Source organism: Nicotiana tomentosiformis, chromosome 12, assembly GCF_000390325.3.
Source record: "Nicotiana tomentosiformis chromosome 12, ASM39032v3, whole genome shotgun sequence".
NCBI lineage: Eukaryota > Viridiplantae > Streptophyta > Magnoliopsida > Solanales > Solanaceae > Nicotiana > Nicotiana tomentosiformis.
In genome coordinates, this window is record NC_090823.1 from 115593601 (window position 1) to 115665689 (window position 72089).

Genomic DNA, 72089 nt, shown 5'->3' on the forward strand with positions numbered 1-72089 from the left:
CGTACGGGGTCCCGAGTACTCCAAGAGTGATACGGATCGAAATCGGATCAAGAATTGGACTTAAGCAAAATCTGAATTTTGCCTTTTGTTGTAATCGCACCTGCGGATTTTTGACCGCAGGTGCGAGCTCGCAAAAGCGAGCCTTCCATAGCAGAAGCGGCATGCGCAGGGTGAGCAAAGGTCCGCAGGTGCGGAAACTTGCACACACCCGCACGTCCACAGAAGCGGACTTGGCAATCGCAGAAGCGGAAGGCAGCGCAGGTGCGCATTTTTCCTCCGCGGGTGCGAGACCTCGCCTGGCAGCCCCATTTTGCAGATGCAAGATTATTCTCGTAGATGCGAGCTCGCACGTGCGAGCCCAGGCACCACAGGTGCAAAAATGCCTGGGGAGTGTATATATCGAAGAGTCCGATATTATTTTCATATTTTGGTCGTTTTGAGCTCGGTTAAGGCGAATTTTTGGGCGATTTTTACGGGAAACATTGGGGTAAGTATTCCTTATCCTATGTTGATTATATTTTATGATTCCATACTCGTTTATATCATGAATCCGTGAATTTATGGGGAAAAAATCAGATTATTCTAAAATCTTCCAAAAAGGAAAAATTTAGATTTGAAGGTCCATTTGATATCGGAATTGGATAATTTTTGTATGGTTGAACTCGTAGCGGAACAGGTGTTCGGATTTCGCAAGTTTTTCCGGGATTTGAGACGTGGGTCCCACTGTCGAATATTTTAATGAATTTTGAATTTTTATCCGGAAAATTAGTAAATTCATATGGAATTAATTCATATGATTCGTATTGAGTATATTGAATTATTTATGAATAAATTTGAAGCTTTTGGAGACAAATTTAAAAGGAAAAGCTGTGGTTGAGTAATTTATTTGAATTTACAAAGCGAGGTAAATGTCGTGGTTAACCTTGACTTGAGGGAATAAAACCCTCAAATTATTTGTTATGTGAATTGCATATGAACGACGTATAGGCGAGGTGACGAGTGTTTATACGTCATCAAATTAATTGCTTGCCTGCATACTTGAAAAATCATAAATTATTGTAATTCATGAATTAATTATTATAATAATTATTTCTCTCATATTCTTTGTCAAATATTAATTCTTGAATTTCTACATTAATTGTTACATGCTATTTGAATTATGAGCCTTAATTATTATTTGACATTTAGCATATTAAATATTAAACTGTATATTTTGTCTCTGATTCCCATAATAATTTGCTATTTGCCTTTGTTTGTTTCATAATTAAATCATAATTATTGTGTGCTTGTTGTCTTATAATTTTATATTAATTATTATATTTATTGGAAAAATTTCTTCTATAAGAATTGGTAAATGAATATGTTGGAGGAGCGGGTTGCACGCCGCAACATGATTGATTATAATGAATATATTGGAGGATCGGGTTGCACGCCGCAACAAAATTAATTATAATAAATATATTGGAGGATCGGGTTGCACGTCGCAACAGACTTATTAAAAGTCTATATTGGAGGATCGGGTTGCACGCCGCAATAGACTTATTTAAAAGTCGACATACACATTTATATATTGGGGGATCGGGTTGCATGCCGCAACAGACTTAACTAAAATGAATATATTGGAGGAGCGGGTTGCACGCCGCAACAGAAACTGAATGTGAATATATTGTGAGAGCGGGTTGCACGCTGCAACATAACTGAATGTGAATATATTGTGAGAGCGGGTTGCACGGTGCAACAGAAATGAATGTGAATATATTGTGAGAGCGGGTTGCACGCTGCAACAAAATTGATGGAAATGATAATTGGTTATGACTGTTGAGTTGGCTTCAATTATTATAAATGAGTTACATGATTTATTTCTATTATTGTTGTTGTTATTAATATTGCGTACAAGTAATGTAAGTGACCCGCCATAACCTCGTCACTACTTCGTCGAGGTTAGGCTCAGCACTTACCAGTACATGGGGTCGGTTGTACTGATACTACACTCTGCACTTCTTGTGCAGATTTCAGAGTTGGTCTCAGCGGCGTGCCATAGACTTGCTCGGATTTCAGCTACCCGGAGGAGACTTCAGGTATAACTGCATGGCGTCCGCAGTTCTGAAGTCCCCGTCTATTTTACTTTAGCTGTGTGTTTATTTCCAGACAGCTTTATTTTATTCAGACCTTTATTTATATTATTCTAGAAACTCGTGCACTTGTGACACTAATTCTGGGATGGTATTTAGACACCGTTGTTTTTATGGATTATTCACTACATTTCAGACTTTACTTCCGCATTTATTCTTTAATTATTAATAAATTTAAAAATTATTTTAAAAATAGATAATATTATTCTAACGTTGGTTTGCCTAGCAAGTGAAATGTTAGGCGCCATCACGGTCCGAAGGTGGGAATTTCGGGTCGTGACAGGCATCACCCTTCGTGCATTAACACTCACAATGTGACACGGCATCACCCTTCGTGTATTAACACTCACAATATGGCACGACATCACCCTTCGTGTATTAACACTCACAATATGGCACGACATCACCCTTCGTGCATTAACACTCTCCCTTACCATAATGCAATGCATAAATAACAACAGAGAGATAGAATAACAAGTACAAACCTTACTTCAACATTTGGTTCCACAATATAAATCTCAACTTTTAAATGAATACTCGATTACCAACAGAAAATCCATAACCACGATAATGACGATCAATTTAACAATACTAGTATAAATATGTAGCAATTAGGCATAGGAAAGAGAGAATATAAGAAAACAGAAGAAACATGGATGTCACGACCCGAAATTTTTTACCGACGGGACCGTGATGGCGCTTAACATTTCACTTGCTAGGCAAGCCAACGTTAGAGAATCATTAACCAATTCCTTATTTCCATTCAGTAATTAACAATAATTAACTAAGATGAAATATAATAAGTGCGGAATATTATAAATCTGTATTAACTACTACCACCCGGATCTGGAGTCACAATTCACGAGCATTCTAGAATTTACTACAAGTAATAGTCTGAAAGAAATACAATTGTATGAATGAAAGAAACAGTAGAACAGAAAATATAGACGAGGACTTCAAAGTTTGTGAACGCCGACAGATCTACCTTAAGTCTCCGGACAGCGGACTAATAGCAAAATCTTGATCAACCCGAGCCGGTATCAAAATCTGCACAGAAAGTGCAGAGTGCAGTATCAGTACAACCGATCACATATACTGGTAAGTGTCGAGCCTAACCTCGACGAAATAGTGACAAGGCTAAGGCAAGGCACCTACAAATCAACCTGTACAATTTAACCGTATATATACAAATAACAAAAATGAAGAACTAAACAAGAAATATCGGGAGGAAAACATACTGAGGGGAATACAAGATAAAGACTACAACAGAATGATCACCGGAGCAGTCAATATACCATGGATCGATAGAAATAGTGAATACAGTAAAGGAAAAATGCATGGTATCACCCTTCGTGCTTTTACTCTCAATCTCACCATAAAATTGATAGAAACGGTACGGCATTACCCTTCGTGCTTTTACACTCACAATATGGCACGACATCACCCTTCGTGCATTAACACTCACAATATGGCACGACATCACCCTTCGTGCATTAACACTCACAATATGGCACGGCATCACCCTTCGTGCATTAATACTCACAATATGGCACGGCATCACCCTTCGTGCATTAACACTCACAATATGGCACGACATCATCTTTCGTGTATTAACACTCATAATATGGCACGACATCACCCTTCGTGCATTAACACTCCCCCTTACCATAATGCAATGCATAAATAATAACAGAGAGATAGAATAACAAGTATAAACCTTACTTCAACATTTGGTTATACAATATAAATCTCAACTTTTAAATGAATACTCGATTACCAACAGAAAATCCATAATCATGATAATGACGATTAATTTAACAACACTAGTATAAGCATGTAGCAATTAGGCATAAGAAAGAGACAATATAAGAAAACGAAAAAAATATGGAATACGAGTAAATTGGCGACGCATAAGTACTCGTCACCTCACATATACGCCACTCATATGAATTTCACTTAGCAAATAATCTAAGGTTCCTAATTCCCTCAAGTTAGGGTTAGACACAATACTTACCTTGCTCCGAAGGCCACTTAATTCTCAATCACAACTTTTTCTTTAGAATTCACCTCCAAACCACTCGTATCTATTCAAAAAAGACTCAATAATGTCAAATATTGTTAAAGAAATCAATTATATTGCATAAATTAAATTTTCTAAATTTTCCTCCAAAAAGTCAAAAAATTGACCCCGGGCCCGCTTGATCAAAACCCGAGGTTCGGACCAAAATTCATTCACCCCCGAGCCCGAATATGTAATTGGTTTTGGAATCCGACCTCAAATTGAGGTCTAAATCCCCAAATTTCTCAAATCTCTAGTTTCTACCCTAACCCCTAATTCTACCATAAAAACTCTAGATTTTAGGTTGATAATTCATGAAACGTAATGGGTAATTGAAAGAAGATGATTTAGAATCACTTACCAATAATTTGGAAAAGAAATGGCTCTTGAAAAATCGCCTCTCACCGTTTGGTTTTTGAGAAAAATGAATTTTTGGCTAAATCACGTTTTTGGATTTTGTTAAGTGTTGGGCGACAGTGTTCACCGCGTTCGCGAGGCCACTGTCGCGTTCACGAAGAGCATTGGCTGCCAAGCCTTCGCGTTCGCGAGACAGTGCTCGCGTTCGCGTAGGCTACCCCCCACTGGACTTCGCGTTCGCGAGACATTGCTCGCGTTCGCGATGAAGAAAAGGCTGACTCCCCCCAGTGCCTAACACTACGCGTTCGCAAAGGGTAATGCCCCCATCGCTTCGCGTTCGCGACCAAGCCTTCGCGTTCGCGAAGAAAAAATTCCGACCTTATCATTTTACTCTTCGCGTTCGCGAGAGGACCTTCGCGAATGCGAAGAAGGATATGCCAGACACTAGAATCTGCAGAAAACCAGATTTTCCAAAGTCCAAAACATCCTGTGGCCTATCCGAAACTCACCCGAGCCCTCGGGGCTCCAAATCAAACATGCACACAAGTCTAAAAATATCATACGAACTTGCTCGCGCGATCAAGTCGCCAAAATAACACTTAGAACTATGAATTTAGCACCAAATCAAATGAAATTCTCAAGAACACTTTAAAATTCCTATCTTCTCAACTGAACGTCCGAATCACGTCAAATCAATTTCGTTTCTCACCAAATTTCACCCGGGCTCCGGAACGAAAATACGAACCTGGTACTCACAATGCCAAAAATCAATCAATTCTTAGAAATAATTAATTTTCAGACTTTTAATTTTTATCAAAAATTCATAACTTGAGTTAGGGATCTCCGAATTCGATTCCGGGCGTACGCCCAGGTCCCATAATTCGATACGGACCCACCGGGACCATCAAAATACGGATTCGGACCCGTTTACCAAAAATATTGACCGAAATAAACTAAAATCAACTTTTAAGGCAAAATTTTTTATTATCATCAATTTTCAACATAAAAGTTTTTCGGAAATATGGCCGGACAGCGCACGCAAATCGAGGAGGATAAAATTGAGATTTTTAAGGCTTAAGAGCACAGATTCGAGTTCTAAAATATAAGATGACCTTTTGGGTCATCACAAGAATAAATATTAAAATTTTGAATTAACGAATTAAAAAATAAACTCCATTCAATTTCTTTCCAAATTCATCATATAAGTAAACCCTTTTTTCAGCTGACAAAAGTTTTAGATACACAAATTAGATATTATATAGGAAGGGCATTTGTGGTGGAGAAAATAAAAAAATAATCCAAAATTGATTATAATATAGTAATAAGCATCAAATGCAAAATCCTATAAAACTCTTGACTAAATTCATACATATAATTTCATACACGGAGAATTAAAAATAAAAAGAGTAGATTAACTATAATGTAGCGGTTGAATATACTTTTTGCAATAGTAATCTAGTTTTTTAATCTGTTAGAAATAATTCCTATGGTATTTATTATATATTAAAGAAATAGAACAAATTGCATTTTGCTCGTGAGCAAAAGAAGACGTCTTCTGTCAATTGAATGAGATGATTAAGAACTTATATGGGATAGAGTTTCATTCTTTATTGAGTTAGTTAAATAGGATCAACAATTATTATTTTTAAAAACTTAAATTTTTAATTTCAACTTTTATTTTATAATTCAACCATAATTTTAATATAATATTTATGTAATTCTTGGAAATGTTATATTTATTGAGATAGGGTAACACGTACAACGCGCGTACTCTAAGACTAGTAACAAATAATAACAAGAATGATAAATAAAAATATTAACAATAATAATTAAGTGATAACGATTATTAATTTATGATAATAACAACACGAATGTCAATAATAACTGACTCAAAATAAGTAAATACATATTCAAATTGGTTGCGATTTGGAAAATTAAGTGCTTGATTTTAAAATATAAGGAGTAAACTCGTAAATATATAAATTTAATTGAGTAAAACATTCAAAAAAGTGAACGTAAATTGAGATTTTCAATAAATAAAAATAGCTCAGATGCATTGATTCCTTTTAAACTTAATATACTTGTCAACTAGTTTTCTCACTTTTATTATTTAAGGTTTTTGAAAGATGCATGTTTCAAAACGAAGAATTCTCTTCATCAGATAACAATGTAAATGAATAGCTAAGAAAACTAAACAGTAATGAAGAGAAAAGTTTATTGTTTTTTTCCCTAACTTCATAATACAAAGTATATTGGACTATTTCTATCTTTTATTTCAATTTATCTTTAGATTATTCTACTTCAATTTATATCAGTTTATTTATCATAAATGCACCTTTATAACACGTCACACCCTAGATAATCAAAGTATCACACAACTAATTACCATATGCATAATATTTTATTGTTAAGTACTTGATTTTAAAATATAAATGGTGTATCTGCAATTAACTCATATTTTAATGATACTTAACATAATTTACTTTATGAACTAGTAATAGCATCCGTGCGGATGCGCGGACACTAATCATGTCAAATATTGAAGTTATTTAGATTATATGTAAATAATCTTAAAATTTAAACTTTCTCGATAAATATAGATAGTCATTAGATATTAATAAAAAATACTACATGAAAAAATTAACTATTTTTTCTATTTTTCTTTTTTGATACCATTCTTTCCGGTGCATTGGATCCTAAAAATAGCGAGGAAGCAAAATAATAACTCATATTTATGGCAAAATAATTAAATGTTGAAACTATGGATGACTCTTTGGATACGACTTGACTCTTTTTACTACTAATTGAACTCTTATTTGGTGTGTTGATATCTTTTAAAAAAATATTTCTTTTTTAAAATTTTAGTTTCTAAAACTTTATTTTTCAATAATAATTACTTTTATAATAATGTAAGTGAAAATATTATCCTTAATTCAAAACTCATTTTAATTGGCTATCTAAAAGTTTAAAAAACAATTTAGCCAGTGAATTATTTTTTCCCAGTATGACTCCATTTTGATATTTGACATTAACCGTGTTAAATATCTGAGTTATTTGAATTATATTTTAATAACCTTAAAATTTAAACATTCTAAATAATTATAGATAATCGTTAGATATTAATTAAGAAACACTACATGAAAAAAGACTAACATTTTCTCAAATCTCGTAGTGATAATTTTATTTTTGCACTATTCTCATTGGTTTCATTGGAACCTAAAAATAGTCACAAAATAAAATAATAACTCATATTTATGGAAAAGCACAAAGGTTGACACAATATAAACGATTCTTTGATTACGACGTGATTCTTTTACCACGACTTGAACTCTTATTTGGTATGATATTATCTTTCAAAAAATATTTCTATTTTATATTCAATAATGATTATCTTTATAATGATGCAAGTGAAGATATTATCCTTAATTTAAAATTCACTTTAATTAGCTATCTAAAAATTTAAATGATTCTTTAGCCGGAAAAAACTTTATTTCAGTATGACTCCATTTTAAGTTTATCGATATCCTCCGAGATCTGAATAGTGCGCTCGGACTATCCGTCCGTCTGAGGATGGAATGATGTGCTCAACTCAACCCGCGTACCCAACTCACGTTGTACTGTTCTCCAGAAGTGCGAGGTGAACTGTGTACCTCGATCAGAAATGATAGACACGGGCACCCCGTGAAGACGAACGATCTCACGAATGTAAATATCTGCCAACCGCTCCGAGGAATAGGTAACTGCCACAGGAATGAAATGCGCTGACTTAGTCAGCCTGTCCACAATGACCCAAACTGCATCGAACTTCCTCTGAGTCCATGGAAGTCCAACAACAAAATCCATAGTGATACGCTCCTACTTCCACTCAGGAATCTCCATCTTCTGAAGCAAACCACCAGGTCTCTGATGCTCGTACTTTACTTGCTGACAATTTAGACACCGAGCTACATATGCAACTATGTCTTTCTTCATCCTCCTCCACCAATAATGCCGCCGCAAGTCTTGATACATCTTAGCGGCGCTTGGATGAATAGAATACCGAGAACTGTGGGCCTCCTCAAGAATCAACTCACGAAGTCCATCCACATTAGGCACACAGATACGACCATGCATCCTCAAAACTCTGTCATCTCCAACAGTAACCTGATTGGCACCACCGTACTGCACTGTATCTTTAAGGACAAGTAAATGAGGATCGTCATCCTGCCGATCTCTGAGGCGCTCAAACAAAGAAAACCGAGTAATTGTACAAGCTAGAACATGACTGGGCTCAGAAACATCCAATCTCGTGAACTGGTTGGCCAAGGCCTGAACATCCAATGAAAGCAGTCTCTCACCAACTGGAATATATGCAAGGCTACCCATACTGACTGACTTTCTACTTAAAGCATCGGCCACCACATTGGCCTTTCAGGGATGATACAATATGGTGATATCATAGTCTTTCAATAGCTCCAACCACCTTCTCTGCCTCAAATTGAGTTCCTTCTGCTTGAACAAATACTCTAAGCTCCGATGATCCGTGAATACCTCACATGGCACGCCGTAAAGATAGTGCCTACAAATCTTCAGCGCATGAACAATGGATGTCAACTCTAGATCATAAACATGGTAATTATTCGCATGAACCTTCAACTACCGTGAAGCATATGCAATAACCTTGCCACCCTGCATCAATACCATACCCAAACCAATACGGGATGCGTCACAATATACTGTATAAGGTCCTGAACCTGTGGGTAACACCAATACTGGTGCCGTAGTCAAAGCTATCTTAAGCTTCTGAAAGCTCGCTTCACACTCGTCTGACCACCTGAACGGGGCACCCTTCTGGGTCAATCTGGTCAAAGGAGTTTCTATGGATGAAAACCCCTCCACAAATCGACGGTAATAGCCCGCCAAACCTAGGAAACTACGGATCTCTGTAGCTGATATGGGTCTAGGCCAGCTCTGAACTGCCTCAATCTTCTTAGGATCCACCTGAATACCCTCTGCTTATACAATGTGACCCAAGAAAGCAACTGAACTCAACCAAAACTCACATTTTGAGAACTTAGCATATAACTGGCTGTCTTTCAGAGTCTGAAGAACGATCCGAAGGTGCTGCTCATGCTCCTCTCGACTGTGGGAGTAGATCAAGATATCATCAATAAACATAACCACAAAGGAATCTAAGTATGGTTTGAACACCCGGTTTATCAAATCCATGAATGCTGCTGGGGCATTTGTCAGCCCAAATGACATCACTAGAAACTCGCAATGCCCGTACCGAGTCCGAAAAGCTGTCTTAGGGACATCAAATGCCCTAATCCTCAACTGATGGTAGCCAAATCTCAAATCAATCTTCAAAAACACCTGGGCACCCTAAAGCTGATCAAATAAATCATCAGTCCTTGGAAATGGATACTTATTTTTGATAGTGACTTTGTTCAACTGTCGATAATCTATACACATGCTCATCGGTCCATTTTTCTTCTTCACAAACAACACAGGTGCACCCAGGGCGAGACACTAGGTCTAATGAAGCCCTTATCAAGAAAATCTTGCAACTGCTCCTTCAATTCTTTCAACTCTAGCGGGGCCATGCAGTATGGCGGAATGGAAATGGGCTGAGTGCCCGGAGCCAAATCAATGCAGAAATCAATATCCCTATCGGGTGGCATCCCCGGCAAGTCTGCAGAAAACACCTCTGGAAACTCACGAACAACCGGCACTAAATCTATTGAAGGAACCTCCACTCTAGAATCGCGGACATAAGCCAAATAAGCTAGACACCCTTCTCGGCCATATGCCGAGCCTTCACATAAGAGATAACCCTGCTGGCAGAATGGCCAAGATTCCCTCTCCACTCTAATTGAGGCAACCCCTGCCAGGCTAAGGTCACCATATTTGCATGACAATCTAATATGACATGATAAGGTGACCGCCAATCCATACCCAGTATGACATCAAAATCAACCATGTCGAGAAGTAGAAGATCTACACGAGTCTCAAGACTCCCAATAGTGACCACACACGAATGATAAATACGATCTACAATAATAACATCTCCCACTGGTGTGGACACATACACAGGAGCACTCAAAGAATCACGGGGCACAACCAAATAGGAAGCAAAATATGATGACACACAAGAGTAAGTAGATCCCGGATCAAATAGAACTGAAGCATCTCTACTGCAAACTGAAACAGTACATGTGATAACAGCGTCAGATGACTCAGCCTCAGGCCTAGCTGGGAAAGCATAACACCGGGGCTGGGCCCCACCACCCTGAACTACGTCCCTGGATGACCTCTAACTGGCTGGTCTCCAACTCTAATGGCCTGACCTCCACCTCTAACAGTCTGGCCCCTACCTCTGGCTGTTGTGACTACTAACCCTGAAACTGATCCTGTCGACCTGAATAACTACCCTGATAACTCTAGAGTGGAGGTGCACTAATAAGAGTTGGTGGTGCACAGTAGGCTAGCTGGTCGGAATAATGAATCCGAGGGACACGACCACCTGAGGCACCGTGGGATGCCTGGAGCGCTGAATGAAACGGCCTGGGAGGATGGCCTCTACCAAAAGTACTCCTGCCTCTATATGAGGCACCGCTGAACTCACCGGAATGACGAGATCTCTTGTCAGACCCCTGACCTCCCTGAGTAAGAACCATTTCTACTCGTCTGGCGACACTAACAGCCACCTGAAAAGAAATCTCACTCCCAATCTCCTTAGCCATCTGCAATCTAATAGGCTGAGCAAGTCCATCAATAAACCTCCTCACCCCCCCCCTCTCTCGATGGGAAGCAGAAGAATATCATGATGGGCCAAATCCACAAAACGGGTCTCATACTGAGTAACAGTCATACTGCCATGTTGGAGACGTTCAAACTGACGGCAACGCTTCTCTCTCAATGTGATAGGCAGAAACTTCTCTATGAAGAGCTAAGAGAACTGGTCCAAAGTAAGAGCAGGCGACCAAGCTGGTCTGGTCAACAAGTAATCTCTCCACCATTTCTTGGCGGAACCAGTCATCTGAAATGCAGCAAAATCGACCCCATTGGTCTCCACTATACCCATATTTCGTAGGACCTTGTGACAGCTGTCAAGATATTCCCGGGGGTTCTCTGAAGGAGCACCACTGAAGTGAACACAAAAGATCTTGGTAAACCTGTCCAATCTCCATAAAGCCTCAGAAGACATAGCTGGCCCATCTTCGACCTGTACCGCAATAATCGGCTGAACTAATCCGACTGGCTGAGCTGTTGGAGCCTGATACTAGGGAGCTATCTGCTCCAGAGCGGGAGTAGTGGGAGTCTGGGCTCCTCCTCCAGCCTGAGAGGCTGCTGGTGCCATGGGAAATGCGCAAGTATGGGTCACATTCTCCATAAGGCCCACCAAACGGACCAAAGCGTCCTGAAGTACTGGGATAGCAATGAACCCCTCTGGAACCTGAGCTGGTACGGCAGGAACAGTCTTGGCTGGAACCTCCTCATCTAGATCTATCTGAGGCTCCACTACTGGGGATGCTGCTCGGGCTCTGGGTTGAGCCCTACCCCTACCTCGGCCTCTGGCACGGCCTCGGCCTCGACCTATGCCCCGCGTAGGAGCTGCCACTGGAGGCGCTAGCTGCTGCTCAGCTGAGGAAGTGGTACATGTTCTCGCCATCTGCGAGAGAATAAGAGTAGAAGAGTTCAATCAGCATTGAGAAAGCAAAATCGCACGATAGAGAAGAATATAAGTGAAACTTGTTCCTAAACTTCATAGCCTCTGGAAGATAAGCACAGACGTTTCTGTACCGATCCTCCAGACTTTACTAAGCTTGCTCATGAATCGTGAGACCTAGGCAACCTAATGCTTTGATACCAACTTGTCACGACCCGAAATTTCCCACCGATGGGACCGTGATGACGCCTAACATTTTACTTGCTAGGCAAGCCAACGTTAGAGAATCATTAAACCAATTCCTTATTCCCATTCAGTAATTAACAATAATTAACTAAGATGAAATATAATATGTTCGAAACTGTATTAATTACTACCACCCAGATCTGGAGTCACAATTCACGAGTATTCTAGAATTTACTATAAGTAATAGTCTGAAAGAAATACAACCGTCTGAATGAAAGAAACAATAGAACAGAAAATATAGACGGGGACTTCAAGGTCTGTGAACGCTGACAGATCTACCTTGAGTCTCCGGACAGCGGACCAATAGCAAAATCTCAATCCACCAGAGCCGGTATCAAAATTTGCACAGAAAGTGCAGAGTGAAGTATCAGTACAACCGACCACATGTACTGGTAAGTGTCGAGCCTAACCTCGACGAAGTAGTGACGAGGTTAAGGCAAGGCACCTACAAATCAACTCGTACAATTTAACAGTATATATACAAATAACAGAAATGAAGAACTAAACATGAAATATCAGGAGTGGAACATACTGAGGGGAATACAAGATAAAAAACTACAACAGAATGATCACCGGAACAGTCAATATACCATGAATTGACAGGAATAGTGAATACAGTAAATGAAAAATGCACGGTATCACCCTTCGTGCTTTTACTCTCAATCTCACCATAAAATTAATAGAAACGGCACGACATCACCCTTCGTACTTTTACACTCACAATATGGCACGGTATCACCCTTCGTGCATTAACACTCATAATATGGCATGACATCACCCTTCGTGCATTAACACTCACAATATGGCACGACATCACCTTTCGTGCATTAACACTCACAATATGGTACGACATCACCCTTCGTGCATTAACACTCACAATATGGCACGATATCACCCTTCGTGCATTAACATTCCCCCTTACCATAATGCAATGCATAAATAACAACATGGAGATAGAATAACAAGTATAAACCTTACTTCAACATTTGGTTCCACAATATAAATCTCAACTTTTAAATGAATACTCGATTACCAACAGAAAATCCGTAATCATGATAATGACGATCAATTTATCAACACTAGTAGTAGCAATTAGGCATAAGAAAGAGACAATATAAGAAAACGAAAAAATATGGAATACGGGTAAATTGGCGGCGCATAAGTACTCGTCACCTCACATATACGCCGCTCATATGAATTTCACTTAGCAAATAATCTAAGGTTCCTAATTTCCTCAAGTCAGGGTTAGACACAATACTTACCTTGCTCCGAAGGCCACTTAATTTTCAATCACAACTTTTTCTTTAGAATTCACCTCCAAACCACTCGTATCTATTCAAAAAAGACTCAATAATATCAAATATTGCTAAAGGAATCAATTATATTGCATAAATTAAATTTTTTAAATTTTCCTCTAAAAAGTCAAAAAATCGACCCCACGCCCGCTTGGTCAAAACCCGAGGTTTGGACCAAAATCCATTCACCCCCGAGCCCGAATATATAATTGGTTTTGGAATCCGACCTCAAATTGAGGTCTAAATTTCCAAATTTCTGAAATCCCTAGTTTCTACCCTAACCCCTAATTCTACCATGAAAACTCTAGATTTTAGGTTGATAATTCATGAAACATAATGGGTAATTGAAAGAAAATGATTTAGAATCACTTACCAACAATTTGGGGAAGAAATGGCTCTTGAAAAATCGCCTCTCACCATTTGATTTTTGAGAAAAATGAATTTTTGGCTAAATCCCGTTTTTAGATTCTGTGAAGTGTTGGGAGACAGTGTGCACCGCGTTCGCGAGGCCACTATCGCGTTCGCGAAGAGCATTGGCTGCCAAGCCTTCGCGTTCGCGAGAAAGTGCTCGCGTTCGCGTAGGCTACCCCCACTGGACTTCACGTTCGCGAGACATTGCTCGCGTTCGCGATGAAGAAAAGGCTGACTCTCCCCAGTGCCTAACACTACGCGTTCGTGAAGGGTAATGCCCCCATCGCTTCGCGTTCGCGACCAAGCCTTCGCATTCGCGAAGAAGAAATTCCGGCCTCATCATTTTACTCTTCGCGTTCGCGAGAGGACCTTTGCGAACGCGAAGAAGGATAGAATCTGCAGAAAATTAGATTTTTCAAAGTCCAAAACAACCCGTGCCCTATCCGAAACTCACCTGAGCCCTCGGGGCTCCAAATCAACACATGCACACAAGTCTAAAAATATCATACTATCTTGCTCGCGCGATCAAATCGCCAAAATAACACTTAGAACTACGAATTTAGCACCAAATCAAATGAAATTCTCAATAACACTTTAAATTTCCTATCTTCTCAACTGGACGTCCGAATCACGTCAAATCAACTCCGTTTCTCACCAAATTTCACCCGGACTCCGGAACCAAAATACGGACATGGTACTCACAATGCCAAACATCAATCAATTCTTAGAAATAATTAATTTTCAGACTTTTAATTTTCATCAAAAATTTATAACTTGAGTTAGGGACCTCTGAATTCGATTCCGAGCATACACCCAGGTCCCATAATTTGATACAGACCCACCGGGACCGTCAAAATATGAATTCGGACCCGTTTACCAAAAATATTGATTGAAGTCAACTAAAATCAACTTTTAAGGCAATTTTTTTTATCATCAATTTTCAACATAAAAGCTTTTCGGAAACAAGCCCGGACTGCGCACGCAAATCAAGGAGGGTCAAAATGAGATTTTTAAGGCTTAAGAGCGCATATTCGAGTTCTAAAACATAAGATGACTTTTTGGGTCATCACAAGAATAAATATTAAAATTTTGAATTAACGAATTAAAAAATAAATTCCATTCAATTTCTTTCCAAATTCATCTTATAAGTAAACCCTTTTCAGCTGACAAAAGTTTTAGATACACAAATTAGATATTATACAGGAAGGGCATTTGTGGTGGAGAAAATAAAAAAATAATCCAAAATTGATTATAATATAGTAATAAGCATCAAATGCAAAATCCTATAAAACCCTTGAATAAATTCATACACAGAGAATTAAAAATAAAAAGAGTATATTAACTATAATGTAGCGGTTGAATATACTTTTTGTGATAGTAATTTATTTTTTAATCTGTTGGAAATAATTCTTATGGTATTTATTATATATTAAAGAAATAGAACAAATTGCATTTTGCTCGTGAGCAAAAGAACACGTCTTTTGTCAATTGAATGAGATGATTAAGAACTTATATGGGATAGAGTTTCGTTCTTTATTGAGTTAGTTAAATAGGATCAACAATTATTATTTTTAGAAATTTAAATTTTTAAATTCAACTTTTATTTTATAATTCAACCATAATTTTAATATAATATTTATGTAATTCTTGGAAATGTTATATTTATTGAGATAGGGTAACACGCACAACACGCGTACTCTAAGACTAGTAACAAATAATAACAAGAATGATAAATAAAAATATTAACAATAATAATTAAGTGAAAACGATTATTAATTTATGATAATAACAACACGAATGTCAATAATAACTGACTCAAAATAAGTAAATACATATTCAAATTGGTTGCGATTTGGAAAATTAAGTGCTTGATTTTAAAATATAAGGAGTAAACTCGTAAATATATAAATTTAATTGAGTAAAACATTCAAAAAAGTGAACGTAAATTGAGATTTTCAATAAATAAAAATAGCTCAGATGCATTGATTCCTTTTAAACTTAATATACTTGTCAACTAGTTTTCTCACTTTTATTATTTAAGGTTTTTGAAAGATGCATGTTTCAAAACGAAGAATTCTCTTCATCAGATAACAATGTAAATGAATAGCTAAGAAAACTGAACAGTAATGAAGAGAAAAGTTTATTGTTTTTTTTTCCCTAACTTTCATAATACAAAGTATATTGGACTATTTCTATCTTTTATTTCAATTTATCTTTAGATTATTCTACTTCAATTTATATCAGTTTATTTATCATAAATGCACCTTTATAACACGTCACACCCTAGATAATCAAAGTATCACACAACTAATTACCATATGCATAACATTTTATTGTTAAGTACTTGATTTTAAAATATAAATGGTGTATCTGCAATTAACTCATATTTAAATGATACTTTAACATAATTTACTTTATGAATAATGTTAACTTTAGAATATAATCTACAAGTTGCTTCCAAAGTGCAACCAAACTTCCTCACCTGTACCATTCTTGATTCGACTTTTGGTTTATACTCTTTAGTCTCTAAATTCTAATGTTTGTGCAAGCAGCTAAGACCATATTGAACTTTTAAGACTATCGTCATTTGTATATTTTTCATTTACATATTATGAACATCTAGAAACGGCAAATTTCAAATTTATTTTACTAATTTCTTTTTATTTACTTCTTTGATATTCGATATTCATTAATCCAATTAACTTACGGCTCCATTTAAGAAATTGTTTTTCAGGAATATATGCAATCAATCTTTTACTTTTATATTTTTACTTGAAGATTCATGTTCACAATTCTTGGGAGAAAACAACGATCATCAATAAGATTTTTTTCTTTCGTTTATTGAATATTGAATTTCAATTGCTTTTTACTCTCTTATTTTACTCTCTTATCTTTGGAAAGTAAAGTAAACTTGGTTATTAGAAATTCGATTTTCTTTAATATTGACTTTGACCAGAAAATAGAATTTTATCTAATATTGACTTTGACCACAAAAATTATTTTTTTGGTTAAACACTTTCTTTTCATTTAGGGGTCCTTTCATTTGAAAATAAGTTATGTTGGGATTAATTATACTGATATTAATTATGTTGGGACTAGTTATCCTACTATTATTTTTCATTGACTGTTTAGTATGTTGTATTAATCTTGAGATTATTAATTTTACTGTTTTGTCCAGGAATAACTTGTCATGTAATTAATATTCTAATCTCTAACAGGTATAAATTATCTCAATACTATTTTTAATTCTAGAATAATTTATCCTAGGATTATTAACCAAACAAGGGATAAAACGGTATTAAATTTTTATTCCAGGATTATTTTTGCTTTTCCATCATACCAAACGACCCCTTATTATTTGTATGGATGATCAAATAAGTGGACTAAAGCTTAAGACTAGGGGTCGTTTGATACGGTGTATAAGAATAGAACCGAATAGGGTGCGTTAGTAATGATGAGATTAATAATGTTGGGATTAATTATGATGAATAATTATGTTGAGATTATTTTTTATCGACTGTTTTGTTTGGTGTATTAAAGATTTTGAAATGACAGTTCTGTCTTTATATATACTAATGCCATATTTTGCTATGTATAAGAATAATATTGAATAGAACATATAACTAATACAAGTATTAGTTAAACATAAATTAAAAATTACTAATAAATAAGAGATTAATAATAACAAAACTAATACATACTATGCTAGTTTACATTTCCCTCTATGTAAACTAAAATAGAAATAATCAGCAGCATAACAAAATCAAGCTGGTCGAATTATTGACAATCCCTATAACATGTAGCAAGAAATACATATTATAGTAAATAAAAAGTTCCCCCAACTCCTAAGATGTGTTGTTACTCAGTGTTGTTGCATTGATTTGAGATGACAATTGAACTAAAATAATTTCTGGGCTTAATTAAGTTAGCTCAGCCTTTTATGCTCTTTTTGACTTCCTAAGAACATTTCTGTTTCTGGGTTTCTTATTCTAATTTTGTTCTTAGCTTTTTGTGGTATTTTTCAGAAACTGTTTACGCTTTTTATTTATTTGACTTGAGTAATGTTGTTACTCAAAACCTAAGACAAAACCAAGTTAATTTTTTTAGAATGCGTAAGATTAAAATTTAAGAACAAACTATTTATTCACTTTTCTTTTTTTCTTGACTGTTGATTTAGCAATTGATACCAATCCCTCGGGGGATAGGTAATACTACTAATTAACAGCAAAGAAGAGATAGGAAAAAAGATTCTTAAATCAGACGAACTTTTTTACTTTCCCTATTCTAATCTATTTATTTTTCCTCTACATTGATTAGTTGTTAGTAAATTTTAAAAGGGTCGTTAGGGTTTCATTCTTTACTCTATTCGTGGGGTGGATTCTGGAGCTAATGTACGGAGGTCCTCGATATTTTTCTAATTTCTCTATCTGGTGAGTGCCTTTTTGCTTATACCCAGTTCGACTTTTCCCTTTCTTTTTGTTTTTTTGGCCCTGCTCGTTTGATTATTCGTTGATTTTGGGGATTAGGGTTATCTTTGACATCAAAATCTTGTTTTTTTTTTTAAGTGGGTATGTGTAATTTTCTGGATTAAGGTTGTTTTTGAGATCAAAATCTTATTTTTTTCAAGTGGAGTATGCGTAATTTTATGAATTAGGTTGTTATTGAGATCAAAAGCTTTATTTTTCAAGTGGGTTATGGTTATTTTTGAGATTAGAATGTTGCAGTTTCTTGCTAGCTTGTTTTGATCTATGCATGTATTAAAAGTTTGGTGCTTTTGCTCTCCTGGGTTTAATAATATGTTCTCTACATGTATAATAGAGCTTTAGTTTTTTGTTTTTTGGGGCAGGGTTTGCTAAAGGGTTTAGATTGAGGGTACAAGATTATGGTGGAGTGGATTTTGGCTGCTGTAGGAAGATACTCTTTGAAGGTGTGAATCTATAGTTTTAGAAAAGGAGAGCCAGGTTAAAAGTGATGTTTCATAATCAAGGAGCTTCTAGACAAAATTGCAGTCTTCTTGCAGTAGTATGTGGGAAAACTACTGAATATGATCAGAAGCCAGATGTAAAAGATGGTAAGCCGAGATATTGCTTCCCGGAGATTGTGTCATCAGGGCGTTTGGAGGTAGGTATCGTTCTTAAATTGTTTTGTATCTAATTTAACATGTTTTTGGTTGATACCTCTCATTAGGAGGTTCATCATCGGCCTGGCTAGTGAGCTGGTTTCTTACGTCACTTATCATTTGCTAAATGTAGGTGCAACTTTTGAAAAACCCCAGTACGGATGAATTTCGTAAAGTTTTAGATTCGTGGCAGCCAAATATTGTGTATTTGCAAGGAGAACGTCTTTCGAATGATGAAGTTGGTTCCCTTATTTGGGGAGGTGTTGATATGTCTTCTGTGGAAGCCATTTCTGGACTTTTTAGTGCCACGCTGCCAACCGCTGTATGTGACTTTCCTTCCTTAGTTCTGTTCAGGAGAATTTGTGCTAGTAGTGTATTTTCTTGTGTTTCCCTTGGTCTGATGTTTTCTGAAATTTTATTAATTGCATTGAACAGTTCATGTAATTCTGCTTTGGTATTTCATGTTTTTTTGTCAGCCATTACCAAGTTATTGGATTTTAATACGTCTTGGATAATTTTGTCAAGAAAATAATACACAAATGGACACCTCCACATGCATGGTTTTGTAAGGCTGGTCCCCTAACTTCGCGATTTCCCTAATAAACACCTTAAGTTGATTAGAACACATGTATTAAACACAGCTGACCCGCATTTCCTCAATTACGCTGATGTAGATAACACATCGCTAGCCAATGAAGGTTGGATAATGATAATTTAGCATTACTTCAATGAAGGTTGTTTTTGTAGTGATGTTTTCAGTCTAGCAGTTGAGATCATGAGATTATGGTTGTTTGTGCATTAATATGTTGGATTGTGTCTTGTGTACACATTGGTGTTTGTTCCTCTAACCGGTGATGTAAATGATATAACTACTATTGTCGTAGCAAGATAGAATTCAAGGTAGTTATCCAACAACAAAAAAGAAAAAGAATTCAAGGTTTAAATGGCTTATTGAAATATCTAATAATCAGTAGTGCACTTAATTAAAAATGGCTTAGAAATAAAAGCCAAGTCACCTTTTAGTGGTTAAGTTAAGGTGTTTTCTGCTGAAGATTCAATTATTTTGAAATGTTCCAATGGTTGAATTACACTTGTAGTAATTGGACAGGAAATTGTGTTAGTATGAGTTCTTCTGTTGTTTACTTAATGATCCAATTACAGGTCTACTTGGAGCTCCCAAATGGAGAAAACTTGGCTGAAGCTTTTCATGCTAAGGTGAGACATTGCCTTGATTCGTTCAATCATCTGATGATCTGGTCAAATCTCCTGATTTAAACTTTCTGGATGGTTCTTTTGGTTCCACCAATATGTTCATATTTGTAGGGTGTTCCGTATGTGATGTACTGGAAGAGCGCATTTTCCTGCTATGCAGCATCCCATTTTCGGCAGGCATTCTTATGTGTGGCACAGAGGTATTCTTACCGTTGACTCAAGCTGTACAGTTATTTGATGCATTATTCTGGACTGCCTATGTATTCATTGCTCTTGGTGCCTAGTTCTCTGTGCTAGAGAATAACAGATGTCCTAACAGTTGACTTCAATAATGTGGCCACGCAACCCTTTTACAGAACTATCTACATTTGTACATTCCCATTAAGCCATTTCTTGCTGCTGCTTTGATCATTGTCAAATTTTCCATTCTAATCCTTTCCAAGTCTGCTACATTTGTCCAAGATTTACACTGCACTCTTGTCTAGGTTGATGGTGGCTTAGTGTCAGACTTCACAGAGCTTTTCATATTGATTCTTCTGACATTCTTGACCTTCTGTTTTATTTGAATGTTGCAAGGTCTCTTTTACCTTCTTTAGAGTCTTACATCGTTCAAATAAATACTACTCTGTCTGTCCCATTTTATGTTTTGTATTAAGTGAAAAGACTTTCTTTGGCAAGCTTCAACCGGTGCACCCCATGTTTATTTTCCTCTGTCCCATTTTGTGTGGCACACTTTCATTTTTTAGAAGTATTTTAACTTTAATTTTCAATTGTACCCTTAATAAGATGATTTATAGTCACACAAATATCTATGACTTGATTTGTACCATAAGTTTGAAAAGACTTTCCTTCTTTCTTAGACTCCGTGGCCCGTCAAGCACCGTCACATAAAATGTGACAGATGGAGTAGCTACTTTTGAGTCAGCTGACCATGCAATTTAATTCTTTTCCACATTGCATTGCTCAGAGAGCTAACTGTGATGAAATTTATTCATGATTTAATTTTACATCTGTATGTCTTGAGGATTAAGGAATTGATTCAAGAGGTCTTCTGGTTGTGTCTGCAGTTCAACTTGTCATGTTTGGGATGCTTTCCAACTTGCACATGCATCCTTCAGGCTTTACTGTGTCCGAAACAACCTCATTGTCCCTGAGATGAGCCAGATGGCCAGTGGAAAGCTGGTTCCTCACCTGCTTGGTGATCCTCCCAAAATCAATGTCCCTCCGCCTGAGGCAGGTCCTGAAGATGATGAAGAAAGCAACTCTGATACTCTTCCTGCCATAAAGATCTATGATGATGATGTGAACATGAGGTTTCTCATCTGTGGAACGCCATGCTCACTGGTATGGGATTGGTTTCATGTACTCTTCCTATCACTTCTTTGAGTGATAATGTTCTAATCATTATGTGAACAACTTCCAAGAATATAAATCCATTAATTAATTCAAGTTGAAACAACAATGTGATCCTTTCTTTACGAAATCCTCTGTCGTAAACAAACTCCAAAAAGTTGGATAGTCTATTACAACTGCAAGTTAACAACAATGTGATAATTTCTTTATGAATTGAACTCTCTGAACTTGATCTAAACCATCAAATTAACTCCCTGGACAACTCAAAGAACTTTGAAAAATTAACTATTGCTATGAATGCGATATGTTTGTCAAACTTACTCCTTTTTCCTTACGCGCTTTATGTATTGCTGAAGAATACAGCTTACGCGCGCGTGAGCACACTTATAATATATTCTTCATAGCTTTTCTCCTAAGTTGTATCATGTTATATTTGGTTTGCTTATGTTATGAATGGCTTCTTGTGCTCAGGATGAATGCTTGTTGGGATCTATAGCAGATGGTCTGAATGCCCTCTTAAACATTGAAGTAAGTTACACCAACATTGCCCCTTTTTGTTTCTGTGCAACATATTTTTCATTTCTTGAAGAAACAGCAGCAGTGCTTCCTTGTGATATTGTAACTACTTCAGATGATGGTCATTTGACACCAGTTTCTTTGTTTGAGCTGCTCAGACTTGTCCTCTTTTTGGCTTCCTGCCATCTGGATAAGTGTGTCTGATCACCTTTCTCGTAGAAACTGAATTTTGTGTAACCTGAGCAATGGCACACTTCCACTTTCTGTGGCAGGCTGCTGATATTCTCTTTTCTTGAGCTTAAAGAAATGTTAATGGATGCACCCAAGGGTGTGGTCTTGTTTTGATGAAGTGAGTGAAAACCATGAGAGACCAGGGTTCAAATCCTAGTAGAGACAAAAACGCTAGGTGATTTTTTTTTATCTGCCTAAGCCTTGGTGGACAGAGTTACCTGGTACTTGTTTTAGTGGGAGGTAGCAGGAATTTGGTGTAACAGTTAAGATGCGCGCAAGCTAGCTTGAACACCACCATTTATCAAAAGAAAAAAAGAAAAAAAGGAAAGTGAAAAGGAAACGTTGATGGATCTAAAACTTAAAAGAGATGTTGAAGAGCAGAGGAAGATTTCTTCACTTGAATGATAGATTGATTGATCTCTTCGATGTGGTGTGCGGATGGACAGAAAGAACAATAAATTTATATCTTCTGCTTGTCTATTGAATAATGAGAGAGTAGGATGTTCTTGAAATCACTAAAGTTTTTCTAGGTAAGACGTGATTGAGTACTGAAAAAACTTCTCTTTCTTTTTTTGCTCCAGATGCGAGGGAGTAAGCTGCATAACCGGGTCAGGTATTTTTCAGAATGGGTCTTGTGGTGTTGTAACATTTTATTTTCCAGACCTGCTTCATGGGGTTGTTGTTTTCCTTTTCTGAAGTTTGATGTTGTTGAATGGCATCTTAGAAATTAATCCACCTGTTGATTGCATCTTTAAGACAAGGAAAATTACATGTTTCATAGCTAATTACCTTATTTCTTGTGATGAATCTCTGCTTGGTTTGCTTATTTTTCTTGTGGTTGTCAGTCACCAAGACAGCAACAATATGACACTCCCTGATTAAATTCCTTCAGTTCATGCGTACTCTCTTGTCAAACTTTTGTGCCCTAATATTGCTGCTCTGATGCAGTGCCCTTCCACCACCTCTTCAGGCTGGTGCATTTTCCCGTGGTGTCGTGACCATGCGATGTGATCTGTCGACCAGTAGTTCGGCTCATATCTCACTTCTAGTTTCAGGCAGTGCTCAAACATGTTTTGATGATCTGGTAAATTTAGCAGTATGTTTATGTACAGTTTAATGATCTTTAATAGCCTACCGATGACTGATTGGATGATGTATATTTCCTTGTTAATTCTCAGCTATTAGAGAATCACATCAAAAGTGAAATCATTGAAAGCAGTGGACTGGTTCATGCACTGCCAAGTGATGAGGAAAATAGACCACCTACATCTGAGCCTCGGAGATCAATGTCAGTAGCTTGTGGGTCAGAAGTATTTGAAGTTTGCATGAAGGTTCCTACATGGGCTTCACAGGTTCTTAATTTGCACTGCTTTTTTGTCTCTTTTTTTGTCCCTTGCTGAATTTTCTTGAGCGATACCCCCTTGAGGAGATGCAGGAATCCAATCAATTTGGCTCCAGTTTTTCCTTAAACATAACGGTTAATTTAATCAGTATACATGATTTTACTAAGTTCCCTATCTCTCCTCTTCATATTTGTTTTTATAAAAATTTCCCGATGCTTAGTATGTTAGAGGATAAGTCTACACATTTGATAGTGGATAGTCCAAATACTTGGCTCCACACCATGTTTTAATGTATTGGCTTATCTAGTCGTTGTTCTTCTTCTAAGTTTCCTTAGTCAGCTCTTCATGGTTGTACCAGCAAAGGATTGTGTGCTGAAATAATAACGTACGAGATTGGTGTATATTTGGATACTGGATTAGAGGCTCTGTCATTTATTTGATTTGTAAATGTTGTATGCGATTTGTTGCACTATTGGAAAAGCTGCTCTCTATATTTTAATCAAGGATCACTATTGGTTCTCATATTTTCATTATGGACGGTGTTTACTGCCTGCTTAAGGTTTTAGTTATCCTTTATGACTTGCTTCTTCATGCTCTGTTCTTTTCAGGTCTTGAGGCAATTGGCTCCTGATGTTTCATATCGTAGTTTAGTTGCACTTGGCATTGCTAGCATTCAGGGATTAGCTGTAGCTTCATTTGAGAAAGATGATGCTGAACGGCTTCTTTTCTTCTGCACAAAGCAAGGGCAGGAGGATGGATTTTCCTACGACTTTAAGATTGGCAATCCTCCATCATGGTTAAGACCGCCTGCTCCTAGCAGAAAAAGGCCTAATTTATATCAAGAAACAAGTGCTATTTGTCAAAATGGTTTAGCATCTGGAAATCATTTGGCTGTGAAAGAAGAGAATGAAAGTCGATTAGGGAATGGTGTTGCAACTCCCCTGGTGACTGCTAGACAAAAACTCAAAGTTGCTGCTATGAGGCCCATTCCTCATGTTCGTCATCAAAAAATGCTACCCTTTTCAGGGATTTCAGCAGTGGAGAGCCTTGATGGGAACCAGGTGAAAACTAATCTGCCTATCATTCCTTCCTCAGCTAAGGGCAGCAGTGTTGGAGTAACTCCTGTTACCCATCGGAAGTCAGCATCAAGCTCACATCAGGCTAAGCAAATTATATCCTTGAATCCTCTTCCATTGAAGAAACATGGTTGTGAGCGAAGTCCAATACATGTGTGTTCTGAGGTAAGATAAGGTTTTCCGTTCACATATATTTTCATTCATAACTTTGCTTAAGGAGTGTGATTCCTGTGTCGGATGAAGTCATTTATCTGATCTTACATATTTAACCTGAATTCTTGAAAAAAGACAAACCGTGTATAAATAATTGATTTCATTTAGCTGTTTTTACAGCTTCAGTGAAAATAAGTTGTGGATTTCAAACATTGGGATTTGCGAAGCTTTTCATCTTTCGATGATAATTTGCTACATCCATTTTAGAATATGTGATGAATAGGGGCCTTACAGGAATTTATTTCAATCTGTCAGAAGTATTGCTTTTTTGCGAACTTTTTGTAGTCCTTTAAGATGAGAATCCATTGGCACAAGCTTATGGAATCAAATTATTTTGTTTTCATTACCTGATAGAGGTTTTCCTTTAACACCAAGTGCTTTAAAAATAAATATACTACAGCACGAATGCCTCTTTTTCACTTCACTCTACTGATTGTATTATAACATTATGGATAATTATAATCATTTTTTCATGTCTCTCTTTCTCTTCCCGGCCTATTTACAGGAGGAATTTCTGAAAGATGTAATGCAGTTTTTAATTCTTCGTGGACACACTCGTCTCATTCCTCAAGGTGGCCTTGCTGAGTTTCCAGACGCGATTCTCAACGCCAAACGCCTTGACCTCTTTAACTTGTATAGGGAGGTGAGCTTTCTGGTCTTGTCTTTTTTGCTTATTAAGAGGAACTGTCAGAAATCTGCAAGGGTGCATATCAATATATTTAGTACTGCCTTGCAGAAAAAATGATAAGACTATCAGACATCGTCATTGTAATTTGTAATTTAAATGTTCTTCAGGTGGTTTCAAGGGGCGGCTTTCATGTTGGCAATGGCATCAACTGGAAAGGACAAGTTTTCTCAAAGATGCGAAATCACACAGTAACCAATAGGATGACGGTGAGCCCTCTTACTCAATATGACATACCGTAGCCTGTTCTATTCCAAGGACAACTTCTTGACTAAGCATGTTTCTCTCTCTGAACTAAAGGGTGGATTAGTGATAGCTACTTGTAAACCTTAAAATTGCTTGGGATGTGACCCTAGATCTTTCATATACTTGGACCTGGTTGAGAGAAATGTATGTTTGCTTATGTTCAAGTTTTGTGGATGCCTTGTACTTTCGCGTATGAACTATGTTACTGGAGGATCTTTACCTTCTCATTTTCAATACCTTGGGGCTCGTTTGGTACGAGGGATAAGGGATAATTAAACCCGGGATTAAATTTGAGATGAGCTTATCCCACGTTTGATTGGGATAAAATCGCGGTATAGCTAATCCCGGGATTGTAGTTATTTTTATCCCTATGGGAGGGTGGGATAACAATTAATCCCGGGATAATTAATCATGGGATAACTTGTTTCCCAACCAAATGACCCTTTAGTATTTTTTGTATACCTGTGGAAACTTGAACAGCTCTTTTAACACAATAATTTCTTGAACCCAGGGTGTTGGGAATACACTTAAAAGACATTACGAGACTTATCTTTTGGAGTACGAATTGGCCCATGATGATGTGGATGGAGAGTGCTGCTTGTTATGTCACAGGTCAATTCCCTTTCGTTTTGTTTTTGAATGATGCAAGTTGTCAAATGTCTCTTTGCTGGCTGTATAATGGTTATCTAACATGATGTTTCTTGTGTTCCTACAGTAGTGCTGCTGGAGATTGGGTCAACTGTGGGATTTGTGGTGAGTGGGCGCATTTTGGCTGTGACAGAAGACCAGGTCTTGGTGCCTTCAAGGTACCGTGTTTATCTCCATCACTTCTTTCGCCTAAACCTTTTTAAGAGGAGTTCTGATGTGAAGTATGGTTTCTTTCTTGTTGGTTTTTTTTGGCAGGACTATGCAAAGACAGATGGACTGGAATACATATGTCCACAATGCAGCGTTACAAATTTTAAGAAGAAAGTGCAGAGAACTACGAATGGATATTCCTGAGCCTAAGCCTAAGCCTAATGGCTTCAGTACCACAATTATTGGGTTCTGCTGATCCTAATTCATTTTATACATCTTAGAACATCATCTGTTTTTTGCTGAGAAATTAGTTGAGCTTGTATTACATAGGCATTAGCTGTGTTCTGGACGGACAGAGCAAGACACATATACTGAAGAGAAGTGAAAAGGCCAAAAGAAATTGGAAGGCGGAGACCGAGGAAGTGCTGTTGTTATTAGGAAGAGCTCTGGAGCTCTAGATATATAGGGAAAGAGATGAAGTCTGGAGGGGTTGGCTGCATCTCATGGCAAGTCTTTGTAATATATAATCCTCATGTGAGAGGATATGACATGTTGTAGCTTTCTTGGTGGAATTAATTTTTCTAAAATTCCACAAATCTCTTCACTATATCTCTTTCCCAGCCTCAGTTTGCTTCTTTACTTTTTCTTTCCTTGCACTTGACACTTGCTTTCTTTTTCTAGTCTTTGTTTGTCTATTTATTTTGATCATTTAAAATTCTCATAGGATGCAAGTGAGAACACAACAAGTTCAAGTTTTGAAGTAGCATAGTAATAGCATAGGCTACTCATTTTTCGGCCCTGTAATTGAAAAATAGTCACTGTTATGGAAGTTTTAACTTTTACAAGTGAAATTCCTTGAATACTATGCTGGAGTTTCACATGTAAATATTGGGAAAACTTACACAAATGTCCCAAATAAGTCTCAACTTACCAAACTTTAGCCATTAGTCATAGATTTTCCAAAACTAGCCAAACACATAATAATTGGAAAACCAAATAAATAAGGTTCTTTCTCTTAAAGAACCACATGCAAAAATCACATTCCATATTTTTAAGCGTGATTAGCAACATTAGGTACAAGACGAAAAGGAAATTTCATGGATGAGGTAGCAAATAAGGTGATGAAATACCAAAAAAAAAAAAAAAATTCCAAAATCTAAGCAAAAAAGGAACTTTTTCAATGGGTATAGTTGAAATTCATTGAAAACATATAGATAAGTCAATATACAAAATTTGAGGAAGATTGGAGATGATTTGGACTGGTTTTGTATCAAAATTCGTAATTAAATCGAGTTCAAATTTTTTTTTCTGCGACACATGTATCAAACATGTATCACACATGTATCAAACATGTATCACGCATGTATCCCACACACATGTATACATGGATATACATGATATACACAATTGATACAAATATGATACACAAATGATACACAGTGTGATACACATATCATTTTTTTTCATGTTGTTTTTACTTCGAATTTTCAATTCAAACCACATCAAACTTCACCAAATCATCCCAAAACTGAGATTCAAGCTCCTTAAAATGTACCCAGTCTATTCTAATAACACCCACTCAAAAGAAAGCAAAAATTTAACATTTTTTTGCTACAAATAGCTAATTGGCTAATATTAGTAATATTTGACTAATATTAGTAATATTTTATGAATTGGCTAATTTTTATAATGAACTACTTATAAATGGACATAGCTGGTAGTTTCCTAAATAAATATTGCATCTCCATGTCAATGGCTATTCTTCAATTTCAGGGGCTAAAACTCACTGTCCATTCATCATTTGAGGGTTGGTGTTGATATAATACTTAGAGCATATTGTCTGACATTAGAAAATTATTTGAGTACTACTATAAGTCATTAATTTTGTAGTTAAAAAAATGAGAAAGCATAACCAAAGAAAAATTACTCCCACTCCCAAAAGAATGTAAGGATTTCAGCACTGCATCTAATCTTTTCTATGAATTCAGACGTAGGTTTTTTTATTTTTTCTAAAATAAAGATTACAAATTCACGAACTACATAAGCTGTACTACCAATTACGTGTAGTTTAAAATATTTGGAAATAATTAAAGATTTTTTTCCCTATAATTAAAGAAAAATTGTTTGACTCTCAATACTAATAACGTCCTTCTTTTCGGGACAAATGAGTATTTTGACTCTACAAACAATAATGTCACTGTACTTTTTTGATAGATGCAGTGTGATTGTGCTGTGGAATTATGAGTATAGAGATTTATATGTAGAGCTTATTTACATAGTGAGAAATGTAGACTCAACCTAATTAACCTTAAAATGTCTAATTATGTTTTTTGGGGGACTAACAAATAGGCATAGAATCACGTTACCAAATGATTTTTACGTGTGTATCCGATGAGGGTATTTTTTGGCTTATCTATACGTTTGGTGAACATACAAAGTACTTATAAGCTAAAATCAATCATAAGTTGGTTATCCCCAACTTATAGTTTTTCAGCTTATAAGCATTTTTAATTTGACAAAGAGTTTTACTAATTTATCTTTGACAATATTTTTTAATTCATAAAACCTTTTCCCGAAATAATTTTCTAACTTTCTCTTCGTTGCATATTCGTTGTTCATCCTTATCTTTATAAAGAAACTTTTTAATTTTTTATAAAAAAAATTAAGGGTATTTTAGTCATCAAACAAAAGAACAGCTTTTCATCACTTTTTTTCCCTCAAACATATGAACTATTTATTATCAGTTTTAGCTCTTCTATCCAAAATTATCACCTACAAACAATCAACAAATCTTTAATTTGTAATTAAGGCAACAGCCCACAGCTACGCATTCAATTACTCCTAGAATAGTCTACATCATTCAATATCACAAATTTCTTTTATTCAAGGATTATCACATGACCAGCTTTAGTGCATTTAATTTGTGTTTTACATTACAACTAATGTAGGAATAATGTTGAAAAAAATATCTCATTGGAAAAGTCTTGATTAGGTCTATATTTTCTTTTAATCACAATGAAACCCAAATTACTTGAAAAATTCCTGGTAGGGATTGGAATTATTTGCTTAAAAACTACTACAACAACAATAACAACAAAAAACTCATTTGAATCCGATCAGTGGGGTCTTAGGAAGGTAGTGTATGCAGACCTTACCCATATCTAGAGAAAGTAGAGAGACTGTTTTCGGTAGATCCCCTGGTTCAAAGAGAGAGGAAAAATGAAGCAAAAGCAATAAGCAATAACATGAGCTATCAAGTTCTAAGAATATCGAAGCAAAAGAAACCATAACTAGTAACAGAAATCTACGACTAAGAAAATACAAAACTAATACTAATACTACTGTTATATGTACAAGGAAAACACTTGACTATCTAACCTCTACCCTAATTCTCAACCTCCACAAACTCCTATCAAGGGCCACGTCTACGATAAACTGAAACGTCTCTATGTCTTGCCTAGGGGTATACATGGACCGGGTTGGTTCGGTTTTTATCAAAACCAAACCAAACCAAACCAACTATATCGATTTGGATTGGTTCGGTTTTGTCGGATTTTTTGGGTTTTCAGTTTTTTTGTTACTTAAATATTATTTTAATCTTATTTTGTTAAATATTTGATAAGTAAATATATATTTAGTAAAAATATAAAAAAATTGACAAACATATTATCGATTAAAATATTCTTATGGGAGAATTCTATTAGTAACACATAATAGTTATTTTTTTAGTCGTGTGACAATAATTTTTCGTTTATGTATACTTTCAGGTTAACCGAATCTAGTAATTAAACATAAAAATCAATATGATACCTAAATATTAGTAATCACTTCACATTCGAAAAAGATATAAGAATTTAATAGATCTTAACATATGATATGAATATGGAAGAACAAAGAGATAAACGCATTTCAGTAACACTTGATAAGAAAGTGATCATACAACCCATTATTTAAGGTCAATAAATATGGAGCACTTCATATTCTATTAAAATTTATATCCCGTAAGAGAATCCCAAATATTTCTAGATATTTTTTAAAGAAAATTTTATATAAAATCTTAAAAGTATATATATAAATAATATATTTATATGTCGGGTTGGTTCGATTTTATTACTCAATACCAAACCAAATCAAATCAAACAAAGTCGGATTTTTTAATCGATTTGATTTGACTTTTGTTTTGATGCAATTTTTCGATTCGGTTTGTACCCCTGTTTTGCCTAATATCATTAAATAGAACCGCATCAAGTTCAAATTTAATACCTCTTGATCTTAACACTGCCACTATATCTTTTGGGCTAAGGTCTCATAGTCTATGATATTTATGACTCAATTATTTAATTTTAAGTATGGAATACGACATTCATTTAGACAGTATAAAAAGAAAAAAAGAAGATAAAAATGTGAAGATTCTTAGCTTGACTAGTTGACTTGACCTCATCCCTATTATTAAATATTTATTTTGTTGAGTATGAATTATTTGGGGGTTTTCCCAATTAGATAGATACTTAGATAGTGAGATCAATTTGATACATATCAATGTTCTTTTTACTACTCCCTCTAGTCATTTTATCTGTCATTTACGATTTTAGTACACTCGTTAAAAAAATGTTTAACATTATTAATTATTATTGTTGTTTACCCTCAAAATCGGATAACAATTAAATTTATAAGTGATTTTAAGGATACACGGATTTATTTGACACAAAGCAGTAAATAAAGATAAATTAAATAAATAAGGATGAAGTAAGCTCAAACCATACGTGGAGGACGATTTAAGCCTTAGTGAAATATTTGCTCTCGATCCGGGTTCGTAACAACAAGCACTAACGAACGAAAGCAAAAGAACTAATAACAGGAAAAATAATGATATATTGCCTTGGAATGCGTGTTACAATGCATTTTATGAATTATCAGACCCCCTTTATATAGTAGGGGAGTCCTACTTTAGGTACAATTCTATAAAAGGTAAAAGATCTCTTGATTCACTGATTACCGGTTCCTTATTGATACGCGCCGAGATCCCTGCCGTAATATTTGGCCGGTCACGGATACTTCGGTCTTCTGTTGGCTATGCTGACAATGTTTCTTCGAAGTCGTTCGAGGCTAGGACCGATTCCGGGACCATGGCTTCGATATTCTCGAAAACATGCGTTCTGCCCCCGAGTTCTAGCCCAGTGAGACTTGGGGTCGATCTTCAGTCCTTTATTGCCATGTCTCAAGCCTGGCTCACCATGTCGGAGGCTAGGATGCACCATGACCTCGATTTCAACCGCATACAGATAGTCCCCTCATTTTTCGGAGAGTAGACGACGAGAAACGACATGAGCTTCCTATTCTTACTTCGATACACCGTGACAGAAATGACAAAACAACAGAAACGTCTCGTCAGTCAAGTTTTAATGGCATTAAATGCCTGTCAGCTGCCGGTCGGCCATTCCTGGATGCGAGCCGCCGCTGAAATACTAAATACCCCTTATTTTGTTCATTTTAACTTTACATCCAAACCTTCTACCCTCGTACCTTAAAGATTTCAATACTTTCTAGCACTTTTACTATAGTTATTTGAGATCCTTTGCAAGAGCTCTTGTCCATCTTCAACTCAAGCCAACAAGTACAATCCTTCAACTTCCTTTCCTTCTCCATTTTTCCTCCTTTTTCTAAAGAAATGGTAAAAAATTCTAAAACCGTTCCCCAGAGAGAAGCCCCTTCTACTTCGCGGCCGGCTACTGAAGCCGAGGAGATTGTTTCACACGCTGCCGTCGACGAACCAGTACCTGAACCCCCTTTGAAAATGTTCATCCCCAGAGGATGCTCGGTCAACGACGATTTCAAGGTTGAAAAACCTTCCTCCGTACAAGGCCGGTGTGAGGAGGTCTCGAGATACATCTGCTCGATAACTGAAGAAGTCCTCCCTACGGTCCGAAAAGACTGCAACTGGGCCGATAAGGGCATAGTGATCCCTGACCTCGATGAAGCCATTACCACCCATGTCGAGGGATACAAAAGTATTTACACTTATCTCTTTACATTGGGCCCGATGGACCTGGTCATCATAGATTTCTGTAAAGGGTACGAGGTATGCTTCAGTCAGATTCATCCTTCGCTCTGGAGGATCGTGATCCTCCTCCGGCTCTTCGTGAGCAGAATCGATGGGTGCTCATTACCCATCGACCATCTTCTACGCTTGTACAATCCCCAAATCTTTCGGGGGAGGGGGGGACTGATAAAGCTAGTGCGCCGGGCCAGCAAAGCCCAGTTCTCAAGTATTGATGAAGACCAGGATCGGGGTTGGCAAGGTCGCTGTGTCCGAGTGAGGACTTCAAACCTGATCCCAGCTGAGTGCATGCCATTCCCCGAGAAGTGGAATACATCACGTAAGTACAATTTTACTTTCGAAAGTCGATTTTATACTTATTTCCTTCTTTCTTATCGGTATTTTGTGGTGGTGCAGCCATCGCTCGGGTCCCGAATGTTGTTCCTCGACTCAAAGAGTGGGTTGAGGGTATCGTATCACAGATGCCCTACTCCGAGCGCTCATGGCGCAAGCTCTCGAAGGGCTGTTGGAAGGCCCGTTCCCATGGTGAGACTCCTTTCCTGAGTAGGTAATATTTGGATTCCTCTTTTATCATTAAGTCCTCACTCCTTTTACTTATTTTTGCAGGTTTATCTGAGGATGCCGAACTTAGGCCTCCATCTGGTGACGAGAACTTACCTGCCGATTCCCATGTTTCAAGGCAGGCCAAAGAGAAGAAAAGAAAAAGGGTTTCGAGTTCCCCAAGCTCGGAGAAAAAGAAAACAAGAAGGAGGCTGGTGCGTAAGCCAAAAGAAGGCACCAGTGCGCGAGCACCACTTCCAAATTCGCTCTACCGGCTGAGAGATGAATCCAAAGAAGAAGAAGCCTTTGTCATGATGGCCCGCGTGCCGTCGTAGCTCGAAGGGAAATGGGCCTCTGAACTAGAGAACCTCGAGGCCGACCTGCCTCAAGCTAAGGAGGTCGATGAGGAGGCTGGGGCTGAGGCTTCCCGGGATGCGGGAAGTGCCCCAAAGGAAGCACTCGGTGTGATAGACATCACCGAATCACCCTCGTTTACTGAGTCCATGTATAATGAGGCCTAAACGGTGAAAGAGCGTCCCAACGAGGGGGCCCATGGAGCGGACAACCCCTTTCGCGGATTTTTTGATGGTGTGGATTCCACCGCCACGGAGGACGTCACCGGATTGGGTGACTTAGAGGTACCAAAGAAGAGTCCATCTTCGGGAGCAAGTGGGTCTTCCTCGAGCGTGAATCTGATTAACTGGCTCCCAACTCCGAGTGTGGATCCTGACCAGAAGCGATCCATCATCATCTCTGTTTCAGATGATGCCCGAGTCCTCTCCGCCCCCGTAAGGGTGGCCAGTTACCTTTGGTGCCTGGTGACCGAGGAAGACCGAGCCAAGATGAGCGAGGTGGACGCGCCCTGCCATTTTAACGAAGCATAACATGCGCTGAACTGGGTAACTTCAGATATCTCTCGATGCTTCAATTTCTCCTTTTGTAGTCAGACTAATGCATAGATAATCCTAACATTTTTCTTTGTATTTGTAGGCCTCAGTGCTTACCATGAAACTTTTCTTGAGTATCGGGACGAGCTAAACCAGCTTGAAGCCGAAATTCGAGGGCTCATTGAGAAGAGAGATACCTACAAACTCCTCAGTGAGCAACGTGAAGGAGAGGCTAAGAGCCTTCGAGTTGAGATGGAGGTGGTTTAGAAGGAACACGCCGACCTGGTTGAACAAGTAAAATATTTGAAGTTAGTGACGATGAGCTAAACACGATGATTAATGGTCTAAACCCGCAGGTCCAATAGAAGATCGATCAGATCGACCAACTCCGAGCCGAGATGGATGCAATCAAGTTTGAGGCCGAAGAATGGAGAGGCGGGATGGACCGCCTGGCCTCAGAAAAGGATACTGCTCGGGCGCAGTTGACCTCGGCAGAGGTCCAGCTTCAGGAGACAAAGGAAAAGGCCAAAGGACAGGCCCAAAAAATTGAGGAGCTCCAGTCTCAGCTAAGCCCGGTCGTCTCTAATTGAGAAACCCTTGCCAAGGAGCTCAAAGTAGCTAAGTCGGTGGTTGAAGTGACCAAAGCTGATGCCGACGAGATGGTGGACCACTATAGGGCTGACGCCGAGGCAGCCCAGGACCGCTTAAGGGCCATGGTCGAATACACGAAGTGGCAGTCCCAAAGGGAGGCCCTCGAAGAGATTCATGCTCGGGGTTTTGATATGTCAGCCAAGATCGCGGACGCTAAGGGGTTTGAGGCCGAGGCCATGAAGTTGGCGTACCCCGAGGATGAATAAGACTTCGATGGATCGGGCGGATCCGAGGATGGAGGAGACTCCAATGGTCCCGGTGAATAGGCGGGCTCTGGTGGAGACCAAGCCATTTTAAGTACTTTGTATATTTTTCTTTGTTTTTGTATTTTGCACTTTTGTACCTTTTTTGTCAAGGCCATTTGGCCTTTGTAAAGATCTTTTCATATATATGTGTAGAAGGCTCTTTTTTCCCTTCGATAGTTTTTAAGCTCGTTTCTTTTTGCTTTGTTCTTTATGACTGCAAAGATATCGAAATGTCTTAGCATGTAATAATCAGGTCTTGTTCGGAAGTTCGAACATGCCTTTCTTTCGGTATTATTTTGTTTACGATTCGTGGGGGATCGGTATGACCGGAAGATTTCCCCAAAATACTTAGAACTTTTTAGATGATAATTTTACCGAGGGTAGTCTTTTGAACCGGTTTAGAAATTTTGAAGGCCTTATTTTTTGTTACGGGTCTCGGACGTCTCTGAGCCATTTTAGTATGGCCGTAGCCCTTTTAGTTCGGGTGTCGCCCAATGGGCTTGTTACCCCGAGTTATCTGGGCTTGCCCAAGATTACAGTCCCCGAATGGGGATGGCCGTAGCCGTTAAGGTTCTGGAGCTGCCTAATATGTCTTGTGCCTCCGAGCTCTGATAGCCTGGGCCGTACGAGTTTGTCTTTGGACGGAATTCCCCGAGTGAGAGCGATCCTTTGAACCCGGATAAAGGCGGCCCTTGGGATTGATATCTTTAGGGGATCGAATATAGGAAATTCCTTAGGAGGAAACATTTTTTAAGGGATAAAATATTTATCCACAAGGTAGAAACTTCTTTTTATTTCTGTGCGTAATATATATGATTACACATGTGTACAAGCTTTATTTCAGGGCTCGAGCAGTCTATGTGGGCACGGTTCATTTTACCGTTTGACCCTTACAGTAAATCCTATCGATCGAGCTGAGACTATTCGATCACAAAGCTTCCTTCCTTGATAAAGTTATTATCCAAGGATGATGCACCCCAGTGTTTGAGGACGATCATAGAGAAGTATCGAATACTATTGTCGTGATCTTCAACACAGGTTCGTAGCCGGCCTTCAATTCTAAGTTAGCACGATTTACTGTTGCCTCGTTAAAAACCTTGCCGGAAAACCCATTTGGGACAAAATCGGTTCAAGGGAAAAAGAGTGCAACGTGTGCTTTTAGGCCTAAAAATTATGTCGTTCTTTGACGGTCATCTGCAAGTGTTAGTTCAAAATGCAAATAAGTAAAAGGAATGAATGGGGTCGTACCTTAGCAGTAGTATCGCTTCAAGTGAGTTATGTTCTAGTTGTTCGGTAGTAGCTCACCGTTCATTGTTCCGAGTTTGTATGATCCCTTTTTGGTGATCTCGATAATTTGATAAGGACCTTCCCAGTTCGGCCCCAACTTCCCTTCGTTCAGATTTCGGGTGCTTAGCGTGACCTTCCTTAACACTAAGTCCCTGACATTAAAATGTCGAAGGTTGGATCTTCGATTGTAATACCTCTCGATCCACTATTTTTGGGCGGCCAGCCGAACAAGCGCGGCTTCACACCTTTCATCTATGAGATCCAGGTTCGTATTCATGGCTTCGTCGTTTGATTCTTTAGTTGCATATCAAAATATGAGACTCGGTTCTCCGACTTCGATCGGTATTAGAGCTTTGGCGCCGTAAACCACCGAGAACGGGGTGGCCTCTGTACTGGACTTCGATGTCGTACGGTATGTCCACAGGTTTTTGGGCAAGATTTCTTTCCATTTTCCCTTGGTGTTAGTCAACCTCTTTTTGAGGTTTTGGAGTATGGTTTTGTTAGTGGACTCTGCTTTTCCATTCCCACTAGGGTGGTAGTGTGTTGATAGGATCCTTTTGATCTTATGGTCCTCAAGAAACTTGCTTACTTTGCTGCCTGCCGATGAACTGTTTCCCATTGTCACACACAATCTCGGTCGGAATTCCAAACCGCATATGATATGGTACCAAATGAAATCGATGACTTCCTTCTCTCTGACCTTCTCATATGCTTGGACTTTCACCCACTTAGAAAAATAGTCAGTCATAAACAATATAAATTGAGCCTTATCGGGTGCCCATGGAAGGGGGACAACGACGTACATCCCCCATTTCATGAACGGCCAGGGTGACAAGACCGAATGCAGCAGCTCCCCGGGTTGATGAATCATCAGAGCATGTCTTTGATATTCATCACATTTTCGTACGAACTCATTCACGTCCTTTTCCAGTCGATCCAGTAGTAGCCGACTCTAATAATTTTTCAAACCAATGATTCGGTGCCTGAATGATTTCCGCAGGTACCTTCGTGAATTTCCCTTAGAACGTACACGGTATCTCCTGGTCCTAGACATATCGTGAGCGGGCTATCGAATGTTCTTCTGAACAGGGTTCCGTCTTCGGACAAGCTAAACCGAGCTGCCTTCGTACGCATGGCCCTCGATTCTTTTGGATTTGAGGGCAATTTTTCTATCTTCAGATATTTTATATATTTGTTTCTCCAGTCCCAAGTTAGGCTCGTTGAGTTTATCTCGGCGTGTCCTTCTTCCACTACCGATCTCATGAGTTGTACGACTGCCCCCGAGTCGAACTCATCATCCTCGACCGAGTTAGCAAGGGCATCTGCCTCACTGTTTTGATCCCGAGGTACATGTTGTAGAGTCCATTCCTTGAACTGATGTAATTTTACTTGCAACTTATCCAGGTACCTTTGCATTCGTTCCTCTCTGACCTCGAACATCCCATTAACCTGGTTCACCAAGAGGAGGGAGTCGCACTTAGCTTCGATCACCTCCGCCCCTAAGATTTTGGCTAGTTCGAGACCTGCAGTCATGGCCTCATATTCGGCTTCGTTGTTAGTCAATTTTATAGTCCTAATAGATTGTCTAACTACATTGCCTGTTGGTGGATTCAATACGATGCCAAGTCCAGACCCTTTTTGCGTTCGAGGCGCCGTCCGTAAAAAGGGTCCAGATCCCTGAAGAAGTCCCCTTTTTCAACAATAGCTCTCTTACGACCTCGGGTATTAGTGCCGGCGTAAAGTCGGCCACAAAGTCTTCCAAAATTTGAGATTTAATGGTGGTCCGAGGCCGATACTCAATATTGTACCCACTAATCTCCATGGCCCATTTGGCCAACCATTCCAAAAGCTCGGGTTTATGCATTACATTTCTCAATGGGTAAGTAGTCACAACGCATATGGGGTGACATTGAAAATATCGTTTCATCTTCCTAGAGGCGCTTAGCAAAGCGAGCGCCAATTTATCTAGGTGAGGGTATCTCGTTTCGGCTTCGCCTAAAGTCCTGCTAACATAGTAAATGGGAAATTGCATACCTTTCTCTTCCCAGACTAGGACTCCACTTACCACTATCTCCGATACTGCCAGGTACAAGTATAGCTGCTCATCTGTCTTCGACATATGGTGTAGCGGTGGGCTCGATAGATATCTGTTAAGCTCCTTCAAGGCCCGCTGGCACTCCGGGGTCCACGAGAAGTTATTCTTCTTTTTCAATAATGAGAAGAACTAGTGGCTCTTGTTGGAAGACCTTGAGATGAAACGCCCCATGGCAGCTATACGTCCGGCTAATGTTTGTACGACCTTCACGTTGTCCACAACAGTGATATATTCGATGGCTTTGATATTATTGGGGTTGATCTCGATTCCCTGATTACATACCATGAATCCGAGGAATTTACCGGATCCGACTCCAAATGCACACTTCTCCGGATTCAGCTTCATATTGTATTTCTTCAATATGCTGAAGGTTTCCTGCAAATTTTTCAAATGGTCCTCTGCTCGCAGGGACTTAACCAACATATCGCCAATGTAAACCTCCATTGATTTTCCAATTTATTCCTCTAACATCTGATTTACTAGGCATTGGTAAGTGGCACCGGTATTTTTTAGCTCGAATGGCATCACGTTATAGCAGTATGTGCCGTACTTAGTAATGAAGAAGGTTTTTTCTTGGTCGCCCGAGTTCATCCGTATTTGGTTGTGCCCAGAATAGGCATCGCGAAAACTGAGGATCTCGTGGATGGCCATTGCATCGATCATGCGATCGATGTTGGGCAGAGGGAAGGAGTCCTTGGGACATGCCTTATTCAAGTCTTTATAGTCTACACATATTCTTAATTTATTCCCTTTTTAGGGGCTACCACTATGTTTTCTAACCAATCCGGGTATTTAAAATCCCGAATGAACCTATTTTAAGGAGTTTAGATACCTCATCCTTGATGAAAGCATGTTTGACCTCGGACTGAGGTCTCCTCTTCTGCTTGATCGGGTGGAACTTCGAGTCCAGGCTTAGCTAGTGAGTGATTATTTCTGGCAGGATCCCTGTCATCAAGGTGGGACCAAGCGAAACAATCTTTGTTAGCTATAAGAAATCGAATGAGTGTTTTCTTGAGCTCGGGGCTTAACCCCGTGCCTAGGTATACCTTTCGATCGGGAAAGTGTTCGATTAATATGACTTGCTCCAGTTCCTCGACCGTTGATTTGGTAGTGTCGGAATCGTTGGGGGCTATGAAATATCTGGGAACTCTTTATTCATCGTCCTCATCTACCCCTTGTTTCTCTGGTTCTGTCGAGGCTGGTATCGGTAATTGCTATTTGTCCTCATCTTTGCCATCGGATTCGGACCCTTCGTTATCGAGAGTGTAGATGTCGGGATTATCTCATCGACCACGAATATTTCCTTGGCACCGATTGTTCCCCGTAAACTATTTTGATTCCTCTGGGTGTTGGGAATTTTAGCACCCGGTGCAGTGTTGAGGGTATTGCTATCATGTTGTGAATCCATGGCCTCCCAAACAAAGCGTTATATCTCATATCTCCTTCGATTACATAGAACTTAGCTTCCTGAATTATTCTGGCGACGTTCACCGGTAATGTTATCTCCCCTTTAGTGGTCTCACATGCCATGTTGAACCCGTTCAGAACTCGGACCGCAGGTACGATATGATCTTGTAGGCCGAGTTGTTCCATGACCCTCGATCTGATGATGTTGGCTGAGCTACCTGGATCAATTAACACACGCTTAACTTGAGATTTATTTATGAGTACCGATATTACCAGTGAATCATTGTGGGGCTGCACGAGTCCCTTCGTTGTTGAAAGACAAGGTTCCTTCCGGTATGTAATCCCGAGTCCGTTTTTCCCTTGTGATGGATACTTTGGTGCGCTTCAGCATCGGCCCCTGGGGTATGTAATCCCGAGTCTGTTTATTAGAATCCCTGTTCCTCAAGTGGTTCTTGGCCCGATTACTCAGAAACTCTCTGAGATGTACGTTGTTGAACAACCGGGCCACCTTCTTTCTTAATTGGTGGCAGTCTTCTGTTATGTGGCCATGAGTGCCGTGATATTTGCACATTAGGTTAGGATCCCTTTGGTCTAGATCAGACTGAAGAGGTCGAGGCCATTTGGTATCTTTGATGCTTCCGATGGCAGATACGATAGCGGCGGCATCGACGTTGAAGTTATACTCTGATAATCTTGGTGCTTCTTTAGGCCCGATGGGCCTGTTGAAGCTGTTTTTCTCATGAGTCCCCGGTTGTTTTGACCTCAGTCATTTCTCTTTTAATTTCTCATAGGGTTCCGTCCATACCCACTGCTTCTTCGATCTCCATTGTACGGCTGATACCGATCCTTGTTTAATAAGGTTCTGACGGGATACACGGAAGGGGCTCCAAGCTGATCATCTTTGACCCTGATTTTCGATTGATACCTGATGGTAGGCTATAATTTTATATTTTGGCCACTAATTGCACTCAAATTCGTTGCACTTTACTAATGTTTGAGCTTTAAATGGTATTAATTGGCACTGATTGTGTATTTTATGCTTCACAGGAGCGATTCAGGGCTACAATGAGGTTATGGAGCGTATTTGAGCTAGTATGGAGCTTTGAAGGCTGAGTAAAAACTTATGGAGTAATTTGGGATTGTGTTCGAGGATCAAAGGACGTTAGCAAACTCAAAAAGAAGAACGAAGAAGGGAGCAGGAAGTTGCCCAGGTGCGCAGCCGCGCACTGGTCGCGCATGACAAGCAGAAACTGGCCAAAGTACACGGCCATATGCGCGGTCATCTGCCCAGGTGCGCGGCCGCGCACGTCTGTCCGGAAAATTATTTCCAAGCCTAATTTGGTAATTTTGTAGGCAACTTCCCTTAACCTATATGAAGCCCAGCTCGTCTAAAAAGAGGGGAGCTGGGATTGTTAGAGCAACTTTGGAGGGAGAAGAAGGACGGAAGCAACGGGAAAGCAAGATATTGGATCCAATTCACTAAATACGAAAGTTTGTTTGAATTTGGGAATTGTAATGTCTTCTTGTTCTTATAATACTTTTGCTATGAATATTTTCTCTGTTATGGAGTAATTTTTTGTAGGGTTATTGACGGATGTTGTGAATTGACTATTGTTTGGGGTGTTATTCTTTGTTAATTGCCCAAAATTATTGAATGAGTATTAATTGAATTGCAAGGTTTATTGTAGTTTTACTTTAATCGGAAGAGAAGTTTTCCTGCTATTTGCATTGTACCATCTTATTTGGGTGGATTTTACGTCTCTTATAGGTAATCGAAAGAGCTTTAAGAGTTATTGATTAACCCAGTTCAGAAGAATAACCGAGAGGTGTTCTTTGAAAGATCGTCCATTCAATATTTTAGTGCATATGTTTGTAGGACTTGTTATTATGCTAATTAAAGGAATCAAATTTATTCGGAAGAAGAATTTGAACCCGTGAAGTAGCCTAATCACCTGTTGAAATCGTAAGAGTCAACAGAAGTGAAGAATGAATTTAACACAGAGTTGCCTGGAACACTAGTTGATCACATATCTTGTCATCACCCTCACTTCTCGCACTAATAATCCATCGATGTTACTAATCATTAGGGTATCATTAGTTTCCTACTGTTGATAATATTAGTTATATTTGTAGTCGATAATAACATCAATCAAAAGGTTGATTATCCTGGATAGTGTTGAGCTGAAGATTTAATAAGACAATATTGAAACCAATCCATGTGTAGACGATTTAATACTATACTATCTTTGACTAGCGAGCCTATGTTTTATACACCGGTTTTTGCGCTCGTTAAAATTTGGTGCCATAGCCGAGGATTGGCGATTAATATTGTTTAAATTAATTTTCAGTGCTAATTCAGGAACAACTTTATTTTATTTTTCTTTTTTAAGCTCTTCTCATCTATGTGCAAGCAACATGTTAAGTTCAGTGGTGTATGACGCGAACCTCTATAAAGGACTTGGTGCCATACGACCCAGAGTTAGACAAACACCTGAGGCAGTTGAAAAGAGAGAAATGATCGAGTGGATTGTTGTTGGGTCAGCCTTCAACTCAGTATACAATGGTGAACAAAAAAGAGATAGTAGACCTAGCTTCTAGAGAGGCGGCTCAGCAACAGGAAACTTGGTTAGCGACTGAAGCAGCCCGCAGAATTGCGAATGAAATGGTTGATGGGGATCGAAGACTCAATCCCAACCAAATTATCGAGGATGCTTAGGAGATCACTGGGAGATTATGCTAGACCGGTGAATAACCAATAACAGTCTAGTGTGAGGCCCCCACCCCTCGATGCCAATAATTTTGAACTCAAACAGGGAGTCATCCAGACCATTCAGAACAATTGCATTTTCAGAGGCAACCCCAATGAAGATCCCAACAACCATCTGATGGACTTTGATGAAATTATGAACGCATTCCGCTACAATGGAGCATCACATGATGCTATATACCTCAAAGCATTCCCGTTCTCACTGAAGGATGATGCAACGCAGTGGTTGAGAAGTCTGCCCACGGGGTTAATTCTTATGTGAGAGGAGATGACTACCAAGTTTCTGGAAAAATACTTCTCGGCTGCTAAGACTGGAAGGATGAGGAAGGAGATTCACAATTTCAACCAAGGTGAATGAGAGAGTGTTTGAGTCATGGGAAAGATTTAAGGAGCTATTGCGGAGGTGACCTCACAACGGAATGGAGCAATGGATGCGACTTCAGGACTTTTGGGATGGGTTAAACCCGTCATCAAGGAGATTGCTTAATAGTAAAGTTGCAAGTCCTCTGATAAAGAAAACTCCGGAAGTGATTGTGACTCTTTTGAATGAACGATCTAAAGATGCAGATCAATGGTCCACATATCAAGGGGATCGGAGAAAATCAGCAGGGATGCACCAAGTAGAATCGTCTATAACAATGCATGCCCAAATTACAGATATGGCTAAGGACATCAAGCAATTGACTATGGCTCAGGTGCAAAATCAACCACAGGTAGGTGGGTTGTGACATCTGTGGGTTGGGACACCCTACACATGAGTGTCAAGCTACAACTGAGGAGGTCAACACTGTGGGGAACTTTAATAGAGGAAACTACCAAGGTGGGAACAACTTTAATGCTATGGGTCAAAGACATCCTGGTTTTTTGTGGAGTTCACCTAATGGGAGCTTGAACTCATGGCAACAAAATAATCTCAGACCCCAGGGTCAGGGACCACCAGGTTTTCAGAACCAGCAGAGGCAGCAATACCAGCCACTAGAGCCAAATTAATCAAATACGGAAGATCTCATGAAGGCATTCATCAACAAAACATATGAAAAATTTGAGACTCTGGGCACGACTATCCAAAATTTAGAAAGACAAACGGGACGGATTACAAATTTGTTGTCTGAGAGGGCTCTTGGGACTCTTCCCTCCGACACTGAAAAGAACCCAAAGCAAACAGGAGGATGCCGTTTGGGCTGTGTAATGCACCTGCCACTTTTTAGAGGTGCAAGATGTCTATATTCTCCGATTTAAATGAAAAGTGTCTAGAGGTGTTCATGGATGATTTCACCCTTTTTGGTGATGACTTTGAGGATTTCTTGTTGAACGTTGTGAAGCCACTCACTTGGTTCTTAACTGGGAGAAGTGTCACTTCATGGTGAAAGAGGGAATTGTCTTGGAACACAAAGTAACTGCTCATGGAATTGAAGTCGATAGAGCTAAGGTCGAGGTTATTGCTCGGGTCCCTCCCCCAAATTCGGTGAAGAGCATAAGAAGTTTCTTGGGACATGTTGGGTTTTATAAGCGGTTCATCAAAAACTTTTCCAGCATTACCAAGCCATTGACAACATTGCTAGTGAAAGATGCCAAGTTGTTTTTCAATGTGGAGTGCTTAAGAGCATTCGAATTGATAAAGGAAAAGCTTGTGAGTGCTCCTATTATGGTGACACATAATTGGAGCCAGCCTTTTGAGATAATGTGTGATGCAAGTGATGTAGTTGTGGGAGCAGTTCTGGGGCAACGAAGAGATAAAATGTTTAGGCCCATATACTATGCAAACAGGATATTGAATGATGCTCAAGTCAATAATGCCACTACTGAGAAGGAGTTTTTTTGCTGTGGTCTTTGCTTTTGAAAAGTTTAGATCATACCTTGTGGGAAGTAAGGTGATTTTACACACTGATCACTCAACGTTGAAATACCTGTTGAGTAAGAGGGAATCTAAGCCGCGTCTGATGCGGTGGGTGTTATTGTTCCAAGAGTTTGACTTGGAGATAAAATACAGGAAGGGCACAGGAAATTATGTCGCAGATCATCTATATCGACTTGAGAAACATCCGGTTTAAACAGTCGAAATAAGGGAAGAGTTCCCTGATGAGCAGATTTTCTCTGTAGCTACGATCTCTGAAAGGCCGCCTTGGTATGCGGATGTAGCCAACTTTTTGGCTAGAGGATGGTTACCCCGTGACCTCACTCGTGATAAAAGACGGAAGCTTCAAGGTGAGGTAAAAAGTTATTTTTGGGATGACCGTTTGTTGTTTAAACTGTGTGCAGATGCTGTGATTCGAAGATGTGTACCTGAAGAGGAAATGATAAGCATTCTGTCTCATTTCCATGATAGAGCAGCTGGAGAACACTATGGTGGAAATCGCACTGCAACAAAGGTCATGGAAGCCGGTTTCTTTTGGCCTACTCTATACAAATATGCAAGGGCATATGTAGCTGCATGTGACAAGTGTCAGAGAGCAGGTAATATTAGCAAGAGGGATGAAGTGCCTCTCAACTCCATTCTGGTATGTGGAATTTTTGATGTTTGGGGCATTGACTTCATGGGTCAGTTCCCAATGTCTCATTCTCATGAGTATATCCTAGTAGCCATTGACTACGTCTCTAAATGGGTCGAAGCAATTCCTACTAGGACCAATGATGCTCGTGTGGTGTGTGAGTTTTTGCGGAAAAACATCTTTACCCATTTTGGGACACCTCGAGCGATTATCAGTGACAATGGGTCACACTTTGTGAATAAGCAGTTTGCTGCACTGTTGTCCAAGTATGGGTTCACACACAAAATAGGAACCCCGTACTATGCCCAAACTAGTGGGCAAGTCGAAGCGGCCAACCGGGAACTAAATTGAATTCTTGAAAAGATGATTAGTGCTTCTCGTAAAGATTGGTCTGTCAAGTTGGATGAAGCTCAATGGGCGTATAGAACTGCGTTCAAAACGACCATAGGGACTTCACCATTCAAATTAGTGTATGGAAAGTCTTGTCACCTACCTGTTGAGATATAACATAAGGCTTATTGGGCAATTAGATGCTTAATCTTGATCTTAGTCTTGCAGGTGATCACAGGTTGGAACAGATGAATGAATTGGAAGAGTTCAGACTGGACGCATATGAAAGTGCGCGGATTTTCAAGGAAAAGACTAAAAGGTGGCATGATAGTCTGATTAAGCCAAAGGAGTTTCATGAAGGGGACATAGTCTTACTGTACAATAGTAGACTCAGATTATTTTTCGGAAAATTCAAGTCCAGATAGACGGGACCATATGTGGTGAAACATGTATCACCATATGGGACAATTGAGATCCAGAACCAAGACGAAATAGAAAGTTTCAAAGTAAGTGTGCACAGACTAAAACCGTATCTTGTTGGGGGATTTGCACAGCAATCCTCGAGCATCAAAATCAATTGAGGATGCCCGGTTGAGTCAAGGTGACGACTATAACTGAGAACTACCTCTAACCCTTATGCAAGTAGACTTGTTTTTTGCCTCACTTTTGTTCATAACATAAAATAGATAGAAATTAGTGTATACTGTGATGTAGTAGGTACAGGAAGGCACATATCGTGAAAGGTACGAAGTTCTGCAAAAAACAAAAATACAAAACGTGCATGGCCGCGCACTGACCGCGCATATGGCCGCGTATTTTCAGACCTCCACTGCCTCACGTGCGCGGCCGCGCACTGACCGTGCATATGGTAGCGCATTTTCTGCCCTCTTTTGCCTCACCTTCGCGGCTGTGCAAGAGGCAACCCGACCGCGCACAAGTGAGTCATTTTTTTTTCTTTTTTTTCTCTTTTCGGACCCCCCTTCTAAATACCCCCAATTCCAAAATCCCTCATTTATCTTGCCTTCTAAACAAACCTAACCCAACCCCCTTCTCTCATATCTTCTCTTAAGCATACAATACTACCAATAATTGACAGTGCCATCTTTCCTCTTCTCCCCTCCCCACATTCTCACAAGTTTCCCCTCCGGTAAGTGAGATGCTTTCTCCCTCTTTCCTTAGTTTATTTTCTTTTCTTTTTCTTATGTTGTAGAAGATTTTTGTTGGTGTTTTATTTATGTTATACTTGTTTTCTTGTGGGGTGGAAGTTGAATTTCAATATAGGGGACTAGGTGTGGCGTTGGTGTATCTTTCGGCTAATTAGGGCTAAAATTATTTGTGAAGGGGTTCGGAAGAACTGTGCATATAAGGTGTTCGTATAAATGCCACAAAGAGTTTGAGAATGTAATTTTGGGACCAAGTTTGATGGTGAAGTCTGAGTAGCCTCTCTTGGTTCACCAACTATGCCTTTAGCTGATATTTGGTGTTTGTTACAGGTATTATGACGCCATCCAAAAAATGAAAAACCACAGGTGCCTCCTCAAATGGTCACGCTGGCTCGTCTCGGACGCGAGCTTCTGCTACTGCTCGCCCATATGATACTAACAAATACGTCTCCTGGGCAATGCAGGAACGATTCCAAAATAAGGCTAGCAAGAAGCCCATACCAGAGAGGGGATTTGATATGGGGTCCCTCCAAAATGACTATCCCAATATGTATCATGAATTGGTCAGGCAAGGCTTGGGGATATTGTTTGATGAACCTGAAGAGGCTAACTTAATGGTTGTTCGGGAGTTTTACGCAAACTGCCCGGAACATGTCAACCATGTCTGCACAGTTCGAAAGAAGAGTGTGGACGTCTCCAAAGCGTCCATTCGAAGGGCCTACCATTTGCCAGTATTTGGGGAAGATCCTAAAGCAGAAGACTACTATGACACGTATAGCAGAGAACCACCCTTGTGGTAACTATTCTTTAGAACCATTTGTGTGCCCAATAAGGAGGTAGTGTGGGTCACACCGGGGCGAAAGTTTAATTCGGCATCGCTTACCTTTGAAGGGAAGTACTGGCTCTACATTATAAATAGCCGCCTGTTGCCTTCCTCAAACACCACTGAGGTGAATGGTCCTTGGGCCGCACTGATCTGGTGCTTTATCAATGGCTATGATTTTGATGTGGCTAAGGTTGTTCACGACGAGATGTTCATTTGCTGTCCTGTGCTGAGGTATGAGTTCTTTTTTCCATCCTTAATCACTCGATTATGCTGTGAGGCACGTGTACCGAAAAAAAGGGACATGGATGGGAAAGACAAAAAGGAACAAAAATTCCGGGTTGATAAAGTAGTAATTGGGAAGGACCTTGCTGGGCCTATTGAGGTAGATAGCGATGAGTCTGATGCGCCCGACGATGGAAATGAGGTGCAAGCTGAGGATGTTGCTGTTTCCCTGCCGCACGAGTAGGATGTTGGGGGGACCTCAGGTGGCACATGGGAAATAAGAATGAGCGCCGTAGAGCAGGAGATGGCGAGGTTGCGTACCTCTGTCACAGACTTGGTAGCTCGAGTGGATGCCCTTGCTACACAAAATTCCAAATCTGAGAGGAAGATCATGGCATGGCTGCGTGCACTTGGCCGGGCTTGCCATCTAGACCCCGACATCGTCTCCGACACGGATTGACTCTATCAGGGAAGTTTTCTTTACCTTGCATTTTTCTTTGTGTGACATGGGGACATGCCACCATTTAAAGTGTGGGGTGGGGGCTCTGTGTGTGTTGTATGTACAGGTATATGAGTTTTCCTCTTGGTAGTTGTAGTTTGCCTTGTCTTTGCTAGCTGCAATAGGCAGCGATAATTTTGAAAAAAAAATCCATAATTTTTTTTAAATTTTCGTCTTTTCCCAACAATGGATATCATTCGACGGGTTTCTTGAGGGAATTAAGTCAAAAGAAAAAGACAAAAGATTTTCTTTGTAGTTAGTGTATTAATTCCCCCTTGGATTTTCTTTGTGCCGCAGTTCTTTTCCAAGAATTTTGTTTGAACCAGGTGTAGTTCGTTTTTATTTTTGTTAGAAGTAGGAAACCCTGTGCTATGGTTTGAAATGAAAGAAATATCTCTTGACTTTGTTATGTCTTGAGAATAGTAAGTGCGTAAGGTGTGACGCTTAGGCTCAGTTTTTGACTCTTGTATAAGTACCTTAAATTATATGATCTTAGCTTTGGTTAGCTGCTTTGAATAGAGTATCTTGATGAGTCCAATCTTGAGTGAATTATTTGCCATGTGTGTGTGAAGTTTGTGTAATCTGTGCATTGTATTTTATGTCTAGAACTTGCCCTGCGTGTTTACAAAGCAAAATAGTAGTTGTATTTAGTCTTGGAAGTGATTTAGGCGTTTCTTTGTTAAGCCAGTTATATTCTATTACCCACCTAATTGTTATGTATCATAGTTAACCCCTTTGAGCCTGTAATCCTGTTTTCTTTAGCAACCACATTACAAGCCTTACCCAATTGTTTGAATTGACAATCTATTTGAGCCTTGTACCTTTCGTGAGCACTTGAAATTGTTGTGAACTTTATAAAAGATGAAGTGTGGGGTGGTTGGTTTGTCTTTTGAGTGGAACTATTGAAATAAGGAGGAACGTGCATTGTTTTGAAAAAGTAAGCGCCACTTGAATTGAAAAAGAAAGAAAAAAATATTGTATTGTTGTGAAAAATTTTCTTTGATAGTGGTGACTCTTGATGTAAATGTGCTTAAATAATTTGGGAGTTAATGTATGTTGATATGAAAGTGGAGTATGGTTTGACATAAGTATGGGGTTTTGAATGTTAAAGTGTAAGTATTAAAGTGCTTAGGGAGGTGTAGTTACTCTTATATCTAAATGTATCCTACCCGTCCCGCAATCTACATTACAACCAGCAAAAAGTCCTACTTGATCCTTGATTGAATGAGCTCAATTAGTAGAGTAGTACACTACAGGCAAGCCTATGGTTCATCTTTTGTGGCATATGAATGTTGCTTCTGAGAGTGAGTGAATTCTTTCTATCTTGAGTTCCTGATTGCTCTTAATTTTTATTGTGTGGAACTACTCTCTATTGTTGTGTGAGGGGAACTTGATTCATGAAGGAAAGGTAATTCTTGACCTCTATGTAATAGAAAGTTGAGCCAGTTATAGATAATTCGTGGTGTTGTTGAGTCAAACTTTGAGGTTAAGATGTCACAATATTGTACTTAATCTGTTTTAAAGAGTCTTGGTGTGATGAGTCTTGAGTGTTGTTTAAAAAGGGCGTATTTAGGTGAAGTGTAGTTGGATTGCTCGGGGACGAGCAATGGTTTAAGTGTAGGGTGTTGATGGTAGGCTATAATTGTATATTTTGGCCACTAATTGCAATCAAATTCGCTACACTTTACTAATATTTGAGCTTGAAATGGTATTAATTGGCACTAATTGTGTATTTTATGCTTCGCATGAGCGATTCCGGGCTATAATGAGGTTATGGAGAACATTTGAGCTAGTATAGAGCTTTGAAGGCTGAGTAAAAACTTATGGAGTAATTTGGGATTGTGTTCGAGGATCAAAAGACGTTAGCGCACTCAAAAAGAAGAACAAATAAGGGAGCAGGAAGTTGCCTAGGTTTGCGGCCGTGCACTGGTCATGCATGACAAGCAGAAACTGGCCAAAGTACGCGGCCATATGCGCGGTCATCTGCCCAGGTGCGCGGCCGCGCACGTCTGTCCGGAAAATTATTTCCAAGACTAATTTGGTAATTTTGTAGGTGACTTCCCTTAACCTATATGAAGCCCAGCTCGTCTAAAAAGAGGGGAGCTGGGATTGTTAGAGCAACTTTGGAGGGAGAAGAAGGACGGAAGCAACGGGAAAGCAAGATATTGGATCCAATTCACTAAATACGAATGTTTGTTTGAATTTGGGAATTGTAATGTCTTCTTGTTCTTATAATACTCTTGCTATGATTATTTTCTCTGTTATGGAGTAATTGTTTGTTGGGTTATTGACAGATGTTATGAATTGACTATTGTTTGGGGTGTTATTCTTTGTTAATTGCCCAAAATTATTGAATGAGTTATTAATTGAATTGCAAGGTTTATTGTAGTTTTACTTTAATCGGAAGAGAAGTTTTCCTGCTATTTGCATTGTACCATCTTATTTGGGTGGATTTTACGTCTCTTATAGCTAATCGAAAGAGCTTTAAGAGTTATCGATTAACCTAGTTCAGAAGAATAACCGAGAGGTGTTCTTTGAAAGATCGTTCATTCAATATTTTATTGTATATGTTCATAGGACCTGTTATTAGGCTAATTAAAGGAATCAAATTTTTTTGGAAGAAGAATTTGAACCCCTGAAGTAGCCCAATCACCTGTTGAAATCGTAAGAGTCAACATAAGTTAAGAATGAATTTAACACAGAGTTGCTCAAAACACTAGTTGATCACATATCTTGTCATCACCCTCACTTCTCGCACTGATAATCCATCATTGTTACTAATCATTAGGGTATCATTAGTTTCCTATAGTTGATAATATTTGTTCTATTTGTAATCGATAATAACATCAATCAAAAGGTTTATTATCTTGTATAGTGTTCAACTGAAGATTTAATAAGACATTATTGAAAGCAATCCCTGTGGAGATCATTTAATACTATACTATCTTTGACTAGTGAGCCTACGTTTTATACACTGGTTTTTGCGCTCGTGAAATTTTGGCGCCGTTGTCGGGGATTGGCGATTAATAGTGTTTAAATTAATTTTCAGTGCTAATTCAGGAACAACTTTATTTTATTTCCTTTTTTACGCTCTTCTCATCTGTGTGCAGGCAACATGTTAAGTTCAGCGATGCATGATTTGATCCTCTGTAAAGGACTTGGTGCCATACGACCCAGAGTTAGACAAACACATGAGGCAGTTGAAAAGAGAGAAAGGATCGAGTGGATTGTTGTTGGGTCAGCCTTCAACTCAGGATACAATGGTGAACAATGAAGAGATAGTAGACCTAGCTACCAGAGAGGCGGCTCAGCAACTGGAAGCACGGCTAGCGGCTGAAGCAGCCCGCAAAATTTCGGACGAAACGGTTGATGTGGATCGAAGACTCAATCCCAACCGAATTATCGAGGACAATTGATGAAATTATGAACACATTCAGAACAATTGCATTTTCAGAGGAAAACCCAATGAAGATCCCAACAACCATCTGATGGACTTTGATGAAATAATTAACACATTCCGCTACAATGGAGCATCACATGATGCTATATACCTTAGAGCATTCCCGTTCTCACTGAAGGATGATGCAAAGCAGTGGTTGAGAAGTCTGCCCACATGGTCAATTCGTACGTGGGAGGAGATGCGTACCAATTTTCTGGTAAAATACTTCTCGGCTGCTAAGACTGGAAGGATGAGGAATGAGATTCAAAATTTCTGCTAAGGTGAAGGAGAGACAGTCTTTGAGGCATGGGAAAGATTTAAGGAGTTGTTGCAGAGGTGACCTCACAACGGAATGGAGCAATGGAAGCAACTTCAGGACTTTTGGGACGGGTTAAACCCGTCATCAAGGATATTGCTTAATAGTGCAGTTGCAGGTCCTCATATGAAGAAAACTCTGGAAGAGATTGTTACTCTTTTTAATGAACTATCTGAAGATGTAGATCAATGGTCCATATATCAAGGGGATCGGAGAAAATCAGCAGGGGTTCACCAAGTAGAATCGTCTATAGCAATGCATGCCCAAATTGCAGGTATGGCTAAGGACATCAAGCAATTGACTATGGCTCAGGTGCAAAATCAACCACAGGTAGGTGGGTTGTGACATCTGTGGGTTGGGACACCCTACACATGAGTGTCAAGCTACAACTGAGGAGGTCAACACTGTGGGGAACTTTAATAGAGGAAAATACCAAGGTGGGAACAACTTTAATGCTATGGGTCAAAGACATCCTGGTTTTTTGTGGAGTTCACCTAATGGGAGCTTGAACTCATGGCAGCAAAATAATCTCAAACCCCAGGGTCAGGGACCACCAAGTTTTTAGAACCAACAGAGGCAACAATACCAGCCACTAGAGCCAAATCAGTCAAATATGGAAGATCTCATAAAGGTATTTATCAACAAAACAGATGAAAAATTCGAGACTGAGGGCACGACTATCCAGAATTTAGAAAGATAAATAGGATGGATTGCAAATTTGTTGTCTGAGAGAGCTCCTGGGACTCTTCCCTCCGACACTGAAAAGAACCCAAAGGAAAGAATCAAAGTTGTATCAAATGGAAAAGAATTGACTGACCCAATGATTAAGGCTAAACCTGAGGTGGCTAACAAGCAGACTGAGACACCAGTAGAGAAAAGAAATGAAGAGCAAAAAGGTAGAGTAGTGGGGTACAAAAGGAGATTGAAGAAAGTAGGCATATGCCAGATCTACCTTTCCCTCAAAAGATGAAGCGGGAGAAACTTGACAAATGTTTTGGACGATTCTTGGAGATGCTCAAGCAATTTTATGTAAACATGCCCTTCACAGAGGTACTCACTCAGATGCCCGCTTATGCAAAAATTTTGAAGGAAATTCTGTCTAGCAAGAGACAATTAGAAGAAATAACAATGATCAAGCTAAATGCCCATTGTAGTGCGATATTGCAAAACAAAATTCCCCAAAAGTGTGAGGATCCTGGAAGCTTCACCATACCATGCTCGTTAGGGAGTGAAAAGTTTGACAAGGCCCTCTGTGTTTCCGGAGAGTCTATAAATCTAATGCCTTTATCTGTATTTCAGGAAACTGGAAGGTGACTTTGGAATGATCAAATCAGTACCAGTATCCCTACAACTGGCCGACCAGACCACTATTTTACTTGAGGGAATCATTGAAGATATTCTAGTGCGGGTGGACAAGTTTGTGTTCCCCATAGACTTTATTGTGGTGGATATGGAGGTGAACAAGGAGGTGCCTCTAATTCTGGGGAGGCCATTTTTATGTACAAGAAGAGATATCCTTGATATCTATGAGGGGAAACTTATGCTCAGAGTGGGCAATGAAAAAGTGGTATTTCAGATAAAGAGGATGATGAAATACCTCAACGATGAGGTGTCCGCCTACTCATGTTTAAAGCTAGATATTGTAGGGGAATTGGCTGAAAAATACAAGTTAGAGAAGCTTGTGGGAGATACTCTAGAGAGGTGTATTACTCAGTCTAGCACAGTGGAGGATGGAGATCCGAAAATAAAGAAAGAGGTTGAAGCTCTTGGTGGTTGATGAGGAAGAACTAAAAGAGGAGGCTTACAAGCCTAATGTGGAATTGAAAGTCCTACCCACTCACTTAAAATATGCCATTCTTGAAACTAACAATTTTTCCGTGATTATTTCTATTGACTTAAAAGGTACACAGGAGCAAAAGCTAGTGGAGCTACTGAAAAAACATAAGAAGGCCATTGGCTGGGGCATAGCTGATATTCAAGGAATCAGTCCAGCCATTTGCATGCACAAAATCTTGTTGGAAGAAAATAGCAAGCCAGTGGTGCAGCCCCAACGCAAGTTAAACAAGAATTTGAGGAGGTAGGGCACAAAGAGATCATCAAATTGCTAGATTCGGGAGTGATCTTCCCCATCTCTGACAGTCAGTGGATTAGTCCCGTGCAAATTGTACCTAAGAAGTTGTCATGACACTAGTGAAAAATGAAGACAATGAGTTAATCCCCACAAGAACAGTCACTGGATGGAGAATGTGCATTGGTTATAGAAGGCTGAATGATGCAACAAGGAAAGACCACTTCCCACTCCCTTTTATTGATCAAATGCTTGAAAAGGTGGCTAGACACGGATGCTACTGCTTCCTGGATGGGTATTTAGGCTACAATCAAATACCCATTGCCTCAGAAAATAAAATGTGCTAAATTGCAGAAATGTTAGAAAATGGACTCCCGAGATGAAATCCGACTCAAAAGGGAGTAATCTAAACTCAAGACAATAAAAGGCATAAAATCTTACACAGTGCGGACCACAGAATTTCATCTGCGGCCGGAGATGATGAAGGAAAGCCCAGCAGACTTGTGTGCAAATTGCGGACCGCACATGAATTGTGCGGCCGCAAAAGCTGGGCTAGGAACAAAGTTCAGAGAATGTGCAAATTCCCAAGTTCCAAGTTCCTCAGAATTGCAGTCCGCACAGGAATTGTGCAGCCGCAAAAAAAGTTGCGGACCGCAAAAAAAGTTGCGGACCGCAAAAGACCAAGTTGCGGCCGCAGTTTTAAATCTGCGGACCGCAGAAAGACTGCCTTGCAGCTGCAGATCAGAATTGTGCGGCCGCAGACCTCCAGTTCTTGACAAGTTGAAGAAACCTGCGGACCGCACATGGAATTATGCGGCCACAAAACCTCCCGAGGGGCATTTTTGTTCGAAATTGTCAGCTTTGTATAAATAAAAGAGTTTCACGAAATTAGGTCAACTTTTTGACATCAGTAACTATAGTAGCCATTTCTCTTTGCTTCTTTTAGTAGTTTTTCATATTTTGGGATATTTTAACATAGATTTTATCATTTTTATTTTACAATGTGAGTTTAATCAACATTTCTTCTTCTATTTCTTCAATTTCAAGCATGAGTAGCTAGATTTTTACTAGGGTTGTGACCCAACCCTAGTGTGTAAACCTTATGGGTGTTTAATTTAATGATTGTTTATGGTTGTGTATTTATTATTTAGCCTTTTTCATGCTTTAATTTTTGGAATTAATGGTTGCAAACATTAGTTCATGCCTATTTGACTTAGTCTCTACTTGAGAAAGAGAGATTTAGTCTAGGAAAACTTGGCTAACAAGAAATTGGGTCAATCAAGATATTGATAATCCCAATTAAAGGGTTCAACCTAGAGATAGTAATAACCCGACTTGAGCTTTTAATACCCATTTGGACTTGAGAAAGCCAAATTGGGAAAAATCACTCTCTGGCCGAGAGGTATGGAGTGGGTAGTTGAGAGTTGATAGCTATAATACACCCCGATAAACAAAATAAGTATTAAGGTCTATATCCCATTAGGCAAACACCTAGGTGATGGTCATAGCCCTAGGCTTTTTACAAAACTTGAAAAATAACAAAAATAATTTTTTTTTTCATTTCTTAACTTTGCAATCTTAGTTTAAAATAGACATAGAAAAAACCCTAATTTGTGGAAGTGTAAATTGGGGTAATTCAAACTCACATACTACAATATATACTCCTAACTCCCATATATAGCTCCCTGTGAAAATCGACCCTGACTCTTGTTGGGTACTATTAATGCAATCGACCATTTCATATCTTTGATTTAAGGTGTAAATTGGACGAGATCAAAATTTTTGGCGCCATTGCCGGGGAGTTAAAAACGGTTTTAACTATATATTTAGGCGTGTTTTGGAATATCTTCTTTTCCTTCCTTGTTACTAACGTGTTGAGAAATTGTAGGTGCAATCATGGTAAACAATGAGCTCAGAAACATAAGTTTGGGGGATATGGACGTTGAGGATGATCAAATGGATAAGGTTCCTCTTGAACCTCAAGCCAATAGACGAGGCCAAGTGCCTCATGACAATGTGCCTGCACCACCCCGACCTCTACCACGAACGACTCTATACCAGGTATTTTCGAATAAAGGGTATGCAAGTGCTATAGTCCATCCCCGTATTAGGGAGGGCAACTTTCGAATAACCAACATGATGCTCACTTTGCTCGAGCAACGAGGGTTCTTCACTGGTGCACCGGGTCAAAATGCATACAAACATTTGAAGGGGTTCATAGATACGTGTTGGGGGAGTAAACAAACAAATGTCTCTGAGGATGCTTTGAGGCTAAGGCTTTTCCCCTTCTCTCTAGGGGGAAAGCTTTAGATTGGTTGGAATGTTTGCCAAATCATTCCATTCATACTTGGGATGAATTGGCGGAGAAATTTATTTCTATGTACTTCTCTCTCGGGCACACGGCTATACTTCGGGATGAAATTCTAGCATTCAAGAAAGAGCCCAATGAACCACTACACGAGATATGGGAACAATATAGAACAACGGTGAAAGAGTGTCCCAACAACGATGTGACGGAGAACATGATTCAACAAACTTTCTATCGGGAGATCAATACAATCAACCATTGTGTAGAGAATCAACTTGCCAGTGGGAACTTCATGACTACGCCTTATGCGGAGGTGTGTGATATTTTGGATGAGATGGCAGATACTTTATCAGTGTGGCAATCCCGGGCTAATGTTCCACAAGGTGATCCCAATGTGATTCACCTTCACAAAGAATTGCATGACCATGGACAAGCCATAGCCGAATTGACCATGAACCAATTGGCAAAGGTTCAACTTCAACAAGTGTAAAACCTGAGGCAAGTCAATGCAATGGAGGGAGTAAACATGATGGTGAACAAACGGAGAACAAAGGGTCTTCAAGTGCAACAAAGAGTGGAAAATTTTGTGCAAGAAGATAGTGGGTTTGAGTAAGATGATTCCTACAATGATCAAGAAGAAGAGGTCCAATATGTGAACAACTTTCAAGGGCAAAGAAACAACTTCCAAGGCCCAAGCCAACAACAATGGAGACCTCAAAACAATAAAGGAAATTGGAATTCTCACAACCAAGGTAATTGGAGTGATGGAAATAATCAAAGCAATTGGAATAATAACAACAATCAAGGAAATTGGAGTGTCTTAAATAATCAAGGGAATTGGAATAACAACAATAACCAAGGCAATTGGGGAGGAAACAATCAAGGCGGTTGGAGTAACAATCAAGGAAATCGGGGGTCAGGTTTTCAAAGGCCCCCGATGTATCAACAACCGAGCAACCCACCTACTTATCCTTCCTATGGTCCTATTTCTTCCAACAATGAAATGGGCCGTATTGAGAACATGTTTAAGCAAATGACGGAGAAGAATGCGGATTCCGATGCCCAACTTGCTTCACACAACACATCTATCCGCAACTTAGAAGTGCAAATAGGAAAAATCTCTCAAGCTTTAAATTCTCGTCTTAAGGGGTCATTACCAAGTGACACGGTGGTGAACCCAAAAGGTGGGAATAACAAGGGGCATGCCATGGCCGTTACTACAAGAAGTGAAAGAGGTGGGAATGCACCCACCTCAAGTTAAAGGTAACTTGTGGATGATGAGCAAGTGGTAGAAGAAGAAGAGATCTCGAACAAAAGTTGTGCAAGCAAATGATGAAGTGCGGATTGATATTGATGACAATATGGGAGAGACTCAAGAGGAAGTGAACCCGTCTAGGGATTATGTTATTGAAATACCGGAACCGTTAGCGCAAAAGTCTAAGGCATCATTGCCTAATCCTCATCCTCCATATCCTCAATGGCTCGCCTAGCAAAATGACGAGAATCAATTCAAAAAGTTCATTGACATGATGAAAAGTCTATCAATAAATATGCCATTAGTTGAAGCCTTGGAGCAAATACCCAGTTATGCAAAGTTTATGAAGGATTTGGTGAGAAAGAAGCGGTCGATGAATTTTGAAACTATCAAAGTCATGCATCAAGTGAGTATAATTGTACATTCGATGGCTCCTAAATTAGAAGATCCCGATGTTTTAATGATCCCTTGTACCATTGGAAGTGTCGAGTTTGCGAAAGCTCTTTGTGATCTTGGGGCGAGTATCAATTTGATGCCTTATTCGATTTTAAAGACTTTGGGAATTAGACAACCAAGACCTACATCTATGAGATTACGATCGTACCATGAAGAGACCGTTAGGGGTGATTGAATATGTATTGGTTCGTGTTGATAAGTTCATTCTTCCGACGGATTTTGTTATTCTTGATTGTGAAGTGGACTACGAGGTGCCGGCTATTCTTGGAAGACCTTTCCTTGCTACGGGGAAGGCTCTTGTTGATGTGGAAGCCGGAGAACTCACTTTTCAGGTGGGTGATGAAAAGGTCGTATTCCACGTGCGCAAATCTATGCGGCAACCAAATAGCAATGAAGTATGTTCTTTCATGGATTTGGTGACCAACATGATTATTGATGATAAAAGTGACACGATTAATGTGGGTGATATGTTGGAGGCCGTCTTTCTCAACTTTGATGATGACGAGATGGATGACTTCATGGAATATGTGAATTCTTAGCAAGGAATGGGGTCGTACAACTATGCGCCCCAGAAACTTTCCTTGGATCTTGAAAATAGGAAAACTCCTCCTACAAAGCCTTCAATTGAAGAGGCTCCTACCTTGGAGTTGAAGCCATTGCCTCCATATCTTCGGTATGAATTTCTTGGTCCTTGTTCCACTTTACTAGTTATTCTTTCCTCTTGTTTGACTAACGTGCAGGTTGACTCTACATTGACGGTGCTCCACAAGAGGAAGAAGGCTATTGGTTGGACTTTGGCGGATATTCGGGGAATAAACCCCACATTTTGCATGCACACGATTAACTTGGATGAGGATGCCAAACCATCTATTGAACATCAAAAGAGATTCAATGAATATGCAAGACGTGGTCAAAACGGAGATTATTAAGTGGTTGGATGCCGAGGTTGTCTACCCCATTTTCGATAGTCCGTGGACTTCTCCGGTGCAATGTGTCCCAAAGAAGAGGAGCATGACGGTGGTCACCAATGACAAGAATGAGTTGATTCCAACAAGAACGATGACCAGGTGGAAAGTGTGTGTGGACTATCGCAAGCTAAACAAGGTCACGATGAAGGATCATTTTCCACTTCCCTTCCTTGACCAAATGCTTGATAGGTTGGCTGGCCGTGCTTTCTATTACTTTCTAGATGGATATTCGGGCTACAACCAAATCCTTATTTCTCCGGAAGACCCAGAGAAAATGACTTTTACATGTCCCTATGGTACTTTCGCTTTTAAGCGGATGCCATTTGACTTATGTAATGCACCAGCGACTTTTCAAAGGTTTATGATGGCGATCTTTAAAGATAAGGTCGAGGACTAACTTGAAGTCTTAATGGATAACTTCTCTGTAGTCGGGGATTCCTTTTATGACTGCTTGGCAAATTTGGATAAAGTATTGGTAAGGTGTGAAGAAACGAACTTGGTGCTAAATTGGGAGAAATGCCATTTCATGGTCGAGGAAGGCATTGTACCTGGCCACAAAATTTCAAAGAATGGCATAGAGGTCGATAAGGCAAAGATTGAGGTGATTTCTAAACTTCCACCTCCAACTTCGGTGAAAGGCATGCAAAGTTTCTTAGGTCACGCGGGGTTCTACCGGCATTTCATCAAGAATTTTTCTAAAGTGGTGAACCCGTTGTGCAAGCTCTTAGAGAAAGATACTAAGTTTCACTTCAATGATGATTACATGAGAGCCTTTGAATTTCTAAAGTTCATGTTGACAACCACTCTCATTATCACCGCTCCTAATTGGAGTATCCCTTTTGAGCTCATGTACGATGCTAGTAATGTAGCGGTTGGAGCGGTTTTGGGGCAATGCATCAACAAGATTTTTCATCCAGTCTACTATGCTAGTAATACCATGAATGATGCCCAAGTAAACTACACTGTTACGGAGAAAGAGCTCCTTGCCATTGTGTTTGCAATTGAGAAGTTCCGCCCGTACTTGATGGGTGCAAAGGTTATTGTTCATACGGATCATGTGGCACTGTGCTATCTTATGAGCAAGAAAGATTCCAAAGCTCGGTTGATGAGATGGGTGTTATTGTAGCAAGAGTTTGATATTGACATCCAAGATCGAAAATGGAGTGAAAATCAAGTGGCGGGCCACTTGTCTCATTTGGAGGAGGAGGGGAGGCCGCATGATGGCCTTAAAATCAATGACACATTCCCCGTTGAGCAACTCTTGGCTATTTCAATGAAGGAGTTGCCATGGTTTGCAGATCTAGCAAACTTGCTTGTGTGTGGAATCATCCCGGGTGAGTTCTCTTCAAATCAAAGGAAGAAGCTCAAACGGGATTGTCAAGATTATTATTGGGACGAGCCATACCTTTTCCGGATTTGCACGGATGGGGTAATTGGAAGGTGTGTACCGGATGGAGAGCAAAGTGATATTCTTGAGGATTGCCATTCTTCACCTTTTGGTGGTCACCATGGCAGAGCAAGAACGACGGCTAGAGTACTAATTTGCGGTTTCTATTGGCCCACTCTTTACAAAGATGCAAGTGATGTGATGAAAAGATGTGATGAATGTCAACAGGCCGGTGGAATCTCGAAGAAGAATGAAATGCCTCTCACTGCCATTTTGGAGATTGATATCTTTGATGTGTGGGGTATTGACTTCATGGGTCCTTTTGTGAGTTCTTGTGGAAACACCTACATCTTGGTCGCGGTTGATTATGTGTCTAAATGGATTGAGACCATTTCTCTACCCAACAATGAAGCGAGAAGTGTGGTGGAATTCTTGAACAAGAATATTTTCACAAGATTTGGTACTTCGCGGGCTATCATAAGCGATGGGGGGTCGCATTTTTGCAATAAGGCTTTTGACACTTTGCTTAGCAAGTATGGTGTCACTCATAAAATCAGGACTCCCTATCATCCACAAGCTAGCGGTCAAGTGGAAGTCTCCAACCGGGAGATAAAGAATATCCTGTCCAAAATAGTGAATGCTAACCAGACGGATTGGTCAAAGAAGCTTGATGATGCATTATGGGCTTACCGGATTGCTTTCAAAACTCTTATCAGTATGTCTCCATATCGGTTGGTGTTCGGCAAAGCTTGTCATCTTCCGGTGGAACTTGAGCACAAAGCCATGTGGGCTTTGAATAAATTGAATCTTGATTGGGATGCAGCTGCTAACTTGAGGGTTGCATATTTTGAATGAGTTGGATGAGTTCCGGTACCATGCATACATAAGTTCGTCCTTATACAAAGAGAAGATGAAATATCTTTATGACAAGTACATTTGGAACAAAGAGTTCAAAGAGGGTGATCTTATGTTGTTGTTCAACTCATGGTTGAGGATGTTTTTAGGGAAGTTAAAGTCTAAATGGAGTGGCCCGTTTGATGGGTGTGATACCCTTTGGTGCATTGGACTTGAAGAACAAAAATGATGAGGTTTTCCGAGTCAATGGTCACCGAGTGAAGTACTATTTGGAAAAAGTTGGTGATGTCCACGTTGTGGCGGTGATTAATTTCAAATGATGGTAATCTACGTCGTTCCGCGACGTTAAATTAGGCGCTTCTTGGGAGGCAACCCATGTTTCTTTTTTTTTTCCCCTTCTTTTATAGTTATGTGCTATTTTTTTGCTAACGGAATTTGAAGTGTGTTGCAGGGTTGAGTGTGCTTTACAGGAAATATGTCCAGAAATTTGGCTAAGTGTGGAAAGAAATACGGACCGCAATTGTGTTGTGCGGACCACACACTTATGGTTGCGGTAGTAAAAGGTCCTCTGCGGACGCACAATTACATTGCGGACCGCACAAATTGAAGGGGGAAAATAACAACTCTCTAAAGTTGGTTTGTAAGAGAAATGGCCGAATTGCAGTCGCAAGACAAAATCTGCATCTGCAAGACAAAATATGCGTTCCGCAACAAATTCTGCGGCCGCACAACAAATTCTGCGGACCGCAACACAAAAGGGCTTCTGAGCCCCAGGTAATAGATAGAACCGTCCAGTATAAATAGAGGGCCTAGGGCTACTGTTACTTCTTTTCCCTCTCTGAGCATTCACAAGTCTAAAACATTGAAATCATCTGGTAAATCATCTGCCACATACACTCAACATCTGTGATTACTCATTTGCACTACTTCATATCCGGTATGCCTCAATTACTTGCAGAATTTTTTAATTTTTAGTTTAAGTTACAACTTGTTAGTTAGTTTTAGACCATTTGTCAGTAGAATTCAATTATATAACCATGTGGGGTTAAAACTGTAGTGGGTCAACTAGTACTTGATTTATGGGGAATGGGTAAATGGGTTTTCATGATTATACACACATGTCAAATTTGTGCAAAACTTGCACAGCCTAGAACTCTGATCGTAATTGTTTTGAAATTTGCGGCCGTACAAGAATCTATGCGGTGCGCAGAAGTTGAAATTAGGGAGTCAAGCATGATTCTGCGACCGCAATGAAAAAATGTGCGGATCACAGAAATCCCATTGCGGCCGTAGAACAACTATTTATCTGTTATAAGAGAGTTGTCAATTTGATGACTCACATGTGCAGCCACAATAGAAAATGTGCGGATCGTAGAAAACTGATTGCGGCTGCAAAACAGCCCATTCTTTGTTATCAGAGAGTTGGCATATTGGTGGTATCTGAGTTGCGGTCGTAATGGCAATTGTGCGGACCGCAATCCAATTCTACGGCTGCAATGATAAATTGTGTGGTCCATAATTCCCATTTTGCGGGCCGCACTCCCCTTCCCTGCAAGAATGTTTTACACTGTGTTGTTCACTGTCTCTCTGGTGTGTTCTTGTATGTTTGCACTTGAATTACAACTGGCACCTGCTTTTGCTTGGTACAGAAAATGGTTGGATCTCGAGGCAGAGGTGATACTTCAAAGGGGAGGGGTGAACCTTCCAGGGGTTAAGGCAAGAGTGATTTACCCCTCGCCCTCCAAAAGATAATTACAAAGAAGGCTACAGTCGGCCGAGGGAGAAATACAGAGCCCTCCGAATCCAGTTCTTATGTCCCATCTAGGGAAGCATCAGAGGGCAACTCGGTTCAAGAGCAGATGGCTGTCCAATCAAAACCACTAGGAAGGTATCAACTCCGGGACGAGCCTTCCATATATCAGAGCACTTCTAAGGGTTCGAAAAGTGCTAGTCAAGCTTCCGAGCCCTCCTCTACACCTGTCCCAGAGGCACCAATGACTACAGTTAATGACATCCCCGATAATGGCAGAGGGGGAGATGCCACAGTTGTCGGCCTTGAGCATTCGAAGAAGAAAAAGGTATGGGAGGACCGGTTCGTCAGTTTGGCTGCCTTCTCTAGTTTCCGTGAGTAGTAGCCAGTGAGATCACTCACTCTTGAGCGTCAGTTCCAATTAAAAGATCTTGAAAAGTATAATCCAACAGTCTTGATGCAGTTCCGAGAGCAGAAAGGGTGGATGTGGTTCACCCAGAGTGTAGTGGACGCGAAGGAATACCTTGTCCGGGAGTTCTACGTCAATGTGGCGCATATCAAGAAAGGGACCAAGGTAACTAAAGTGAGGAACCTGAAGGTGCATTTTGACCAGCACACATTGAATACATACTTGGGGGTTGATGATGTTGAGCCCACATAGTATTTGGAGAAGCTTGCAATCGGGGATGCAGCTCGCCCGTGGCTAGCTGAGATTTTGGCAGCTCCTGGGCCACCACCACCATGGATCACAGCAGGGTTATCTATTCACAAAAACACCCTGAGTTTCGAGGCAAAGGGGTGGCATACCTTTGTATGATGCCGATTGGACCCGAGTTAGAATGAGACATACCTTCCTATCCCGCGGGCAATTCTAGTCGCCTCCATCATGGCCGGGTACCCGATCAATATAGGTGCTGTGATGCCGACCAACATATCTGTGGTTGCCAAGGCAAGCTGATACCTCCTACCCGTATCCCAACACTATTATGAAGTATCTTACAGATATACGGGTGGAGCCGCGAGATTTTGATACGAAGGTGAGGGCAAAGAAGCCTTTCTCATGGTATTCATTGATGGATGCACACAACCCTAAGAAAAAGGGTCAGCCGGCTACCACCATAGGCCAGTCTGATGAGCCATCGGTGGTAGCTGCAGAGACAATAGACATGCTATCTACTTCAGCAGAGCCTTCAGCCAGTGCAGTAGCTATGCCCCCACCTCCACCCTCAGTGCCTCCAGCAGCTCCCATTACAGGTTCCACCTCGGCTTTGAAGCCGGTGCCGATGCCCACTGCTCCACTATCTGTGCGGCGAATCTCCTAGACACTAGCAAGCCTCAACAACTAGATGCAGACAGCTACTGCAAAGCTGTCTGACATATCTAGTAATGTTGCAGCACAGTCCTCCATTCCGGCACTCCAGATTCCCCCCACGGTTGTAGAAACTCTAAAGAAGCTCTTGGAGAATCAGAACACAATCATAGCCACTTTGGTGCAGCGTTGGTCAGTGATAGAATAGCTGGGCAAGGAAGTGAAGAAGATAAGGAAGTCCCAGGCCTACAAGAAGTCAGTGGACAAGCTCCGGAGATAGGTTACCAAGCTTGCAGCAGCCGGAGACATTCCATTTGACATGCTGATTGACCCGCACCACCCAGGCCCAGATCCTACAGCACATACAACACCAGCTGGCCAGTTTGAGGAGCCAGACCTTGCTGCTGACACTGCCGAGACAGTCCGTCAGATGTTCACCAACCCAGTCATGCCCGGAGTTGATAATGATGAGATTCAGTTGGATGAGACTGAGGTCGGTGATGCTGCTGTGGACACAGAGATGGCCAAAGAGCCATAGGGAGTTTTCTTCACTCTTACCCTTCCTTTACTCTTATAGGGTGGAGTTTATTTGATATATTTTGATGATTTTGAGACAATTGGTTTGTAATAACTGACAGTATTTTCTTCCTTTTCCGTATTCTGTATATATTATCTCTTTTCCTCTCTCATTATGTATATATCGTATTTCATCATGTATATTCGTTATGCTTTCGATAGTTTTTACTTTGTAGCTTCTTTACATGTGTTTTCTTATTAGTGAGTGCTTAACTAAGTAGTTTCTTTTTGAATTAGTAGCTTCTTTTTTATTTAGTAGTTTCTTTTTGTGTTTTAGTAGATAATAAGCCTTTGGTTTTCTTAATGCCATGGTTCTTTCCAAAGGTAGTTTTTGTGTGAACCGGGTGACTCTTCCCAACGATGGATGGCGTGACAACCTTCTTAAGGGACTGAGTCTGTTTTGGTGTTTAGGTAATAATAGTAGTAGTAATGAATAAAAAGACCTAATTAATTCATGTTCGAAGAGTCAAACATGCTTCACTTGGTACCAACACACTTAACTACGTGCTTATGGTTAAAAATAAGTTTTCTAGAAAGAAATAACTCTAGTTAGTGACTTTGTGACTCTTGTGTTGACTTAGGCAATCATCGAGTGGTTTAATCGAACTATAGTAATTTTCTATCTTGAATGTGGTCGTTGTAGTCCCTCGACTCTATCCTCTTTAGCAATCCAGTTAAGTGAGAGGTGAGTTATTTTTGTTGCAAGTACGAATGGTGTAGAACTTGCCCCGAATGTGTTTCAAGGCAAAATCTTAAGTTTTGCTTGACTTGAGAAGTGATTGTAGGCTTTCCTTGACCCGCTTGAATTTTTCCATTGCTCACCAATGTTGTTATCCATTTGAGCCTCGAGCCTTTCTCATTTGATAACCATGTTACGAGCCTTTACCCGTTTTGTCGTGACCCTCTCTTAGCACCCGAGCTTTCCTTAACACTCTTGTGATACAATTGGATAAAAATGTAAGTTTGGGGAAGAGACGAGGAGCTTGAAAGAGGTATCAAGGCACAAAAAGAGAAAATAAATGATGAGAAGGAAAGGAAAGAAAAGGAAAGAACAAAAAGAAAAATGCAAAAGAAAGTGAATAAGTGGAAGAGTTGAAGGGATGCAAATAAAAAGTAATGATACAAAGCATGGAGAAATCAAAGAGGGAGAAAATGAATGTCGTGATCAAAAAAGAGTGATGATAAGTCTCTCTAGTTCCCCAAGTAAAAGAAAGTGCCTCAAAGAATTGGCAAAGCATGAGCCAAGAACAAAAAAAAAATAAAATGGAGTGCTAAAGGAAAGATGAACCCGCTCTACCATAGTATATTCAACCTTAGTCCAAAAGCCTTCATTACATTCTAAAAATGCCCTACTTTATTTCAAGCCGAGTGAGCTTACATTAGTGGTGATCTACATGAGGGGTAAGCCTATGGTACTTAAAGCCGTACTTGCGACATTCTCTTGAGAGAGATGAGTGAACCTTTCGCAAATCTTTTTTTTGATTGAGTACTAAAATTCTTAAGTGAGATAGGCAAACGGAGAGTAGAGGAGGAGGAGTTTGGGATCCACAATGACCTACATGAAAGAGCGAGCTTCCTTGATGAATAAAGCCAAGTCTTGATGCTCAAGTGTCACATTAGGACTATATGTGCATAAAAGTTTAACTTGTCGCCTTGTTGATAATACATAAGTAGTGTGGGTAATTGTTGGTCTCAATTGATGTGTGAATGACTCACCTTTGATTGGATAGAATGACCCTTAACTTGTGGAGGTGAGAACTATTTTATTTGCTTGAGGACAAGAAAAAACTTAAGTTTGGGGGAGTTGATAAGTGTGGATTTTGACTACTTATTAGTGCCTTTTAGCCTTTATTTTAGTCTAAAAGCATTAAATTGTGTTCCTGAAACTGATGAAATGTGCTAAATTGCAGGAATATTAGAAGATGGACTCCCAAGATGAAATTCGACTCAAAAAGGAGTAATCTAAACTCAAGGCAATAAAAGGCACATAAGCTTACAAAGTGCGGACCATCGAATTTCATCTGCGGCCGCAAATGATGAAGGAAAGCCCAGCAGAGTTTTGTGCAAATTGCGGACCGCACATGAATTGTGTGGCCTCAAAAGCTCGGCTAGGAACAAAGTTCAGAGAATGTGCAAATTTCCAAGTTCCTTAGAATTGCGGACGACACAGGAATTGTGCGGCCACAAAAGAAGTCCCTTGCGGCCGCAGAAGTAAAGTTGCGGACCGCAAAAGACCAAGTTGCGGCCGCAGTTTTAAATCTGCGGACCGCAGAAAGACTTCCTCGCGACCGCAGATCAGAATTGTGCGGCCGCAAACCTCCAGTTCCTGACAAGTTGAAGAAACATGCGGACCGCACATAGAATTGTGTGGCCGCAGAACCTCTCGAGGGGCATTTTTGTCCAAAATTGTCAGCTTTGTATAAATAGAAGAGTTTCATGAAATTAGGTCAAATTTTTGACATCAACAACTACAGTAGCCGTTTCTCTTTGCTTCTTTTAGTAATTTTTCATATTTTGAGATATTTTAACATAGATTTTATCATTTTGATTTTTACAATATGAGTTTAATTAGCATTTGTTCTTCTATTTCTTCAATTTCAAGCATGAGTAGCTAGATTTTTACTAGGGTTGAGACCCAACCCTTATGTGTAAACCTTATAGGTGTTTAATTTAATGCTTGCTTATGGTTGGGTGTTTATTATTTAGCCTTCTTCATGCTTTAATTTGTAAAATTAATGGTTGCAAATATTAGTTCATGCCTATTTGACTTAGTCTCTACTTGAGAAAGAGAGACTTAGTTTAGAAAAACTTTGCTAACAAGAAATTGAGTCATTCGAGAGATTGATAATCCCAATTAAAGGGTTCAACCTAGAGGTTGTAATAACCCGACTTGAGCTTTTATCAACTGTTTTGTGCAATACCCATTTGCACTTGAGAAAGCCAAATTAGGCAAAATCACTCTTTGACCGAGAGGTATGGAGTGGGTAATTGAGAGTTGATAGCTATAATATACCTCGATCAACAAAACAAGCATTAAGATTTATATCCTATTAGGAAAACACCTAGGTGATGGTCATAGCCCTAGGCTTTTTACAAAACTTAAAAAACAACAAAAATAATTTCTTAGTTTCATTTCTTAACTTTACAATCTTAGTTTAAAATAGACATACAAACAACCCCAATTTATGGAAGTGTAAATTGAGGTAATTCAAATTCATGTACTACAATATATACTCCTAACTCCCATATATAGCTCCCTGTTCAAATCGACCCCGACTCTTGTTGGGTACTATTATTGCAATCTGTCACGATCCAAACCGATGGGCCGCGATGGGCATCCGGTACCTTACTCAACTGAGTACCAACGTAATGTATCTTTCTTATTACATCATCATATACACGTGACATACGTGCCTAATAGGCTAACATCATCATTTATAAACTCAAAACATAGGCCGACAACGCCATACAATCTTTCACGTACACGACATATGTCTACAAGCCTCTAAGAGTACATAAATGTCATAAAGGTCAGGACAGGGCCCCGGGCCCCGCCATACTAATCAGTACATTTCCTAATCATACTGACCACATAAGAAACTCCAAAACAAATAGAGTGTACCAACATCTTCCGCTGAGCTGATCGCCTACTTGGAGGACTCTCGACCTGTCTATGGAGACCTGCGGGCATGAAACGCAACATCCCTAGGCAAAAGGGACGTCAGTACAAATAATGTACCGAGTATGTAAGGAATGAAAATCAGTAAATAATAGACATGAGAGAAACGTGGAGTAAAAGACTTGACATGTACGTCTGCATAGCTCTGTGAATCATTTCATTTTTATAACGTCATGCATATGCGTATAAATGCCATACCATGCATAGGTATATGTGTTCATAATATCATCGAGCCTCTGAGGGCATCCCATCATATCATTTCGGCCACTGTGGGCAAATCATCAACGTATACCAGTTGATCAGGTGGTGGTGCGTATATAACGCCATAACCTTTTCCCATATCCCATATACATATAATATACGCGTATATAACGCCATCTTTTCATGGGTCAATGTACATGTATAAATGCATGAAATGCATAAGAAATACGTTAATAAAATTTTTTCGGAATGTCATAAAAATAATATGCTTGTCGGATAAATTTTATCAAATACATATTTTTCTGAGACCTATGAATAGAAGATATAATAATAATTTACGTGAGGAATCAAGAATATAGACACCTCTAATATTTCTATGAATAGAGTCATTTATGAAAGTTATGCATTTGCTCATTTTGTTTGTGTCGTATAGATCATGCCAAAAGAAAGAAGGGATAGCCTTAACATACCCGGAGTAGGGAAAATTCCGTATGATATTATTGGAAAAAGTTGTACCATACTCCTTTAGAACCACAAAATTTTATGTTGTTACAGTTCTAACAGTTCTCGTTGGAATTGTTTGGTTGCAAGAAGTTTGGTTGAAATCTTGTAAGAATTGCTTGAAGATGCTATGAAATCTCCCGTTTTGAATGGAATATTGAAGCAACTATGTTGCTAAGATGATAAGCAACTTTGGTTGAATTCTTATTAAAGATTCGCTGCTAAACATATGCACTTCCCGTTTCTATTTAATGATTGAAGGGAGGTTATTTCTTTGTCAAATTGAGTGGGCCTACTTTTTGGATTACTTGGCCAAACAATTCTCAAATCTTTCCACCTAACTTTCAAGACTTGCTTAGTCATTATTTAATCCTTACTTGCTGCCATGGTTTTGCTTCTTAGGCTTATCCAATCCAAGATCCTAATTAAGTATTCATTAATTATTAATCTCCCACAAAAATCAATAATTATCCGATTATCCACATAATTAAGAATCATCTCAAATTACTTTAAAATACTACTTACTTTTTAACATACTCTATACACCTTACTATCGTGGCCATGTGGTACCTTGTATGGTACTAGTCCATAAATACCGGGTATTATAGCTTGGACCGTATTTTATCCCAAAATGTCAAACTTTGATAAAATTCATTTTTTTCGATTTGCTTACCCTTTCTCCTTCACAAATTTACTCATCACGTGTTTGAAATAGCATAATGCTTATAATTTCAAAATAACCTCATTCCCGAATTCACATCGATTAACTTACGACGAAATGTTTAACGTACAAAAATGTGGAATGTAACATATCATTTCCGAGCTTTCATCAATTTATTTATGGTGTACTTTCACGTATGAAAATATGGGGTGTAACATCATTCCCCCCTTTGGAACATTCGTTCTCGAATGTTGACTGATGCACTTATCATTTTCATAACTTAAGTCTTCCGAATACTTTAATATTCTCCTTGTCATTTAGGCAACTGTTCTTTGAATAAATCCGAAGGATAAGGCATTCCCCCCTTTAGGCCTTTTTCTCACACCACGGTTTGTGGTCGGAATTCTTCCAATCTCGTAACTCTTGCTACCTTCTGCCATGCAGCCTGTAGGACTTTTCTTTTTTGCATGTTCTCCTATGCGACTCTTCCCTTCATAGTTTAGCCAATCTTTAGGCTTCACTTCGTAAACATATACAGAACTTGATAAGATGTCCCTCTGAGCATCTATGAGTATACTGAAGTTCTTTGCTCGGTACTTTGTTGAACTTACGAATATCGTTATACCTTATTTCATAGATCCGTTTATCCATCCGTATGAATTTACTGTCATATCTCTTACTTTGATTTATCGTTACTGAGGTCTTCTACCAAACTCCAGGTTATTTTTGTTGCTTATCCTATATGTATAAATCTAAGTCCTTTAATGCTTCTTTGTCACTGTTCATCTTAAGAGTGATGGTCTATTCTCATCTCATACTTTGTAACTTTTATCCATCCATTGTTGATTCACTTCAATATTGATCTATAATCTACTATTGGTAACTTGACATTTTATGTAATCACCAGGGCTCACATTTCATCGGGGAACATCTGAAATGATCAGACCGATCCACCTGGGGCGATATCATGCTTTCATAACCGTATCTCACAGCATCCCAATGTGATTCACCTTACATGGGTATTTTAATCCTGTCCAATTCATGGGATCCCTTTCTTTTCTTCATCAGATAATTACTCAATCGAAGGCCCAAACGTCATCCTTTATCTATCACAATTACACCCTCATTCTATTACCAGGGCAGCATTCTATCTCTTCTAAATGCTATTAGTCTTAGACTCATTTGAGTTCATTCAGGCTATAGTGAGCTTTGTATAACTTAGAGAAACCATCTGCTCTTCTTATTTTCATGGGCTTAATCCCGAGGGCTTATCCATTTTTGTCACCTTCTCACTTGCCCTTTCTTATCCTCGCTTATGTCATCCTAAAATCTTGTCACTTTACCATACTTTAGCTTGCGACCTACATATATCCATTTATACTGCTAGCAATCTTGCTTGCACCACAAATTTCCTTGTATTATTCTGGAACATCAAGCGAGACATCGCATTGTCTCTAACTCTTCTTTACTCTCTCGGCTAGGTCTCTCGGTACCTAGAAACTATAGGCTAGAAGATATGCTGCTAACGACGATGCTATAATTCCTGGGTACTGAATACTCGCGCTTCTAGCCTTTTATTTGCAGTATGGACTATTCACCATCTTATGCACTTGAATATCTTGTACGTTATTCACCTTTACCTTACTTGCTTTAAAATATCACATCACATCGTCTATTTCTTTGATAACTTCCCTTCCACATTGGTATGATTTACATCCACAACTTGAAGCTCTATTATAATACTTGCACCTCTGGTGCATACACAATCCGGTGAGAGCTTCATACTGACTTCTTAGGAGGCTGGAACTCTTCTGACTGGCTTTATTGTAGAGCCGTTATAGAATATAGATATTGTACTATCTCTCCTGTACCTCTGATATTTAAGAGTGATCCTATAATGTTCTCAATCGCGAGGTCTATAATTTTCTGGGTCCAATAATCAGATTCTCGA

General features: G+C 39.4%; 1 protein-coding gene across 1 annotated transcript; it reads left to right on the top strand.

Annotated features, from left to right (window-relative positions):
* Positions 1-18442: 18442 nt before the first annotated feature.
* Positions 18443-27550, top strand: LOC104099623 (AT-rich interactive domain-containing protein 4). The gene is made up of 16 exons (XM_009606670.4): positions 18443-18581; positions 18998-19272; positions 19404-19592; positions 20432-20485; positions 20594-20682; positions 21550-21826; positions 22307-22363; positions 23164-23195; positions 23531-23666; positions 23761-23934; positions 24534-25166; positions 25720-25857; positions 26010-26108; positions 26657-26757; positions 26861-26951; positions 27049-27550. The coding sequence occupies exons 2-16, from the start codon at positions 19123-19125 to the stop codon at positions 27145-27147; spliced, it is 2319 nt and encodes a 772-aa protein (XP_009604965.1). The 5' UTR covers positions 18443-18581; positions 18998-19122; the 3' UTR covers positions 27148-27550.
* Positions 27551-72089: the final 44539 nt, after the last annotated feature.

Bases quoted from the DNA above. Each gene is read 5' to 3' on its own strand.
- LOC104099623 (XM_009606670.4), top strand. From the start codon at position 19,123: ATGTTTCATAATCAAGGAGCTTCTAGACAAAATTGCAGTCTTCTTGCA. The intron at 23,196-23,530 runs GTATTTTTCAGA...GCTCTGATGCAG, and splicing joins AAGCTGCATAACCGGGTCAG to TGCCCTTCCACCACCTCTTC. The intron at 25,858-26,009 runs GTGAGCTTTCTG...AATGTTCTTCAG, and splicing joins TCTTTAACTTGTATAGGGAG to GTGGTTTCAAGGGGCGGCTT.